Below are 71,335 nucleotides of genomic sequence, written 5' to 3' on the forward strand. Positions count from 1 at the left end.
GAGCCTCCTTCAGGAGTCCAAATCCCTCCGCTCGAGGAGTCCTGGCCAGACTCCTCGGGATTCATCCGCCCCAAAATTTTCCCAAGTTATTCGTTCCCCCGGTTTAAAGAAAGTTAGTTTTCACCTCCCTCCGTCTCCTTCCCCTCCACTTTCCCTACCGCATGTTCCTAACCCCACATCCCAAAATGGCGCCTTAACATCAGAAAATGGCGGTCGCCACGTGGCGATTCCCGCCACAGCGCCTTCCACTTCCCATGTTCCCCTTCTTCCCTCGAAGAACAACCCCTTCCGGTCCCTCCTTTCCCCAGACTCCGCCTCCTTCTCCTCTACTCCGCCTTCCGCTCCTCCCCTCGTGTCTTCCACGGTTCCGGAAATTGCCCCTCCTTCCTACCACGCCTCACAGGCGGAGTCTTTGTCATCTCATGACTCCACCCCCATCCCTGGCTCCTCCCACTCCACTCAGGTTTCCGGTTCCCACGGTCTCCCTTCCGGTTCCCACGGTCCATCTGGGACTGGGGGGGGTCTGAGGCCCGGAGCCCGGAGTTGCCGTCTACTATCACGGCGGCTCCGGTCACTTACCTGCCGGGGGGGGGTGGGAGGACCCAAGCCCAATGGAACCCTCTTCCCCATAGTACCATCCGAGAATTGGTTAAGGCCCAAAAGGACTACACCCGGGAGAGTGAGTTCTTCCGGGGGTTATTGAGGGCCACCATCTCGGATGTTGTGGTCGTGCCCGCGGATCTGCGGCAGTTGTTTTCGTGTTTGCTAAATCCGACTGAGTTCGTTTGGGAATCTCGATGGAAAAATGAAATTGTAAAAATTCTACCCCGCATTTGGGACGACACGACAACTGCTGTAGATTCACAGGGCGCCATGATTTCCACCGATCACCTATGTGGAACAGGACCTTGGGCAGATGGGGCTGTGCAGGTGTGGCACATCCCATCAGCAGTTTTGAAGGAGGGAGCAAAAGCAGCAGAAAGAGCTTTTCTATCTTTGCGATCTCCCACAACTCCTATAACACCTTGCACAAAAATTTTTCAACTTAATAATGAGTCTTTTTTGAGTTTTGTGGAGAGGTTGCGGCGAGCGGTAGAGTCTCAAGTTAAGGAAGAGTCCACGAGGTTGGGAATGCTGACTGGACTTGCCAGGACAAACGCCAACTCAGCATGTCAAGCAGCCATACTCAGCCTTCCGATGGACCCTCCGCCTACACTCCAAAACATGTTGGACGTCTGCGAGCCGAAGGTAACCATCAATCCTGAAGACGCAGACGTCCACCCGCTGCATCGCAGCGTTGGAGACTGAAAACACCACCGCTATCGCTGCTGCAGTCGAACCTTCCCAGGAACATCGCCCCTCAACACCGGGACTCCCACGCAAGCTTGCCACCCCATGCCACTTGTGTGGAAAGATGGGACGTTGGATGCCAGAGTGTCCTCTGAGACAAGAGTTTCATGAATTTAAGAGAAGGTCTCAGGGGACACCCGGGCCAGTCTGAAAAAACTAGGGACGGAGCGCGCCACCTCCCCGCGTGCAGAAAGAAATCGGGAAGGTACACCTGTACCATCCAGCAGAGAGGGAGAAAAGGCGGAAAACCTTCAGCAGGGTGCACCTGCAGCTGGACTTGACAATTCACCGGATGTGACTCCATTTTCATCTAACAAGACCTTTTCTTCTGATCTTTTTCAGGCGGTGCCGCGGCCGATTTTAACATCGACTTCAATTCACCCACCGTTTCGGCTGCACCTGACGGAGCCCATCCATTTAACATCGCGGGAGGTGACTTTAATCTCCGTCAGGACCCAGGAGCCAGGTACCTGGCGACGAACCCGCGGCAGGTTCGTCGTCATTGGGGACACCAAGTTTACACCGCCAAATGTCACCATCATCCCGGGTCTCCTGTCATCAGACCCGGAACAATTCGCAATAGCCGTTTTCACATCAAGCCCACCTACCTTTCTGCCTCGGGGGCAGATTGTAGCGCAAGCCATACCTGTCCCCGAGTGGCCCTGGGTCTCAGGCGCACCCAAACCAACCGTTTCCAACCGAATTCCATCAGTGGCCTGGACCCAAACATTGGGCCAAGACAAGCCAAGGATAACGTGCAGTCTGCAGAAAAGGGGGGACCAGAAGCTCCTCCAGGGGCTTCTGGACACGGGGGCAGATGTGACGGTCATTCCTTCCAGGGAGTGGCCGTCACATTGGGAATTGCAAACCGTGGGTGACCGCATACAGGGTGTAGGTGGCATCCAATTAGCGAGGCAATCCAGATGGGCAATTGGCTTCAGTACGCCCATTTGTACTAGATTTTACGGAACCCTTGTGGGGACGGGACTTGCTAGCCCAATGGGGGGCCAAAATCGACTTGCCTCCGGCTCCCCAGGTTTTTCGGGCGGCGGCCATTGAGGAGCGTCCTACCAAAAAAATAAATTGGAAAACTGATTCACCGGTTTGGGTAGAGCAATGGCCGCTCTCCAAGCAGAAATTAAAAGCGCTCCAGCAACTCGTGCAGGAGCAACTACAAAAGGGCAACCTGGTGGAGTCCACATCTCCGTGGAACTCCCCAGTGTTCGTCATTCGAAAGCCAAACAAAGATAAATGGCGGCTCCTTCACGACTTGCGCCAAATTAACAATGTCATAGAAGATATGGGTCCCGTCCAGCCAGGGATGCCGTCCCCTACAATGCTCCCCAAAAATTGGAATTTGGCTGTTATCGACATCAAGGACTGTTTTTTCCAAATTCCACTGCACCCTGATGACGCCCCACGCTTTGCCTTCTCGGTTCCTACCATCAACCGAGAAGCCCCAAGGAAGCGCTACCACTGGCGGGTATTGCCCCAGGGCATGAAGAACAGCCCAGTTATTTGCCAGTGGTACGTGTCCTCCTTGTTGTCCCCCGTACGGGCTGCGGCGCCAAATTCAATCATTTTTCACTATATGGATGACATTTTGGTGTGTGCTCCAACCGACGATGAGCTTGCCCACAGCTTAGACCTAACAACCAATGTGTTGATTGCTGCAGGGTTCGAACTCCAGCAAGAAAAGATTCAAAGGATGCCACCTTGGACCTATCTGGGTCTTCAAATTGACAAAACATCCATCATTCCACAAAAGCTTAAGATTCGGAATTCAATTCGGACTTTATGCGATGTCCAACAATTGTGCAGGTCTTTAAACTGGGTGAGGCCTTGGCTAGGGATTCCAACAGAAGACCTAGCCCCTCTCTTCAATTTACTGAAGGGGGGAGAGGAGCTTTGTTCTCCAAGGTCCCTCACCCCAGAGGCAGAGGCCGCCCTTGAGAAAATTCAAAAAGCCATCTCTGAGAAGCAAGCCCATCGTTACAACCCAGGTTTGCCTTTCAATTTCATAGTACTTGGGAAAGTGCCACACCTCCACAGACTGATCTTTCAGTGGGAGGCAATCTCTAAAAAGGACCAGAAGGCTAAGGACCCCCTCTTAATTATAGAGTGGGTGTTCCTTAGTCACCATCGGTCCAAAAGGATCACCAGGCCACAGGAGCTGTTGGCGGAACTGATCTGTAAGGCTCGCCTTCGGATCAGGGAGCTGGCAGGTCTCGATTTTGCATGCATCCATTTACTGATCAAACTATCAATTGGCCATTTCACCAAGGCCATGCTAGAACACCTATTGCAAGAGAATGAAAAACTGCAGTTCTCTCTCGACAGCTACCCGGGGCAGATTTCAATCCATGCCCCTGGACATAAATTTTTCAATTCAAATTTCGTGATTGATTTAAATTCCATTCAAAGCCGTGTTCCTCTAAAGGCACTGACAGTCTTTACTGACACGTCTGGGGCTTCTCACAAGTCAGTTATGACTTGGAAGAACCCCCAAACTCAGCGGTGGGAAGCAGATGTTAAAGAGGTGGAAGGTTCCCCTCAAGTGGCTGAGTTAGACGCAGTCGTCAGAGCCTTCAAGAGGTTCCCGGAACCTTTCAATGTGGTAACAGATTCAGCATATGTAGCTGGAGTTGTAATGAGAGCAGAACATGCCATCTTGCAAGAGGTATCTAATGCAGTCCTTGGGCGCTTGCTCACCGAGCTAATTCAACTAGTTTCCCACCGCGAGCAACCGTTCTATGTGATGCATGTAAGATCACACACAGACCTGCCAGGGTTTATTGCGGAGGGTAACGGGAGGGCGGATACCCTTGCTGCACCTGCCCGCATGGCCCCGCTCTCCGACGTGTTCCGTCAGGCTAAGATCAGCCACCAGCTATTCCACCAAAATGCGCCAGGCTTGGTCCGACACTTCCACCTAAGTCGGGACCAAGCCAAGGCCATTGTGGCCACATGCCCCCACTGCCAGTCCTTTCAGCTCCCCACCGTTCCATCAGGGGCAAACCCTCGTGGTTTGATGAGCTGTGAGGTGTGGCAATCAGACGTCACCCATATACCCGAGTTTGGCAAAACAAAGTATGTCCGTGTCTCAGTGGACACTTTCTCAGGAGCAGTCTTTGCCTCTGCCCACACAGGGGAGAAAGCCAAGGATATTTCTAAGCATCTATTGCTCGCTTTCTCCTCGTTGGGCATCCCCAAAATTCTTAAAACAGACAATGGCCCAGCTTATAGGTCCAAGGAGCTGCGAGTTTTCCTGCAGCAATGGGGAATAGAACATAAAACCGGCATCCCCTATTCCCCAACTGGTCAGGCTGTGGTGGAAAGGACTCACCAGAGTCTCAAAAGGGTCCTTAATCAACAGCGTGAGACGATGAAAGGAGAGTCCCCACAGGTTCGTCTCGCCAGGGCACTTTTTACCATCAATTTTCTCAACTGCTCCTTTGAAAACTTAAACCCTCCAATTATTCGGCATTTCAATCAAAATCAGCTAATGCAGCCGAAACAGAGGCCGCCAGTTCTCATCAAGGACCCTGAGACCTGGCGGACGGAGGGACCTTATGATTTGGTTACCTGGGGGAGGGGATATGCTTGCGTATCCACTCCTTCAGGTCCCAAATGGGTTCCCTCCAGGTGGGTGCGGCCCTACACTGCCGCCAAGTCACAAGTGAAGGCCATGCCAGCGCAGGTGACAGAAGCCTGCTGGAGGAGGAGGAGGAGACCTTTTGAGGGGGACCTCGACCTCCTCCCCTGAGCAGAACAAGTTCCTGAGTTAAATTAATTATGAATTGTTCTCTTTTCTGTTTCCAGCCCAAAGACCCCAAAGAAAATGAGCCGCGTCACCTTCGGCATTCTGATCCTGTGGGCTCTCGTTCCGTCTCTGAGCCCATGGATCGTCCCCCAGCCCAAGATGAATATCTGGAGGACCTTAGCTGGCGCCCTCGGACAGGACCACCTTTGTCTTACGACGACGACGGCAGCTGACCCTCTGTCTACCTGCCTTGTGGGGATCCCAGTTTCTCTAGCTGTGTGAACTGCAGAGAGCATGGTTCCCAGAGCTGGGGGAACAGCACCTCTTGGTCCTCCCCATGTTGCAGAAGCCCAGAGTGGCTCTGGGGACATTTCCAGGTGCCCCAGGGTCCTGCTCCCTCCCAGATACATGTGCTCAGCACTCTTTCTCCCACCAGGCCATGTCTCCAACACTGGCAGTCAGCCTGGCTAGTGATGTTAGCCACTCACGGCCCTGTTAGCCACTCACACTGGGCTGAAGGTGCATCATAGTTTTACTTCAACTTGACAAGGATGCAGTTGAGCAGATGCAGAAGGGCCAGGAACATCTCCACATAGTAGTTTTGGTTAGGATTTCCTGGCCAATGCACGGATGGTCAGCGCAGGCATCACGCGCTGTGTGAGCAGTGCAGTGTCCACTCGGTGTGAAGAGCTTAGAGCATGTCTCACTTGGGCTGGCGCAGTGCAGAAAAGTGCTCGGCTTGAAATGAAGGCACTTGGAAGAATCCCGGCAACGCAAGACTGCAAAGGATCTGAGTATTCTGTTTGAGCAGGAGCGAAGACAAGCTGTATTAAGCCACATACCACGAGTGTGGCTGCAACCCTGCCAGCTTGCCCTGCCTATGTCAACTGCACAGAACATGGTTCCCAGGGCTGGGGGAACAGGGGCTCAGTGCTCCCAGTGTGGCAGAAGCCCAGAGAGGCTCTGGGGACATTTCCGGAGCTCCAGGTTCCCTGCTCCCTCCCACACAGATGTGCTGCTCACCCCCTTTCTCCCACCAGGCCATGTCTCCAGCACTGGCCTTTAGCCTGACTACATTAGCCACTCATACTGGGCTGAAGGTGTGTCAGTTTTACTTCAACTTGACAAGGATGCAGTTAAGCAGATGCACAAGTGCCAGGAATTGTGCCACGGGCCAATGCCCCAATGGGTCAAGAGCAGGCATCACGTGGTGTGCAACCTGAGCAGTGTCCACTTGGTGCGAAGAGTTCAGAGGGTGCCTCACTTGGGCTGGCACAGTGCAGAAAAGCACTCAGCTTGAAATGAAGGCACTAGGAAGAATCCCAGCAACGCAAGACTGCAAAGGATCTGAGTATTCTATCTGAGGAAGAGCGAAGGCAAGCGGTGTTAAACCATACACCAAGAGTGTGGCTGCAACCCTGCCAGCTTGCCCTGCCTGCGTGAACTGCACAGAACATGGTTCCCAGGGGTAGGGGAATGGGGGAGGTCTCGGTCCTTCCAGTGTGGCAGAAACCCAGAGCAGCCCTGGGGACAATTCCAGGTGCCCCAGGTTCCTGCTCCCTCCCAGACAGATGTGCTCAGCACTCTTTCTCCCACCAGGCCATGTCTCCAACACTGGCCTTCACCCTGGCCCTGTTAGCCACTCATACTGGGCTGAAGGTGCGTCATAGTTTTACTTCAACTTGACAAGGACGCAGTTAAGCAAATGCAGGAGCGCCAAGAATATCTCCATGTAGTAGTTTTGGTTAGGATTTCCCGGCCTATGCAGTGATGGTCAGCAGAGGCATCACGCGCTGTGTGAGCAGTGCAGTGTCCACTTGGTTTGAAGAGCTCAGAGCGTGCCTCACTTGGGCTGGCGCAGTGCAGCGGCGGCTGGCCTCTAAGAGAAACCCCAGCTAGCTGTGGCCAGCACCGCCAGCAGCACGGGGGCACTCTCCCGATCGAAGGCTTCACTAGGAGAGTGCCTAAGGCTTACGCCTTCTGGGGACGAGGATCCGCGATAGAAAAGGAGAGAGCCTGCTACCCACAGGGTGGAAGAAGGAGACGGACCACAACGACAGTTCGATCTGGTTTTAATGAACTCCAGGGAGACGGCCAGCCGAGGACCCAAACCGGGTCCCGACCGGGTTTTATAAAGGGAAGGCCCTCAGCAAATCAGAAGAAAGGTGGGAGTGGAGAAAAGGTTATAGACAGGAGGGGTATCCAACAGGGTTGCAGTAGGGGTGGAGCCCTGGCTCCTGATCCAATCACTCAATGCCCAAGGTGGAAAGTTCTGGATAGAAAGGTGGGGGTACCGAGTGACGGGCAGGAGACCAGGGAGGGATCAAGGGTTGCAACAATGTTTGGGAGGGAGGAGAGAGGTTTGACTGATGGGGCAATCAAAGGAGAGAGAGAGAACCTGGGGAGAACCATTGCAAGAAGGGGTATAAGGAACAAACCAACTCAGCTTAATACAATACAAAAATAACACAATACAACAGCGCAGTGCAGAAAAGGGCTCGGCTTGAAATGAAGGCACTTGGAAGAATCCCAGCAATGCAAGACTGCAAAGGATCTGAGTATTCTGTCTGAGAAGGACCAAAGGCAAGCTGTATTAAGCCACACCAGGAGTGTGGCTGCAACCCTGCCAGCTTGCCCTGCCTGCGTGAACTGCACAGAACATAGCTCCCAGGGCTAGGGGAATGGGAGGGCTCAGTCCTCCCAGTGTGGCAGAAGCCCAGAGCAGCCCTGGGGACATTTCCAGGTGCCCCAAGTTCCTGCTCCCTCCCAGACCGATGCGCTCAGCGCTCTTTCTCCAACCAGGCCAGGTCTCCAGCACTGGCCTTCATCCTGGCCCTGTTAGCCACTCATACTGGGCTGAAGGTGTGTCAGTTTTACTTCAACTTGACAAGAATAAATTCGACCAAATGCACGAGCGCCAGGAATATCTCCATGTAGTAGTTTTGGTTAGGATTTCCTGGCCAATGTGCTGATGGTCAGTGCAGGCATTGGCTGGTGTGTGAGCAGCGCAGTGTCCACTTGGTGTGAAGAGCTCAGAGCGTACTTCATTGGGCTAGCACACTGCAGAAACTGGCTTGGCTTGAAATGAAAAATGACGATGCAGGAGTGCCAGGAATATCTCCATGTCTTAGTTTTGGTTAGGATTTCCCGGCCAAAGCATGGGCAGTGTCCACTTGGTGTGAAGAGCTCACTTGGGCTGGCGCAGTGCGGAAAAGCATTCAGCTTGAAATGAAAGCACTTGGAAGAATCCCAGAAACGCAAGACTGCAAAGGATCTGAGTATTCTGTCTGAGCAGGACCGAAGGCAAGCTGTCTGAAACCGCACCAGAAGCGTGGCTGCAACCCTGCCGGCTTGCCCTGCCTGTGTGAACTGCACAGAACATGGTTCCCAGGGCTGGGGGAACAGGGGCTCAGTGCTCCCAGTGTGGCAGAAGCCCAGAGTGGCTCTGGGAACATTTCCAGGTGCCCCAGGTTCCCTGCTCCCTCCCACACAGATGTGCTGCTCACCCCCTTTCTCCCACCAGGCCATGTCTCCAGCACTGGCCTTTAGCCTGACTACATTAGCCACTCATACTGGGCTGAAGGTGTGTCATAATTTTACTTCAACTTGACAGGGATGTTTAAGCAGCTGTACGAGTGCCAGGAATTGTGCCACGGGCCAATGCCCCAATGGGTCAAGTGCAGGCATCACATGGTGTGCAACCTGAGCAGTGTCCACTTGGTGCGAAGAGCTCAGAGGGTGCCTCACTTGGGCTGGTACAGTGCAGAAAAGCACTCAGCTTGAAATGAAAGCACTAGGAAGAATCTCAGCAACGCAAGACTGCAAAGGATCTGAGTATTCTGTCTGAGCAGGACCAAAGGCAAGCTGTCTGCAACCACACACCAGGAGTGTGACTGCAACCCTGCCAGCCTGCCCTGCCTGTGTGAACTGCACAGAACATGGTTCCCAGGGCTAGGGGAATGGGGGCTCAGTGCTTCCAGTGTGGCAGAAGCCCAGAGCAGCCCTGGGGACATTTCCAGGTGCCCCAAGTTCCTGCTCCCTCCCAGACCGATGTGCTGCTCAGCACTCTTTCTCCAACCAGGCCAGGTCTCCAGCACCGGCCTTCATCCTGGCCCTGTTAGCCACTCATACTAGGCTGAAGGTGTGTCATAGTTTTACTCCAACTTGACAAGAATAAATTCGACCAAATGCACGAGTGCCAGGAATATCTCCATGTGATAATTTCAGTTATGATTTCCTGGCCAATGCGCTGATGGTCAGTGCAGGCATTGGCTGGTGTGTGAGCAGCGCAGTGTCCATCTGGTGTGAAGAACTTAAGAGCGTATCTCATTGGGCTGGCACAGTGCGGAAAATGGCTTGGCTTGAAATGAAAAATGAACATGCAGGAGTGCCAGGAATATATCTCCATGTATTAGTTTCGGTTAGGATTTCTTGGTCAAAGCATGGGCAGTGTCCACTTGGCGTGAAGACCTCACTTGGGCTGGCACAGTGCAGAAAAGGGCTCGGCTTGAAATGAAGGCACTTGGAAGAATCCCAGCAACGCAAGACTGCAAAGGATCTGAGAATTCTGTCTGAGCAGGAGCAAAAACAAGCGGTGTTAAACCACACACCAGGAGTGTGACTGCAACCCTGCCGGCTTGCCCTGCCTGCGTGAACTGCAGAGAGCATGGTTCCCAGGGCTGGGGGAACAGGGGCTCAGTGCTCCCAGTGTGGCAGAAGTCCAGAGCAGCCCTGGGGACCTTTCCAGGTGCCCCAAGTCTGTGCTCCCTCCCGGCCACATGTACCGAGCCCACCATTCTATGCGTTGTCACGTACTTTGCTGTTTTCTCAGCAACATAGTGCCCTCAAGGCTGAAGATGTATTTTGTCACTGGAGCAACACAGCTTTGGGAAAGTCAGAGGTCACAGAAAAGCTTCAGCTTTTGTTCCTCACTTACATTCCCTCTTAATACTCATTTCTCTAACCTCACATTTTTAAAATTATTGCTATATGTTTTCTTCTTACATATGCCTTAACAAAGCTTGTGACTAAATCATTGGTCACAATAAAACAGCTCGTCATTCTCAATGGTACAAAGCAATGTGCATCAACATATTTGGCAAGCATTTACAAAAAATCTGAAGGCATGTATTCCTTCTGTTTCTTAAACTGCAAATATCCTCTGCTTATCTCAGTTCTCTTGATTAATGACCGTGTTTTCTTCTTATCTCAGGGGTAAACACTCATCTCACCTACTTCTTCTGCTAACTCAGTCTTATAGGTCACAGACCAGCCATCATTCCCCTCCACATCACCTCCTGTGCAAGACTGAAAGGAGCAGTGGCACCAGGGAATCACTGCTCTCTTCCGCACTGCATCAGCCATGCCCTCCTTTGGATCACAGCCCTGGTTCTGGTTCTGCTCGCTACGGGGTGGTCAGGGGATGGAAGCATGGCTCTGCCAGCTGCAGGGAGCAGTAAACATTGTGAGTAACAACTACTGCAGCAATACAATGGGTGCTTCCAACCAGCTTGTTTTATCACAGTCTACAGGAACAAAAGACAGCTATTTGTCCCAGCTGACATTTCCAGGCACATGCAGCATGAGAGTTCATTGACTCTAGAGGCACTTCACTCACAGCATCCCTCTAACGAGGAATTCTAAATTAGTAACTGCATCTGGGAACACACTGAAGAGCTGCACACTTAAACGTGTAAACCAAATGGATTTGAGTATAGCAAAGAATTCTGACAGTATTTTGATGTGTGCTTCTCTCAGAGAGTAGTGACTGTACAAATTTTTTCTCCATCAGGACACACCTTCAAGGGTGTATTACAGGCTCTGCATTCTCACACACTCTGCTGTTTTCCAAGCAAGATATAAAATGCCCTCAAAGCTGTGGATGTTTTTTTGTCACTGAAGTAACACAATTTGGGGAAACTCAGAGATCATAGAAAAGCTCCAGCTTCTGTTCCTCACTTATATTCTCCTCTTAATTCTTTTTTTCCTAACATTAAGTTTTACTAAGAAATGCACATACCACAAAAAAAGAAAAAATATTTTCTGTAAAAAAAGAAACCTTGAAGTTTGTCTAATTCAAATGTACTTGGTTTTGCTAAGTTTTCCTTAACATCACACACAGACTCAAGTGGGAGTGCATCGGGTCTTATTTTTCAGGCCTTAACTGAGATACACTCCAAAGTCCTGCATTAGCTGGAACGGGTGGCTAATGGAGTGTAAAGCCTACATGGCCGAATTAACCAGATGATTTTTTCTTCTCTTGTAGGCAGAGGAAGACATTAGACAGCCTACTCATGCCCACGGTGGTGCTGGTGCCCAGGTGGCCAAGAGCCGATGGCCCCTGGGCTGTGCCAGCCGTGGGTGGCAGCGGGAGCGGGGCAGTGCCCGTCCCTGTGCTGGCCCTGCTGAGGCCACAGCTCCAGTGCTGGGTCACCTCTGGGCCCTCACACGGGGAATGGAGGGGCTGGAGCGGGGCCAGGGAAGGGAACGGAGCTGGGAAGGGGCTGGAGCCCCAGGAGAGGCTGAGGGAGCTGGGAAGGGGCTGGAGCCCCAGGAGAGGCTGAGGGAGCTGGAAAAGGGCTGGAGCCCTCAGGAGAGGCTGAGGGAGCTGGGAAGGGGCTGGAGCCCCAGGAGAGGCTGAGGGAGCTGGTCACAGGCTGGACTCCACAACCTCAGAGGCCTTTCCCAACCTAATTCACTTTGTGAACAAAAATCACTTCAACTGAGACGTACTTCAAATCTCCACAAACAGAAGATCTACACACACTGCCCGATAGCGTCTTAAGGCTGTCGTTTTAAGGCTGAGGTTTAAAAGCACTACGTAATTCAGACCAACAATGTCCCGACTGCCCTCTCACACCGCCAGCGTGGCGCTGCCGAAATCCCGCCCGCGCCGCCGGCTTTATATGCGTGCGGAGCGAACCAAGTTGAGGGCGCAATACGGGGGTGCGAGCCCCCCCGCGAGGGGCCGTTGGACCCGGCCGTGAGAGACGTGGCATGGCGCGGCGGCGGGGCGCGGAGGATGCTGGGAGTTGAAGTCCGGAGGCGGCACCGGCCGTGGCCTTCTTTCGTGTATCCCTGGGACGGGAAAGGCCGGGAAGAGACAGCACGGGACGGGGGGATCGGCCACGGTGAGGGCGCTTTTGTCGGCGGGAGGCAGCGCCGCGTTGCGGCCCGTCGTTCCCGGCGGCGGGGAGGAGCGGGCGGAGGGCTGGGCCGGGCGGTGCCGGGGCCCCGAGCGGCTGCGGGCGGTGCGGGGCTCGCTCCTCGTGTTCCCACCCGGCTCGTCCTTGGCAGGGCTGCCGCGGCTCCTTCGCCCCCAGGGCTGCCAGCGCCGGGCTCCGAGGCTCGCTGTGAGGTGAGGGTCGGTGCGCGGGATTCCCGGTGGGATTTATCCCGGTGGGATTTATCCCGCCGCTGCCTCAGGCCGGGTTTCCTCCTGCGTGGAGAGTCTGGGTGCCGGGTTGTTGGGAGCCTCGGGGCAGCGAATTCCAGCCCTGCAGCGAGAAATGGGAGTGCTGGTCCTGGTAAAAAAATGCCTGCGGGTTCGTCCTTCACCCTCGGGAATCTGTTAATGCCGCGTGGAAATGTTGCTTATGGCTTTGTTGTGGTGTTTCCACAGGCATAATTTGCTCTCTGTGTGACTGACTTGTTTTTATTATCCTACGAAAAAAAGCGAAATCACTTCTTTTGGGAGAATAGCTCTGAAAGTGCTGGAGCTGTTGGCACCACATCCCATACCCTGGAAATATCCATACCCTGGAAAATCGACGGGTGCGGGTTGTTGGAATGGGCTGGGCCTGGCTGCTTCTTTGGGGCTGTTATTTCATGGTGTTCTATGGTTTTCCAGCTCAGTTCGAGAGGGTTTTGTGACACGGAAATATTTGGTAGCAAAGGGAGGAGGCACGGGGTGGGGGGGGTCTCTGCTGCAAATCCTGAGGGCTTGCCGTGGTGTGAAAGTGTGTGAAATTAAATAAGTGGAATTCTGATGATTCTGGAAAGGGCAGGCAGCCTTTGGAAAAATGGAGCCAGCTGGGTTTAGGTGTCTGGACTCTCTGCACAAGTGACAAGGGAAGGCCAGCAGCCCTTGGTGTCATTCCTGGTGTTTCCAGCCGTCCTGGACCGTGTTAGTTATCATGCACGCTGGTGAAAAGGCTTCTTTGGTGTTGCTTTTTGGGTTTCTTTTAAGGTGAAAAAGTCACGCAGGTGTTGTGGTTAACGTGAGTTACGTGATGAATGCAGAGTCACGGAATGGTTTGGGTTGGAAAGGGCCTTAAAGATCATTTTATTCCACCCCGTGCCATGGGCAGGGACACTTTCCACTATCCCAGGTTACCCCAAGCCCTGTCCAACCTGGCCTTGGACACTTCCAGGGATCCACAGCTTCTCTGGGTACCCTGTGCCAGGGCTTCCCCACCCTCACAGTGGATTTCTATTAGGATTTTTATTAGGATTTCTTCCTAATATCTGACCTAAACCTACTCTCTTTCAGTTTGAATGTTTTTCACTGTCTGCTGATAGTTCAGCACATCAGATTCTGCATTAATCTACACCCCAAAACATGTAAACTTGCACATTGCACAGTTATTTCATTTGTGGGTTTTCCAGCTTGCGTCACACCTTTGGAGTGCCCCATGTTAACTTGGAGGAAGCACAACTTAAACAGAGCCCCAAAATAATAAGTGCACAGGAGTGTTTACCTGCTGCAATCAGCTTCATTGTGAATTGGGAGGAAAGTTGACTTAGCTTCAGTTTCCTCCTGTAGGGCCTTAATCATGAAGAGTTATCTGCCACCTCAGTCTCGAGTCAAGGGATCACAACACACACGGGCATTGCTTGAGGTGTGACATCAGTAAAGAGCCCAAAGTCTCAAAAATCGGGTGCAGGAGAGTTCTGGAGGGGTTGGTTTGTTGGTTTTGTGTGGTTTTTTTGGGGGGGGTTTTTTGTGGATTTTTTTGGGGGGTTTTTGGTTTGGTTTTTTTTTTTTTGTTTGTTTGGTTGGTTGGTTTTTTGGTTTGTTTTGGTTTTTGGGGTTTTTTGTTTGGTTTTGGTTGGGTTTTTTTTTGTTTGTTTGTTTTTTTTTTGGTTTTTTTTTTGTTTTTGTTTGTTTGGTTTGTTTGTTTTTTGTTTGTTTGTGTTGTTTATCCTGTCTCCTAATTACCTCTCTTTAAGACTTTGGACTTTGGAGCAAGTCGTTCACACGAGGTGATTAAACTGATGGCCTCTCTGTGCACTTTATTTGGACACAGAAAAATTATCTCCTTAGTGCTCTCCCTTTCTTTTCCCCCCTTTCTAAAGTGATGGGGGGAAAAAAGAAAAAAAAACAACAAAACCACGAGGAGCTTTTCAGAGGAAAGTTTTAAATGTACTCAGGGTCCAGTTCTGGTTTTTGAAGAGTGTTGCCATTTTCTTGGTGTTATTATTCTTATATTCTTATTCTGGAGAGTTGTCAGCGTGTGCTTAGCCACGAGCAGTGTCTGCAGCATGTGAAAACTTAATTAAAAGTTATGCCTACTGTGATTAAAGTCAAAATGTTTAGTGGCATTTCAATTTGGTGTTCCTGCTTCATGGTTATGTTTCATCTTAGGCTCTATCTAGAGAGCAGTTTTCTCTCTTAGAGTGCTTAAATAGATTGTGGTTTCTTTTTGTGGGTTTTGGGGGGGGGGGGGGGTGTTTGTTTTTTGTTTTGGTTTTTTGTTTGTTTGGGGTTTCTGCTTTTTATTAGCAGGAGCACCTATTGAAATGGAAGAAGGGATCAATTAAAGATGACTGAAAATACACCTGATTACAGCCTCTGAAGTATAGCTGATTCTGGATAATGTGTTTTTATCCACATGAAATTTGCTAGTCTCCATTTGTAGGCAATCGTAGCATTAGTTGTGAATGTCTGTATTTTAAATACAGAGTAATAACCTGAAGAATGCTTTTGAAATGTGGTTAAGTGGTTTAGATTATTGCAAAATATTAGCACAGACGTAATTGTTTTCTATTAAACTAAAGTGAAGAGATTAATAATTTGCCATTCTACTCTCTAAATCAAATTATTTACTTCCTGCTTTTAGCGCAAGCCCTGTTAAAAATTTCAGAGTTTTAGCATTCAGTACGCACAGCCTAATTCTCTACTTTGGGAGTTAGGTTAATGGCTGAGATTTGGTTTTTGGTTAATGGCTTAGTTTCATCTGGTGAGAATCAGTTCTAGAGACAGACTTTGTGGGTGTACTGTATTTCCTTTGTGTAATATGAGGGTTTAGCATCATCCCTGTAGTGTCTTCATTGTACTGAAAAGGGGTTTTTTAAAAAAAAAAAATAATAGATCAAACAAAATTCACGCTTCTACTTCCTAAAGGGTTTGTTTTAGGAATGACTGATCACTGGAAATACATTTTTCCTCCATTTCTCATCACCATATCTACTTTTTAATTTCCATATAAAAGCGAACCAGGATTTCCTTCTAGGAAGACGTGGCATTATGGAATTTGCAGTTTCTGGTCACGAATCACTAGATGGCAGTACAGATGCTGTGTTCACCTAAATTCCATGTGCTTCACTTTCCTGTCTCTGGGTTTCTCCTTTGCCCCCTCAGTTTAGTAAACCTAAACGTTCTAGTTTGCAAGAAGGCACAAAAGTCACTTCCTTAAGAAGTTAGGCTGAGTTTCCAGGTGCTCCCTGTTGCAAATTTTGTGTTTGTGGCTTGGATTATGAAGAGTTATTATTATAATGTACAGGTTTTTTCTCAAGTCACCAGTTCTGCACCCAGCAGTCATTAAGGAATTGTGGGCTGATCCTACTGGGAGACTTTTACCATGTATTTCCCTTGAGGGAAGTTGGGAACCCCTTCTGGGATTTTTGTTGAGGGCTGAACACTGCTAATGGGTTTCTTGGGTCCTTTTTGCCATGGTTTTCTCCTTCCATCTATTCCTCACACGCCACTGGGTTTGGGTATGCCAGTTATGTTCATAAATATTCTGTAGGATCATTTCAATAATCTGTGGTGCTGAGTTATTTCAACACTGTGAGCTATTGGCTTTAAGTTACCCTTTGTGCTTTTTGCTTTTCTTTTGTCTATTCCCGTGCCTGGTCTTTGCCCTTATTTTTTTAATTTAAATTATTTACTTTTTTCATAATGCAGCACCTGCAAACCACAACTGGGTCATGTTGAAAAATCAGTGTACAGAAAGCTGTTGTTTATGCAGGTAGTCAAGACATCACTGAAGTCAGTTCCATGTGAGATTTTTATCGTATTTCAGCAATTGACATGATTTTTTTCACATTTGGGATTACTGTTTCTCTTCTGAATCTTTTTTATTGCGAAGTTAATAGCAAAAACCAGCTACAGAGTTATTTATGTTTCTACTAATTCCTGACTTTCCAGATGTCAGGTGACTTTTTGGGGGGTTGCCCTTTCTCCCACCCCCCCAGCACTACCACTGTAATAGGTTTCTGAAAATTTGAAAAATCCTTGCACATACTTTTTGGAAATCTGCTCTGTGGAACTTTACCAGTCATTCTGCATGGCCACAGAATTTATTTTAAGTAGCAAGCACCTCTCAGCAGCTTTTAATCATGGCATTGGGTGAAATCAAGGAGCAGATTGGAAGAGCCTCAAAAATGTTTCTAGGTTTTGGTCAGCAATTACTTTAATTGCACCATGGAAAATTCTTTCATGCCTTGCAGAGTATAACTGGAAGAATAACTTAAGAAATATCTCTGTGTAGAGGAATGTAAACTCCTGTAGACTGATTAAAAGACAAAAATCTTAAATTGCCAATTCCTGCCCTTAGTGAAGTTTAATGGAAGAGTTTGCATTTCTTTGTTATGGGATGATGAGATGTACTTTGCCAGGACAGTCTGTTCCCCACCAGGCAGTTACTGATCCTTTCATCCCATCTGAAGAGAAGCCTTTAAATAAATTAGAGATGCTCAGAACCCAAAATCCATCTGTCATAAGAATTTCTTGAGGAGTGCTGCACATAAGCCACGTTGACTTGCTTTCCATGGCTGGGCTGAAGCATTTAATCCTGCATCACTTAATGCAGATCACACTAATTTGTCAGAGGGTCTGTGGCTTCTAGTGTGTGATTTTGATGCTCTTATTTGTTTTGGAAACTCTTAGTGCTTGTCAAGACTGACATTGATGTCCTGCTGTCTGGATTTTTCAGTTTGGTAATAAAAGTAATTTTTCCTTCACAGTAAACTGAGAGTTGTATATACCTTTGAAACAGTGATGAGAGAATGGAAAGTTTTTACTTTTGTTTTTTATTTTTTAAACAGAGGAAAGCTCTGTTTAAAAGTGATTTTGTAAGTGTAGCTCTTTTATTTATATATATATATATATATGAGTATTTTTATTCAGCATATTATCTAAACCTTTTCCTCTGTGAATTCTGAAATAAAATAAGCTGGCAGTCACTTATGTAATGGATACGGTGGAAAATGTTTTGAGCCTATTTTTTATATATATAATTACTTTATACAAGACTTAATTTAGTAGAAGTTCCTTAAGGACTGCAGCCTCAGGGAGTGGTACAGGTAGTTTACCAGACTTTTGAAGAAGCAGGACTTCTAGTAAGCTGCTGCTGCACTGAAGCATGGAAAATCTCCTGGTGTTCATGAAAATCTTAATTTTTCCACTTTTCTAAGACCTTTTACATTAATACTGTTAAATAGCATATAGAAGCAAATACTTCTAATTTTTTTAGAAGTAGTACATCTTAAATGTTTATTCAAATATGTCAAAAGATTCTTCTGGCCTTCAGAATAAAAACGAAAGCCTTCAATTACTGCCACTTCTGTTAACATCACCAGAGAAGTGTGGTGTAAGGATTTTACAGGAACTGGCTATACTGGAAAACTTGGTGTCAGTATAATTTTAACCATGCTGGAAGTAACAGGTCCTGAATTGCATTATTACAGCTCAACAATGCAGCAGAACTGTACAGTGTAGTTAAGTTTTTCTTGCAGTGGGGTGTGGATTTTGTGATGTGCAATTACTTTTCTGTTATTACTCTTCCAAGTACCACCAGTATATTTTGGAAGCAGTAGCTTCCAGAAGGTTTTCCAAGGTTTTTAGAAGGAGTTTGGGAGTTTGAGGTATTATCACAATGCTAAAACTAAAGGGAATATACAGGAGGACAAACTGGGTAATTTTGTACTTGAGATAAGTCAGTGGTTTTCTTTTTTTTTTTCCTAGAGCTGGTATTTGAATTACCTGCTCTGTTCAGGAACGTAAATAACTGTGTTGTCTCCTTTGCATTCAAATTTAAAATCTTTTACCTTGTTTCTCAAGATGCACTTACTTTTTTTTTTCCCCATCACAGCTTTTTGTAGCTGAAGGAAGATGATGGAAGAGCACTTTATATATATATATATCTTTTTTTTTTAATTTTTTTTTTCCCCTCACAGCTTTTTGTAGCTGAAGGAAGATGATGGAAGAGAGTGGGATAGAGACGACTCCGCCTGGCACACCCCCTCCAAGCACAGCAGGGGAGGCTGCTGCTGCTGCTACACCTGTCACTTTAGGTACAGAAACCTCTATTCTATCTTTTGAAGCACCACACAACCAGTTGCAATCAGCATAATTGCAGTTCTCTTCTCCAGGCTAATTAGAAAGATTTAAATTGTTTCTTAATCATGGAAGTGGGCGCCTTATCTGTAATGCATCTGATATCACACAGAATATTTTTAGCAGTTTTTTTTTTATTCTTGAAACTGTTGTAGGAAGTGATGTGGATGCACTTGTATTTTTTAGGGATGCAGGGCCAGGGAAATAATACCTTCCACTGCAGTCCACAGTTAGATGAGGAGCACAGAAGGGAGTTCAAACAAATTTACAGTCCTTTTAGGGGGTAGTGGTAAACCTGAATAATCACTTGTGGTTTAATACTGATAGAATCCCAGAATGGTTTGGGTGGAAAAGGACTTGAAAACCATTTTGTTCCCCCCCTTCCACTGTGCCAAGCTGCTCCAAGGCCTGCCCAGCCTGGCCTTGGACACTTCCAGGGATCCAGGAGAAGCCCCAGCTGCTCTGGGCACCCTGTACCAGGGCCTGCCCACCCTGCCAGGGAACAATTCTTCCTAATAATTTAAATCTGCCCTCATCCAGTTTAAAACCATCCCCCTGCCCTGTCACTCCACCTCTTTTTACAAAGTCCTTCCAGCTCTCTTGTAGCCCCTTTGGGTACTGGAAGGTGCTGTAAGGTCTCACTTGTGGAGGGTAATCAGAGCAATTTTTCAGACTTTTTCAAGATTCTGAACACCATATTTGAATACCAGATACTGAATTTTTTGGCAGTGTGGTATTGTTGAGTCAGACTTGTGCAGTCTCTCTTGTCATATGCTAAAGGAGGAATATACTGAGAAGATCTCAACCCACAACATTATATCAGTTATATAATAAAAGCAATTTTTTAAAACTAAAACTGTGGAAATGTAACCTATGATGGAGCAGTTGTTTTAGCTAGGATGAAAATGGATTCTGGAGTAGGCTTGCAGAGATGTTACCACATATGAAATGTACTCACTGCCTCATTCATAGACAAGCAAAGAAACCAGAGCCAGAAGTGCATGAAGTGCTACAGGATGTCATCAATAAAGTTAATTCTATAAAAATGGTCTTTAAATACCATGTTTTTGGCAGTATTTTCTACTACATAGAGAGTGGCCATTAAAGATTTAATGTTTTTTTATGTGGCATAGAGGTTTGCTGGCAACCAGTGGCAAGGTCTGTTAAAAGAGTTTTTGAAATTAACATGAACATGAACTTTTTTTAACAAAAAGTCTCAGATTTGCTGATGTTTTCTGTGGTGACAAGAGGCTGTCAGCAGCGAGCTACCTAGTTGATGTTTTCAAAAAAAATATGCACTCATAATTTGTCCCATCCAGGTAAAGGTGACATTTCAACAAGGAGTGATACAGGAAGTGCTTTTGTAAGAAAGTCACATTTTTGAAAAACCATTTCCAGAACTGATATTTGGAAATAACTTCCATCATTATTCATTCCTGCAGCCAAAACCAGTGCAAGTGTTGCATAAAAACTGTCGGATCTGTAGGCGTCAACCTGCAAAGAGAATTTCCTGACCTGTGTGAACATCTTCCAAACTGTTTCTGTGGAATTTGAACACACTTATTAAAAATACAAAAATGCAGCACATTCATCTTGCAAGGGCAATTGATGGACATCAGGGAAGATGAAAATTTGCCAGCTAAATTCCGAGGAAATGCATGGTTTATGGGTGGAAGTGGGAAACTAATCGTATGGTACAGCAAGCACAGCCAACGAGGCAATTCCTCCATGTGGATCTCTGTGAGGTGTTTTCTTCAGCCCTTAAACCCAGGCATCAGAATTGTCTGAATGTAGAACCAGATCTTTTAATTCCTGCACCATGAGCTGCTAAAGCAAGATGTAAAAATTACTGAGGATTCTTCAGTTACACTGCTTACCCTAAAAAGTTGCTATCAATGATTGTATTATATGTATGTTAGCCATTATGAATTGACTAGATTATTATATTGATAGTATATTATCAAAACCATTCCCAGTGTAAACAGAAGATGTTCTGTACTCTTAGGAATTTTTTTTTTCATTTGTCTTTTATCTCATAATTTTAATATTTTTGTTGTGAATGTTTTGTAATATACATGACATACTGGTACAGTGGTGCATGTAAACAATATAGAAGTAGATTTTACATGGGGGAATGGATGCTAAATTTTGTTTTTACTTCTGGGTGTGTGTGACTAAGTTTCAAGACCATGGCTTTAGTGTTATTTGCATATCATTTTGACTGTGGTGTTTAGGTTGAGGCCAGTGGGATGCTTAAGCTGGTTTAGCATGTTACTGCCATCAAAAAAGGCAATTTCTGTTTTTCTGACTTAATTTCCTGGCTTAATTTTGTTTTAGACAGGAAAATTGGCTTATCCAAGGATCAGCTGAAACTGGGAAAGCAGAGGGATCAGGGAGATGAGTGCCAGAGAGCAGAGAGCTGCCTTAGGTTCAGTCCATTTTCCAGTGCCACACCTCTAAAACAACTCCCAGATATTAGGAGTGTGTGTTTCATTCCTGAAGATGAGCACTTCCTGCATCCTCAGTTGATGCAGCAGTCACCCAGGAAGAACAGAGCTGGCTGGAAATTTCTGAGGCAGGTTTCAGCTGCTGTAAACTCAGTAGTCAAATGCTGACTTGTCTTTTTAAGCTAATGACAGTAGGGTCATGCAGGAAGAGATGTTCCTGTAAGATAGGAACACCAAGGATTAAGTGCCATTGGTGCTGTGTGAAAACTCAAGCAGAAGTTTCAAATTCACTTTGAATTAAAAAAAAAAAAAAAGCCTGACTGGTTAAAAAATTATTTGTGAAATGTGTGAACAATTATATAACTGAATCTCTGAGATTAAGGCTTCTAAAATTCTTTTTTATCTCTTTTTTTTTTCCCCTTATTTTTGCAGCTTTTTCCAGCCCCCTTGCCACACCAAGCATGCCATCTTCTCCTGCCTACTCACCACCCTTGCCAGCTGGAGTGTCCACAGTTCCTCCTCCCATGATGACCTCGGCCTCTCTTCCACTCGTGCCTTCTGCCACCATTTCCACAATTGCACCACCCCAAAGCCCTGTCCCACCTCCTGCTGCCCCTGCAGCTTTCAGCACCCCCGTCTCCCAGTTCTCTGCTCCTCCTCCTCCTCTGAGCTCTGCTGCTGGCCCTGGCCTTCCTGCCCCTCCCACTGGTCCCCCCATTTCAGGGTTTTCCATGTCTTCCACCTATGACATCACCAGAGGTCACGCTGGCCGAGCACCTCAGAGCCCACTGATGCCTTCATTTTCTGCACCTCCAGTCACAGGTAACTCTCTGTTTATTAGCTGTGCTGAGGATCTCCTTGGTGGCTTATCATTCTTTTGGGTATACTTAATTAATTAGCTGTACTTAGAAGAAGGGATAATACTCTTCACTAATGTAGCTCTACCAGAAGAAATAACCTTTAAAATACACTCATGGTCCAGAACAGAATCCACTTTAGGTTCTGGTGGCATTCAGGTTCTTTTCTTTGAGAACTTTTATTTTTGTTCTTTATTTTACCTTGCACACCAAAGCCCAGCTTTTTTTCAGCTCAGAGAGCCACCTTCAGCCATTGTGTTTCCCCAGAATGACAATCACAGGCTGTAAACTCATAATTTTCAGGGTTTTGTTCTGAAAATCTGTCTCTTAACAAGCTGTCTGTCACATGACACCAGCTTCTATTTTCTTGTTTCCAGCCACGAAATTGCATTGGGATAGCTAAAAATACATAATAATACATACCCTCCATGCAGGCAGTTGCTGTGGTGCTGAACTGATGTCATTTTCAGCTTGTGGAATGGAAACTTCTCTCCTCAGCTGAAGTTGGGCCAAGCTTTTATTATTACTGGTGATACCTCTTTTAAGTAGTCTGTATTAGGAAGATGTCTAAAAAGAGCTATCAGTTGTGCAGCATAAAATAAAAATAACTTTCAGTTAAGGCTAGTGTTGGAAAATATGTTAAAATAAGCTTGAGTAATGGGGGAAAGGACTTCATTTTTCTACTGTTTTAGTTTCTTCTGTTTTCCTTCAAAATATGTAAAGCTTTCTCCTTTTTCTACTACTATTGATTTCCAGCACTTGGTGTTAGAAAATTTACTTTTCCTATTGTATAACAACATTCTTATGCCTTTGTTCAGAGACTAACTCTTGTCCCTCTCTTTACTGAGAGTTTATTATGAAAATTTGAATACAATAAATAGAACAGCTTTTAAATTAGTGTGATAAGAAAAAGAATAATTGTTTAACTTTGTACATAATGTGCAAGCAGTCTCAATTTTCTCAGCAGATATGACTGCATTCATTAGATCTGCTAGCCTTTAACAAACAGAATTGTTCTTGTGCCTCCAAGAAACGAGGTGAATTTGCCTTGAATTTTTATTCTTCCTGCTATTTTCCTGTTAAACAATTACATGTTGCTTCAATATAACAAATTAAACCTTTGTGGTTTATATTTCTCTCTTACAGGTGTTTTGGCAGATCCCATTACTCAACAGGCAACTTTCTCTTCATCTCTGTCTCCTGGGACTGGTTCTGCAATCACTTTTCCTGAGGAGCATGAGGATCCCAGAGTATCTGCTGCCCAGAGTGGAGCCCCTGCTGGGGGACTCTGGGGGTTTATAAAGGTAGGGGGTTTCTCTGTCACCTTCATGAGGAATTACCAGTTTGTACTGGTAATTCCTCATGAATTTCCTGTTGTACTCTTTTAAGTGCATGCTGCTACTGTAAGTAATTTTTTTTCCAGCCTCATGTGCAAGGTGGCTGTTTTTAATAGTGGTGTTTGCTGAAACCATGCTTTTATTTTTTTTTCTGTGTAGAAGAGAGGGGACTGTACAAATGCAGGTGTTCTAGGTTAGTTTTGATTGCTGTGACAAGAACTTGTGATAGAGCCTGTTCCATATGGATGTGTTCTTGAACCAGATGAAATTCTAGAACCTTAAAGACCTGAAAGATATTTTTTTTACTTCACAAAGTCTGTATGCAGAAAAAGATAAGTCTGCTTTACCTTACCTGAATGCTTTGCATATCCAGTTTATAATTTTCTAATTAACAGAGTTTGGTTCCTGTGGGATGCAAGTCATGCTTGTTCTGTAACAATCAAGTTGTATTTTGTCTGTTTTCATGGACAGACAAACTACCTATTTTTTCAATCGCAAAGGAGCATCTAAGGTATTTTGGAAGATTAGTCTGCTAGAAGGCATGGAATATACAGTGCAGAACAGATACTCCTTGTGATGCCATCTATTCAGATAGAGGAAATAAGCAGCAACATCAAATAGTAGAATTTCATTAGCCTGTAACCTCTCTGGAGCTGTAAGAGATGCTACATTTAAGTAGCATCATGAAGATTGTGGCTAAAAAGATCTGAGGGCTGTACATGGACACTGAGCTGTCTTCAAGAGCAGCACCACATTCTGTCCCATCTCACACTCAGTGTGAAGAATGAAGAAGATTATTGTCCCAGTGCACTTGAGGAATTTTGGGTTTTGATCCCTTTTAAGCATGAAAACCTGGCAGAAAAAGCTGTGTGTGACATGGCAGACTGAACCCTCTGTTTCTCCAGTGATACAGTCTTAAAGAGGAGGATTAAATCTCCATCAGTAGACTGCTGAGAGCAGAGTGGCCATGCTGCCATTTTCAGGGAGAAATATCTTTTCATTATCATAACACATTTTCCTTCTTCCTTTATGTAACAATGTTTTCCTTTCAGTCCTTACATTCCTCCTAATGTTTGCAGTAGGTGGCAGTGTTCTAGAAGAGAACATTTTACTTGTAACATGATTCTTTAGCCCTTCTTAGAGTACCAGAGCTTTCATTTGCAAATTAATTGAAAAGCCAATCTCATCCACATTTTAGTGCTGTCACTAGAATCCAGAAGGGTCCTGTTTCTATTTTTGGATCATTAATAATCTGTGTTACTGACTCCAGTAATAAAGACTTCGGTTGAAGTATCAAGCATTCCATGTGCTCTGTGCATTCAGTAACTACTTCTTGAGAATTTCTTAAGTGAAATAGTGAGGAATCATTAATTATACTGACACCATCAAGTTTGTGATGTATGTAAGCCCACATCAGAGTCTGTGCTTTCTAAAGGTGAGCTAGTGTCTGGGACATGTGGTGGGAATTTTTACAGAAATGCATCCTGAATTTCCTGTTCAGGAGCTCACACAGTAGTTGCTACACTTACCTTTATTTCTGTTGTTGAAGTAATTTGATATACTCTTTTTCCTCTGGTGTTGTTAAGAAATCATACACCTTCCTTTCAGATTTCCTTCAAGCTCAGTAATACTGAAAACTATGACAATCTAAAATTGACAAATTAATAGCCTGTAATCAAATGGGACTGTTTCAGTTTCTTCAGGCATTCAAAGATGCCTGAGCAGTCCCATTGCAGTTCCAAGACTGATTTCCACATAATTGTTGCAATAACTTGATTGGGATAAAAACTTGGATTATTTCACCCTCTTTGTGCTAGGCAGATGAACACATAAGGGCATCTTCCACAGGTAGAAGCAGTCTGAGTGTTCAGTGTTCATTATATTGACTTAATGTTAGTTAGGCAGCCAGGATGCTGGAGAAGCATTGCCTGGCAGTTTCTGCATTAGAGGAAGGTAATATTTAAACCTGAGGTAGTAACAGAAAAGCCATGCACTGATAGTCGTGTCCTGCAGTGTTTGTGCTGAGTAATGCACAGCAGATGTTACAGAGCAGCTTAATTTTTGTTGGTTTTTTTTTTAACTGTAACATTTTGAATTTCTTGAGAAGAAAAAGAAAAAAAAACCAGAAAATAATATGGAAATGTATTTGCTTAAATTTAGGGTGTAGCTGAGAATCCCATGGTGAAGTCTGTTCTTGATAAAACCAAGCATTCAGTGGAGACCATGATCACAACGCTGGATCCTGGCATGGTTCCATATATCAGTGAGTGTTTATGATAAACCATCAAGTATTGCTTGCAAATCCTGGCAGTAGCCACTACTTCTGCACTTGAAGTGTAAAAGCATTTCAGTTACAGCTTGAAAATTCACAAGAAAGAAAAGCTTTGTGTTACTCACCATTTTTTATTTTACTGGAGGACACTGTGTCACTGACCTGAGAGTAAAATAAGCAAGCAAAAGGCACCAGTTGTCCAGGGTGGTGGTTTGGTTTTGGTTTTTTTGGCATGGGTTTTTTGTAACCAGCAGCCTGATAAGCAGCTCTCCCTCCTACATGTGCCAGTACTGACCTTGTTCTTCCTATGAAAAAAGCTGGTCAGGAAACAGCCAAGACTGAGAAGAAACCATTAAAATTATTTTTTTTATTATTTTGATTCCCTGAGATTTTTTTTTTTCAGCTGAACCTATTAGATGACCCAGGTAACTACTGCTGCATTTCTGAACTACTGCAGAGGACAGGGGAAGATGACCTAATTATTGAGTAGTAGTTAATTGTCTTGCATTTGAGGGAAAATTTCCCAGCAACTGTCTAGTGAGGAGGGAGTGGAAATAAAACCAGTGAGGCCAGCCAGCAGTGCCTTCTAAAGGTATTTGAGAAGAGTAGCAGGGTGCAGGGCAAAGCTACAGTAAATGTTGACTTATGCACAATTTAACAAAGTGTGTTTAAGGTTTCCATTGCAGTCATCACTGTCCCTTTTTAGAAACAGGATCTGTTGATATCCTGGATAGTTTGACCCAGTGTTTATTGACAGAACATCTTTATCTGGAGGAGGAAGTAACACTAATACAATGCTTGGTTTGTAGGATTTAGGTTGAGTAAACTAAGTCAATGGTTACCTCTAAACTGTGTAAGTCCTATTAAAAGGGGGAGCATCTGTATACATCTTGGTCATTTATGTACTGCATTGGTTTTGTAGTTTCAGGTTGTGAAGATGGGGCAGAGGTTTGTAAACTTAGCCTGTACTTCCTTGTAGAAATATATTCTACAAAACCTGTGTCCTCAACAATAGCCCCACTTCTGTCTGCTCTCCCTCCATTACTACAATGCCAAAGGAATTTCATGTTCCTCTTGCCAAAACTTGTAATGACAAAGCTTCTGGATGAGGTGGTTAAAATAGATTTTTTTTTCCTCTTCTGAGCAAATAGTATTTCTGTAATCTGTTTCTTGAAAGGAGCTGAACTGTTTTCATTGGCACATGGTGAAAATGTTATCTGAGCTGCAGTCCTGGAACAGACAATTTCTATCTAGACAGGAAGTGGTCATCTCATAAGAATAGAACAGTACTTTTACAACAAAAGACAGCAGGGAATCTTAAATTAAATACGGAACTGTCATTTCAGTTTATAATGCACAAGGTACAATGAAATTTCACATTCAGGTGTCAGAGCTTAACTTGATGTAAGAGTTCTGCCCTGAATTTACCATTTTATCTAGTTCTTACATTTTAGGTTTCCATTTTACTAGATTTTGTCACAAATTGGTTTTTTTTAACCCCATCTTTGTTTAAGTTCCGTAGTATCTCTGATGAAAAAATAGATGCTTCTGATATTTGATGATCCATAATACAAAAGAACATAGTCTGTATTTTGCAACCAGACATGTGGCACAGTTGTCATTCTTAAAACTGTTAGGCAGTAATTTACTAGATACGTTATAGATTAGTTTTTAACTTCATTAAAAGCTGTTGAACAGTATTTATCTGTTCCTGAGCAGTCAGGCAAGGCTAACTTCAGTAAAAGCCTGCAGTCAATTTTAAGCACTTGTTTAATTATGTTAAATTGATTTATATCAAGAAGGAATCAATGAAAAAGATACTCTCAATTATTTTTAGTCCAGTAGTTGCACAGCATTTAAAACAATTGCTCCAAGTTCAGTGATCTGTACACCTAATTCCATTCAGCAAAGCAATTGGTAAATAAAATTATAAAAAATTACCCTAAACCCCCAAAATAGGTTTTACTACTGTTGTAGCCTATCTGGTGATTATTCATAAAAATAAGGTTATTCCTGTAACTGAGGTCTGCTGATTAATATAAGCCAAAAAGTTAATTTTTTTTTTTCATGAAAGTTTAAGCTTTGAGTTTACCCTTATTCGTGGGGGAACTTTTCTTGAATCAGGATAAATACTGCAAACTCTGTAAGCTCCTGTTGTTGATGCAGTTTACTTAGGCAGCTTTCTCTGGTGTCATACTCCACTTTTGAGGAAAGATTCAGCTGCTCTTGAGAAGGCTTTTCACAGCAGGGATGGGTTTTACTATGTGATTCTTCACAGCAAAAGTGATCAGCTGTGACAGATGTGAGGTGTGATTGAGTCTGATATAGTAGTTTTAGATTTAATTAATGAATTGTTTTGTTTCATTCTGAAAAAGTTCAGTGAAAGCTCATGCTTCTTTATGGAGATACAACCCTATGGAAAATGTTTAGAAGTGTGAACAAGCTTTTTGGTTCCATAGGTTTAATATCTAAACAAAGCAATAAAATGACAGTGAAGTTCACATTCCAAGGACAGCTAAAAAGTAATGGGAGCCTTTCTTTTAAATCTTGTGTAATTTGGCAGCTGTTCACTGGATTTTATGACCCGCATCAGTGTTCTTGATCCCATTCATAAGAGTTTGCAATATTCCTTGATGCTTCACAGAACACCAAAACATTGTTTGAAATGGATGTTTCTGAGTTATTTTCCTAAAGCTCTGTGAATTGTCATCTTGAATGGCTGGTATGATTTTTTTTTGGGTGCTGAACCTGAAAATAGGTCAGTTCCTGCTGCCTGTCTTTCACCCTTGTATCCCTTAGTTATTCATCTGAATTTCAATTCCTAACTTAAATGACTTCTGCTTCATGGAAGAATTACTGTCCAGTGCATGAGAAAGAAAACAAAGCAGCTGAAGAAGGTGTAGAAGTGTTTGTGAACTATCCAGCAGTGGGAAGGAGGAATATTCCATGTGTGGATGTTTTCTTTACAGATTAGTTTACAAAACTATTTTGCAGGAACTGGGGGAGAGCTAGACATAGTGGTCACTTCCAATAAAGAGGTGAAAGTTGCAGCAATTCGGGATGCTTTTCAAGAAGTCTTTGGGATGGCTGTTGTGACTGGAGAGGCTGCACAGTCCAACATTGCACCACAGCCTGTGGGCTATGCTGCAGGCTTGAAGGTAAGAGGATATATAGTAGTAGCAAAGAGAAATTCACCTAGAGGATCTCATTTTCTGTAAAATGAAGTTCAGTTTCTGGGATAAGTAAACATTTTCTTGGGGGATTTTTTTGGTGTTGTGGGTTTTTTTGTTATTGCTGTTTGTTTGTGGGGTGGTTTTTGTTTGGGTTTTTTGTTGTTTTGTTTATTTATTTTTTGTTTTATATTGTTCAGGGTTGGGGTTTTTTGGTGGTTGGTTGGTTAGTTTTGTTATTTTGGGGGTTAAGGAGTTTAGGGGTTTTTTCTCTTTTTTCCCTCAGTTTGGATCATTAGATCCAAAGCTCTCCCTTTGAAATATTTTCAAGTTTTCTTGCAAACACATTTGCAGCAAGTGCAGAGTACCCATGTCAGTGTATGATACCATTTATGTCAATTTTCTTGTACTGTCATTGATTGCCATCACATCTTGCATACATTGTGCTATTACTGTGGTTTCAAAGCATATTAGGCATTTTTTGAATAGTCTGTTACTAGCACATCATGTTGGAAATGTTAGAAATTAAAAGTCTCCAAGAGTGATTTTCCTCCCCACTGATTCTGTAGATCAAAGACAGTTTGATCAACACTTGATCTTCCTGAACAGATCTGTGTTCTCTTTGAAAAATCAGAATTCCCTGTGCAGCCTTGCAAACTGCTGTGCCACCCCAGAGGAAGGGTTAGCAAAGGTTGTTTCACCATTTCTGGCCAATAAGTGAAAATCCTGAAAACAGCTGTTTCATACTCTATTTACTAAATGTAAGCAAAAATTAATGAAAAGGGAAGCCTTTCCCCCTAACTATTGAGGCAGTGTTAGCAGAGTAAAGCCTGTCCTCAAAGCTGTGTATTATCTCTTGCAATTTTATATTGAGATAAAGCAGAATAATGTGTTCTTTTATTTGTTTATCTCCTGCAGTGTATTGTATATTTCTGTTACAACTTCAGAGTGATAACAGTTTTCAGGGGAATAATTCCTTTGTGTTAGTTTGAAATGTAACACAACAAATGGATTCTTTCCCTTGCTCTTACAAAGTTGGTCCAAAGCTCTTAAAGACTCTAAACCCAGTAAGTTTTATTTTGTAGAAATGTAATGATGCTTTAACTGAGAGTTAAACCCATCACAGGTTAGGAATTCTTTGCATGCTACCGTGGTATTTTTCTTGGAATGTAAAAAAACCTTAAAAAAAATGAATTAGCTTTATCATAGGTTTTGTTACTGTTTGGGATTCCTGGCCTTTCACTACTTTGGGCTGTTGGGTTTTTTCCTATTGAGTCATTTTGAAAAGTGTGGTTTTGGGATTGATCTGCACGCAGGGCACTAAGCTGTGCCTCAGAGTTTTGTCTAAGAGCTTGTGTTCCACCCAGGGAGCCCAGGAGAGGATAGACAGCCTGCGCCGGACCGGAGTCATCCACGAGAAGCAGCCTGCTGTGTCAGTGGAAAACTTCATTGAGGAGCTGCTTCCTGACAAGTGAGAGCCTTGAATTTATTCCAGGAGGGTGGGGAATATTCCTTGTTGACTGAAAGCCTGTAAGGAGCTGGTGGCAGTTTGAGAGGGAGAGGGAGAACGAGAATGAGAAGGGAGAAGGAGAAGGAAGGAGAAAGAAGAAGGAGAAGACTTGTCTGAAGTATTTTGGCAGGCTTGATTTTGGTGATGATGTTCAGCTTTTTGTCCAGGCATCTTGAAACCTTAATATAAAGAAATCCTTGTCAGCTTTTGTAGATTGACAATGTAAAAACACAGTGAAGCGAGCTGAAAAAAATTAAGGAGCTGTAAAATTTGGCATCTGGCTAATGGTTTGTGCATTCTTGTGTGCATCCTGCCTTCTCCCTCTGAAATTGTATCAGAAGAGATATTGGGAGATATTCCAGCATTTAGAACAATATGATTTCATCAAATAATATATTTTCTGTTTTCCTTTCACTGAGAATATATTATTGCATCTAACTTGCACTGCACAGACACAAAAATGCTGTTTCAAAATGCATTGCAACTTGATTTTCTAACATGTTGTTTTACAGACAGATCTTGAAGCACCTTCATAATTAAATTCCAAAACATTAGGGGCAATGCTGTGTTTTTCTTGATACAAACTTAAATAGTTTTCTTCCACTGTTTACCATGCTTGTACACGTTCAAAGGAGAGGAATTTCAAGTAATCACCCACAATACTAATAATGTATGTCATAGTTAATCCTCCTTGAAAAGACAATAAAATGTCTAAATCAGCCTAGATGGAAATAAATGCTAAACAAAAATTGAAACTTCTTCCTAGTCTTATCTACTTTAGAAAATTCCTCATTCATATTGCATGACAAATACTAAATGAAAAAACAGAGCAAAAGAAGAGTATCTGTCAAAAAAGTAAAGCCCATCACATGGATAAAAATGCAAATATTAGAAGACAAAAAAATATTAATAATTTTGTTACTAATTGGAAGCAAGTTATAGTTAACCATGAGGCTTTCTCAGCAGTCTTTAATAGTTAACAGTCAAAGCATTCCAGTGTTCTATTCCCTGCTTCAAAGATGATGGAACTGCTTCTTCCTGTCTGGCTCCACTAAACTCTTACCATGAGGCTTATGTGGTCCAGACAGGCAGGAATGTTTCCCTGAATAAATCATTTAAATCATTGCTATAGCATTAGACTTACCAAAAAATCTTCCGTATGCAGAACATGAATGATAAATAGACAATTTTCTTTAAAATTGTTACGGAAGGTTATTTTAATGAGAAATGTTCCTTGAAAAATTGAATGAAAACTGTAGCAGAATACCTGTGGCCAAGGGATTATGTCTGCCCACACACCCACCCCTCCAGCTCTTTTTTTTCCTTTGATTTGTGAGTTTCATGTAATTTGTATTTCTGTGTATATTATGCATTTTACATGCATAGACATGCACTATTATGATAGATTAGATGAAAAGTGACACATGCAAATTTCACTTGCAAAATACCACAACAGTTTGATGAGTTTCATTATTAAATTATTACTACAGCTGTAATAGAGATTGTAAAATGTTCATAATTCAACTTTTAGCATGTTGGTTTTCACCAGAGTCTTACTCAGAAATAAAACAATTTGCACATCACTGCAGGTGGTTTGACATTGGATGTCTGATTATTGAGGATCCAATTCATGGAATTCACCTGGAAGCATTCACCCAAGCGACACCAGTGCCTTTGCAATATGTTCAGCAGGTGAGAACGTATTCCTTTTTCAGTTTTCTTACCAATTAACAGCTGAGACATAAGACTGAAGTTTTAATTTTAGTTATGCTTTTAGTTCTTACTGGAAGTTATTACACAAATATTTTCGTTTATGAAATGAGGACACAAAATATTTTTGCAGCGTGTTTTATGAATTAATCTTTAGACAAAGAAAAGCTTTATAGTAAAGCTTTTCTTAGTCAAGAGTCTCATTCTGCAATATTTGTCACTGTGGAGCACAAGTTTTACTCTCCTGTTTAAGAAGAAGAAATACTAACCAAGCAGGCAGCATGCTGTACTCTCTGAAAACTCTTTCCTAAAAACAAAACATTCCCATTTTCCAGATCAATACTTGGACTTAAGTCCCCGATGAACACAGAGTTCCACCTAAAAGACTGATTTCAAATGTGCTATTTTGACACATGACAAGGATGTACAATTCTGAAATCAGAATATTTAAATATTGGAAATACCTTGGTTTGTTTGAGTGGAAATAATGGGATGAACTGCAGTAGTGTGCAGTTCTGAAATACCACCAAAAGAAGTTTTTCTGGAGGTGGTTTATTTTCCTTTGGGCACAGACTGGGAATTACTCCAGTCACTGCATGTTGCCTGACAGCAGATATGAGTCATTCTTTAGTTAACTCTGGACTGAAAATTCTTTTAAAATAAATGTTTCCATGAAGAATTTATAACCAGAACTGTTCAGGGTTTGATCCTCAGATGCTTTGGGAGAGCATATAGTAATTTTGGGGCTTTTTTCAGTAGCATCAGTTTCTGAATAGCTGAAATTTGATTCTCACACCCTTTAATTTGCCAGGTCTGTTGATACAAGAATGATTCCTTGCAAAAGTTGGTTACATCTGACGACAGACGTAAATCTGTTAATTCCAGTTTCAGTAATCCCTTCCCAAACTTTTACACGCAGGCCAAGAGTCTCACCCCTCAGGACTACAGCCTGAGGTGGTCAGGGCTGCTGGTGACGGTGGGCGAGGTGCTGGAGAAGAGCGTGCTGAACGCGAGCAGGACGGACTGGCACGCGGTGTTCACGGGCATGTCCCGCCGGCAGATGATCTACAGCGCGGCCAAGGCCCTGGCAGGGATGTACAAACAGCAGCTGCCCCCCAGGACCGTGTGACAGCGGGGCCACCCTCACGCCAGGAATGCTGGGCTTGATTCCAGGATCGAAGTGAGAGCCCTGTGTTCCCCATCCTCAGCACAGATTTGTGATTTTAACTCTAAGCCGTCTCTGCTTCTTGAGAAGTGAAGGTGATTTCCAGGAAGTGGAAGTGAGCAATTGCAGTTTTTAGCTAATGTGTGATTTCCAGTATGATTCATAAAGCAAACGTGTATTTATGACTGCTACAGGCAGCATTGCAGTTTTTTTAACTGGAATGTGCTGTGGTGTGACACCTTACCAGCCATTTGCTGAGACAGTTAGTTAGTATTCTTTCTAAAGGGGATATTTGTTTAGCTATTTCTATTATATTAGTAATATAAACATGTTGACAGCATAACATGTATGTTATATATGGATTTCAGTCCAGAGAGACTACCTTCTCTATTACATGTGGTTTTTGGGGCATGTTTTTAGGGGATACTTATCACCTCCTTGGGTTGGTGTCTGTATGTAGTTCTCAGGAGTGATGCAAAGTAGTCTCTACAGCACCTAAGAGTGAGCTGCTGAAGAAGAGCACAAATCCATGCCCTGTTAGTTGAAGTTGTTGCTAAATAATTCTGATTTATTATTTTCTATGCTGCGTCTTTCTGCTTTTTATGTAACAGTAATTGAATTCGTGGCCAGCTGAAGAACCACAGACAAAATTTCAAGTTGCTTCAGTGGGTTTTAGATCAGGTACTGCACTCCCCACATGAAATCATCTCAGCAGTTTCAATAACATGATTTACTCCAGTGCTTCCAGACGTCATCTGTTATATGTAATTATGTAATTTTTTCTATGTATTTAGAGTTGTCAGTAATTTGATTATGGAAAACGGTCATGTGTGTATCACTTGCTTTGCTATTCTGGGTTTTCTAAACACTTTTAAGTCTGAAAGCTTTCATGATGTCATGAGTTCACTGTTTCTCATATAAGTTTTCAGTGGTGTCTGATTTTTTTGTGGCTATAAATACCTTCCATCTATGCTCACACAATCTTAAATCTTTACTTAGAAATATGGAAGTAATTGTGAAGAAAATATTTTGGTAATAATACTTTTTTAAGAAACAAAGAAACAAATACTTTTTGTTTGCCTTAAAGAAGCAGTTTTTCAGCTTGTATTGCTCAGCCTTTACCTTTCTTAGATGCTTTCAAAGAACATTTTGTATACAATATACTGTTAAGCCAGCTCATATTTGTACCCAGTGAAAGCCTGTCTATTTCCAAGTAATATATTTGGCCTTAATTGGCTTACTCTGTAAAGCAGTTGAATAAATGTTTTCCCTAGAGAACTGCATCTATTGTAAAGGCTTGGTTTTTTTTACAGATGATGAATATCTTTATTGAAGTTGTATTTGCATGGTCACTTTGCAGAATTGTCACATACTAAACAAGCAAACAAGTGATCCAGCTCTCAGTCTTGACGTCCCTCACTGAGACTGCTTCTTTCCATGTTAAACCTAAAAGGTGATACAGAGTTTTCTCTCTCATTGTACAGCAAAGGCATCTTTGCATTTCCTGTCATTTCAATTTGCAGTATATAATAAATAGATTGCTGCTGTTTTACCCCCTGCTTGCAGCATCTGTGATGCAAAGGAGGAGGACATGAAGTCATCAGTAGGTTTAGGTGCCCTGGCATGGCTTAAAATTAAAAGTGAAGAGGAACAACCCTTTTCTTTCTCCCTTTCCTGTCCCTGGCCTTCACTTTTTTAAGAGGTGGGAGGAGTAGAGGAAGATGGTGTGGTGAAGTGAAATGGTTTTTATCTGCCTCATTGAAGAAGGTCTTGTGATTTATTTTTGACAACTCCCAAAAGAATTAAAATGGTGTAGCTTTGCAACTACCTATTAGTTCTTTCCCTTTGGGGAGCATTATTTGCTTGTGTATTGAAAAGCAACATCCTCACATGAATACCACAACCTCAGCTTCTTCCCTGAGAGGCCAAGGGAAGGAAAAATGTCTGGACTGTGATCTGGGAGGCTAAAAAGTTGGAAATTGCTTCCTGCATTTTTCTGGAGGCCTTGCTCAGGGTCTGAGTTACATGGATAAATTCTGAACCGTGTTATGGAGACAGTTCAGCTTTTCACCACCTTCAGGGTTGTGTTGTGGGCAATAATAAGTGAGAAAGCTCGACAGGGGTGTTAAATTTATACACTGATCAGTGTAGAAAAGCAGAGACACTTTGGACTTGTAACTTTTGTTGCGACTCTCAACTGCCACATCATGGCAGGGGATGACTTGTAAGTGCAGCTGCAGAAGCCATTCCTCCTGAGTCTGCTCCAATGTGAGTGTCAGAAAAAATCATAAAAACTACTAAATGTATTACTATTTTACTGCCATTTTTAAACTGTGTTTCACATAAAAAACCAGCCATGCTCTTTGAGTTTGCATTACATTAAGATCTGTGAGGTCCTTAAACTGATTTTCTCTAAAGTACTGGAAAAAGTTCTGCACTTGTTGCTGCTTTTGTTGAGAAGTTACTGCTCTGTTCCTGGCCTCAGTTTTTCATCACAGCACTGCTCAGAACAGCATGGCTCTGTCAGAAAAACCATGGATATAAAATTCCCCACACATTTCTGTTGGAATTAGCCTGATATCTTTCCACCCAGCTGCCTCTCAAGATTGGCCCTAAATGTCTGTGAAGGGATGGGGCGTGTGGGGTCTGATGGAGCAGCAATTACAGCTTGGTGGAACGTCTTGGTCCAAAATTAGGAACAAAACAGCCTCAATAACTGCTCATACACTTTTCAGAGTGTTCTCCTTCAACAAAAGGCTTTTAGAAATAATAATACCAGTTACCTTTTTTAGACTCCTGCTCAATTTAGGCAAGATAGTGAGGAGTGGCAGGAAAGAACAAACGAAAGAAGAGTGTGGAAGGATGTGAAAGCAATCAGGAGAGTGCCAGAGAAATAGGAATGTCTGGTGAGTCCTGAATGCTGGAGGTAATAGAGGGTAGTTGAGAAATCAGGAATATGGAATAACTTGTGCTGCCAATTTTGGCCAGCTTTAGAAGAGCACAAACAGAAACATGCAAATCTTGCAGCAGAGACATTTGTGATTCTCTATCAATTAAAGTTTACAAGTTGCTTTTGATGTTTTACCCCTCCATGCAGCATAGGGGAGGTTTTTCAGAGGGTGTTTTTCAAGTGGGAGATTTCTGAAGGATTTCTGTAAGTATAATAAAAAATATAAATATTTTTTATTATAAATAAAAAATATTTATATTTATGAGAATATAAATTCTCATGTGAAAATGAGAATTTTTGTAACAGTTCTTGAGGATATTTGTAAAAGTACCCCGTTTTTTCATAATAGTAAACTTTGCAGGTGAAAGTAAGGTATTACTGAATAGTATTCACTCTTCACCACAGAACTTTGTGTGTTTAGTTAACAATTATCTTTAATAATTTTGACTGAGCAAATTTTTAAATAGCTTCTGTTAATTTCCTACTGTTAGCAGACACAGGAACAAGTAGTAAATGAGAACATTTTGTATCCCTTGAAAAGTTAGCAGACTTAAAAGCAAGAGTAAAATAACTTCAAACTTGATTAATTTTCTGATGTGGATTTTAACTTCAACATTTCGGTTTGTAACCTATCAAGAATCATAATTTGAAATCCTGAATCTTGGAGTCATTTGCCTTTGACTTTATGGCTTTGATCCATCTATATTTACATAATTCAGGAAAAAAGTTATACAACTAATGGTGAATGGATTTCAAGTTCCTAAAAGAAAAAAGGGCCAATTGGTTTGATTTATCATCTCATTGTGCAGAATTCTGTCAAAGCTTTGGATACTCCAGCCAGCTGATTCTGCAAAGTAGCCAGACTATGGCCTGTCAGCTAAATTGGGAATACACAGAGGAATAACAGGTCCAAAAACACTCAACAGCTGCTTCTGAGCTAACACAGTTGTTTTGTTTTTTTTCATGTACAGGATAAAAAGAAGATGTAGCTTTAAGATTACAGGAAAAAATAAAATATGTAATGTTGAGAAAATTATTTCCAACTGTCTTGGTATTCTACATGTGTGAGCAAATGTAGCTGTGACCTCCTCTGTAAAACAGGGAAGTACCTCATAGAGGTAAAGGAGAAAGCAGGTAAGTTGGTTTTCCAAGATTATGTTGGCTGTTTTAAGAGAAAGTCATATGGAATTCTGTGTTATGCCTGGGGTTTTTTGGTGTTGAGCACAAAAACATGTTTCCCGTTAAAGGATTCTCCGTGGCACGAGTGAATGTGATTTTTTACATAAAAAATCTGGTATTGGAAATTGCACGTCAAAACTTTCCAACTTGTTTTAATCTTTGTTGTCAGGTCAGTGCCTGCCTTTGATAAAGATCAAACTAAAAATTAGGTCCTGCTGTAGTTTTGTTGTGAATGATGCATTGATTCACTCGGTCAAGTATCTCTCTCAGCTTAGTGTTGTATTCCATCAAGAGTTCTCTGAGTTTTGAAAGTTTTCACTTGCCTTAGCTTGAATATTTGTGTTTTCATGCCTTGCAGTTGAGTTCACCGCTGTGAGAAGGACTCTAATTTATTTTTTCCTCAAGTATCATCCGCTTTCTCTACTTTTACAATAACACATTGAATGCACAGCACCCAGGGACAATTTTCATTATATAATCCTTACATTTGCAGGAGCTGCCGTTGCAAAGTGCTAATTGTTCTGCAGGTTCTTGGAAAAGTGCAGTTTTGTGTGGCTGTTTTGGCCAGTAGTGGGATTCTGAATAGCTGTGCCATTCACCTCCAGCAAGAGGTGAAAAACAGTATTTGGCACAGCAGCAGGATTAGAAATGATTCCCAGGCAGACCACTTATATAATAACACTAATAATATAATATATAATATGCAATATGTAGTATATTAGATATTACACATATTTTTACTAATATTCTTGCTATAATTAATTATATTATTAATTGTAGTGGATCTGAGATGTTGCTCTTGGATAATAATGCTCTATTAATCTGGAGTGAATAAAACAATCAGTGCATATATGTTTTCAAGTTTGTACAATAGGAGGGTAATGTTTCTTGCTAAACAGAATTACACATGCAAGGCAGATACTGAAATTAGTTATTTTGATAAAATACATTAAAACTAAAAATCAAAAAACCTGTATCTGGAAAGGAAAGGGCAGGAGAATATTTTTAATATAATGAGAGTTGCTGTAATCAGTAATTGCACTGTAACCTGGTTCTTTTGGTCTGTGGTTCTCAGCGTATTTGCAGAAGTGAACATCCCAATATTTAGAAAGTTGTAATTGTAATAAAATAAGCGTTGTAAGATTTATCCCATTATCTAATGCACATGGAGCAGTATTGGAAAAGTCCACACATTAATTGCATAAAGTCAGGGGTTTGAATGCACATTTTTAGAAAAAGGAAGTAGAAGGAGTGCTGCCTCTTCTTGGAGTGATTTCTTGTAGTGAAGTTTCTCCTGCTATGAAAGAGAAAGATTTATAATTTTGCCCACAGAAGACCTCTGGTGCATTTTTTAATTACCTGTTTAATTTACTCAGCTAATCTTAGTTTCCTCTCACTGCAGGCTGTTTATATTCCCTGTATACAATTTGCTCTCTGTTTTCTTCCTAAGGAAGCCCACATTTCACTCTTTTGTTGAATGAAACATGACTGGTTTTAGTCAAACTCAGAGTCCTTTGCTAGTTTAAATCAGTGTTTAAATCAGTGTTTAAACAGCAGTTCATGTGGGATGATAAGGTAGCTCCACGTTTTCATTATTTTATTTCATTTAAAGACAGCAGAGGTCATGAGAGATTTTTTTTTCCCCAAGATCTGCAGAACTGTCTAACACCAAAGTATTGCTCCCATTCCCTTAATTGAATAGGGAAAATATTTTCTTCACAGTTTGACTTCTGAGTCGTGGCAAAACAGACAAATTGGGTTTGAATCCACATCTAAAAAAAAAAAGCTTAATAAAGCCCACAGAAATGTAAGATTGCAGATTCCTCTTAGTTTTGAGAACTGAGAGTTCAGATTTCCCCAGAAATTAATCTTTCTGCTCATTGGCTGTGACCAAACCCACCCTTCTTCTTGGTGCTGGATGAACTCATCTGGAAGTGAAAGAAGAGCTGAATAAACACTATTCTGTGAGACAGATCCTTCCAGTCAGTGTTGACACACATTTTCAGGATGGACTTCAGCAGAATGTCCTGCCTCTTCTGTGGAGTTGCCTAATAACCTTTAAATTTAATTTTTTAATGAAAGACATGTTGTTGCTGAGAGTTTTTTGAAACCATTCAAAGTACCTCCTCAGAAAATTCCTGCTTGTACGGGGAAATTCTAGCAAATTTTAATAATTTGGTATGAATAAAACCAATAAAATAATGACATTTCAGTGCCTATCTTTTTCTGAAGTTTGTATAGTAGGAGGGAAATGTTTCTTGGCAAAGGATGTAACTGTGTCTTCTACACGTCTTCCTTCTGTGCTTGCAGTTAGCACTACTCATAATCAGCTTTAGTGCTGTAATTCTGTGTTAATTTTATGGGTTGCATATGCCATGTATTGGGCCGAAATTTGGCATTTTACATTCTGGATGTGTAATCCTCGAGTCTGTATTTTCTTCTGTGTGCTTCTCTGAAAGGGAGATGAGCTACCCTGAAAACCATCCTGTAATTACCCACTTGAGGGACACGGAGGCCAAAAAACAAGAAAGGGAAATCACAAGAGGTGCCAGACTCCGGTGTGAGGGATTGCAGATAGAACAGCTGCGTGTGTCTGGTGTGTCTCTCTCTCTGCTGAGCACAAACACCTGCATAAATCTGCTGTGTCCTGGCCAAGGGCATTTCTTTTGCCATTGCACAAGCACAACTGTTAAAAATTTAAAAATAAACAACCACAAGGCATGTGATACGTGTAGATAATAGGTGAACGTGGTGACTTAAAGCTTCCTTGCACTGGGGGTGGTGGACCCAAGACTTCCTCAGGAAGCCTGTTCCAAGGCCTGACAACCCTTTGGGTGAAGAAATTTCCCCTAAATTCCAGCCTAAACCTGCTCTGTCCCAGCCTGAGGCCATTCCCTCTGCTCCTGTCCCTGTTCCCGGGAGCACAGCCCGACCCCCCGGCTGTCCCCTCCTGGCAGGAGCTGTGCAGAGCCACAAGGGCCCCCTGAGCCTCCTTTGCTCCAGGCTCAGCCCCTTCCCAGCTCCCTCAGCCTCTCCTAGTGCAGTATTGCATTTTATTTAAATGGTGTGCTCTGTCTCATCCCTCCAAAATGTATGGTATATCCCAAGCCTGTAATCCATTGGCCCGAGTCTGATTCCGCGCCCATTTTCATTCTCCCTTTTAAACCGTGCGAGCGAGACCAGTGTCTTTCTTAACCTTTTTTCCTCTCTTACCCTTTCTCCTCTCTTGGCCTTTCCCTCCCCTAGGCCCTTTCCCTCTCCCCCTCCCTCCCCTTTCCTCTTTTCCCTCAGTAACCATGCTGTTCCCGGGGATGGGACCCCAAACCAACCCTCATCTAATCAGCACCCTCAGAAGCTGAGGGTGTGGAGTCTCCTTGCCTGCCTGCTGCTGCCAGCCAACTCACAGCCTAGGGGACCCTCCGGGGACACCCCCCTCATCCTGGGGCTGCAGCCCCTTCCCAGCTCCCTCAGCCTCTCCTGGGGCTCCATTCCCTTCCCAGCTCCCTCAGCCTCTCCTGGGGCTCCATTCCCTTCCCAGCTCCCTCAGCCTCTCCTGGGGCTCCATTCCCTTCCCAGCTCCCTCAGCCTCTCCCGGGGCTCCATTCCCTTCCCAGCTCCCTCAGCCTCTCCTGGGGCTCCATTCCCTTCCCAGCTCCCTCAGCCTCTCCCGGGGCTCCATTCCCTTCCCAGCTCCGTTCCCTTCCCTGGCCCCGCTCCAGCCCCTCCATTCCCCGTGTGAGGGCCCAGAGGTGATCCAGCACTGGAGCTGTGGCCTCAGCAGGGCCAGCACAGGGCCGGGCACTGCCCCGCTCCCGCTGCCACCCACGGCTGGCACAGCCCAGGGGCCATCGGCTCTTGGCCGCCTGGGCACCCCTGGGCTCTGTCCGGCTGCTGCCACAGCACCCCAGGGCCTTTTCCAGCCCCTTTCCCCCATCCTGGAGCTGCAGGGGTTGTTGTGACCCGAGGGCAGGATCCAACACCTTACGGTATGATCCCTCACCCCAGTGGCTTTTACCTACTTCCCCAGATCCTTCTTTTGGGCCTCTTGTTGGTGGGTAATTTGTTTGCCAAATTCCAGTCACCTGGGGCCTTCCTGGGTTGCCAGGACAGCTGGTAAAGGGATGAAGGGCTCAGTGAGGCCTTCCTCCAGCTCCTTCGGGATCCTCGGGTGGATCCCACCCAGCCCCACAGATCTGCGGTTGCCACAAGCGAGACACAAGTCACAGAGCACATTACTGACCCCTTCTCCTTGGATCATTTCATCCTTCATTCCATTTCATGAAGGGGGTTTCCCCACCTCAGCCTTTTCCTGCTCCTGTGTCACTGCTTTCCCCTGCATCTAATCAAGATTCTCCTTGGCCCTCCTTTGGATGCTGAGCTGTTTGTAAAAATATTTTTGTTGTCCGTTGCAGCAGTAGGCAGATTAATTTCTGGTTTCTACCCCTCTGAATCATGAGACAGAGCACAGGGTGGCATAAACCAGTGACGCCTCAGAATATGCTGTGCTTGAGCCTTTTCCTCAGTTCTGCTTGTTTACTGATTTGAGTGCTGCCCAGAGACTAGTTTACTGATGCTTCTTTAACAAAGAATCTTCCTGGTTTATTCACCATGGACACAATCCCGAGGACCTGGTAATTACTGGCCTGGTTTAAACTGGCCCTGTTTAAATTGGCCCACCAAATGAGGAGGCTGTAGTTTCCCTACCTATAAAAGCAGGGCAGAAATTTCACTCTCATTAAGAAGTCTGGCTGATTTTTTACTTTGGTCACATGCATATATGTATATGGACTTATATATGCATGATTATTAAAATATATAATGTATTTTCTATAGTATATTAAAAAGTGTATGTATAAAGAAAGCAAATCAGCTTCCTCATTTGAATATTTTGCCTTTTTTTTTCCTTCTAAAGTATAACAGCCGTGTAGAAGGGACTGTATTGCAAGAACAGTTCTAAGCTGCAACATACGACCATTCATGGTGCCATGGGCTTCAAGAAAAAAGTTTCTGCAAAAGGGAAAGAAAGCTGGCTTTGTTGTGATTTCTTTTGCTAGTCCAGATTAGTAAAAGGATTTTTGGTGCAGCAAGTCTTTAAAAGTGTCACAGTGGTTTGATTAGGACTGCTGTATGGGATGATAACCTGTTTGCTTCAGACCTGATAGATGCTGTCAGTGTTTCCATGTCTGAGGCAAAGACAAATATAGAATTCCTGCTTCTCTGCTTGTTTTTGTGCATGTTTATCATCGTGGTTTGTAGGCATTTGGATGAAAATTTCAGAATTTAATTTCAGGTTTCATTTCTCCCAACATACAGACCTGATCCAAATTCATTGCCTGTTTAATTAAAAGTGCTCCTGCCAAAGTCACACAGCTAATTGTGGTTTCTTCCTGGACTCTTAAGGCTTGGTGAAACATGACCACTTGTTTCCTTTGGTTTATATCTCCAGACTGGATGTTTGGGCTGGGGCAGTGAGACAGACCACAGGGTATCATTTTGGATAAAGTTAATGTGCTGTGGCTATCCTCTGTAATGGATTCTGATAAGCATTGTGGACCTGCTTTAAAGAAGCATTGATACCCTGCTTGTTTGAAGGCCATTTTGACCTCCCTAGAAAACTTTCTGTGCCAAAGCTAAATGTGTTTGCTCTCTGGCAGGAAACACATGGGGCAAAAGGAGTCAGTGCATTGCAGCACCTGACATTTGCTAATAGAACAGTCACCTGTCACATGTATTTTCTGTCCAAATGTACAGCTTCTGACAATTTGGGTGTGAGCAAAAATTGTTTTAGTCTTTTATTTCTGCTTCTTCACATGGATTTGCCACCATTCAGTCTGAAACCTGCCAGGGTGGAGCTCCTGTCTCAGGGCAGTCAAAATGTCCAGTGACCACAAGAAGACCATCATCTTCCCCATATTCTATCTCAAAGTTAAATATTTTTTTTTTTGTGTGTGTGTGTATGTGTGCATATGAAAGTGTGTGTGCATATATTTGTATAAGAATGGAAGATAAAACTGATTCCTTTTTTCTTCTCAAGGAAGGAATCTGTCACTTTGTCCTTGAGGAAAGACAGTGAAAATTTTAGTACCAAAAAATAAACTCCAGTGAATGATGCTTTCACACCATTTTAGAAGATGAGAGCAAAAGAGATTCTGTCTGTGTTTTAGAAAACGTTTTTTATTTTAATACAGGGAGAAGTCATGGCAGCTAGCAGTACAGATCTGAGACATTAAGGAGGTTCTTAATAGCCAAGGAAGTTTTAACTGCCAAACACCTTATTAATGTGATATTTTTCCCAAAAAATTGTTTCACTATTGCAAATACAAGATTTTAAGTGAATGCAATGGTTTGCCCCTATAAGAAGCCCTCACAGGCATCCAGAGAGTAACAATTTGTCTCCACATGATGGCACTGGATGTCAGGGAGAGTGGGCTGGACTGGAGTCCAACCCTGTGAGGAAAAAAATTACTTTAATTAGCCAGTAGTAGGGAGATAATCTGCCTGCCATGTGACACATAAATGTTAGGCGTGGTTTGAAAACCTGAGCTCTCCTGGTCAGTCATGAATCTGAATGGAAGAGCTCAGTAATTGTCATTTTTAAAAAGCACATTTAGCTGCTTTCAATGTTAGCAGTGCAGTAACTTCTGCCTAAAAGATTTTGGTGTGTTCCAAAAATTGTTTCCCACTGGAAGTGTTGCCCTTACAGAAATAACTCAGGTGTCTGCTTCCAATAGTTTGGTCAACTCTTTGTAAAAAGTACTCTTGTGTAGTTTGATGGGACTGTTGTAAAATCTTGTTGAATGTTTCTCTTAAATTTACAGGAAATATTATAAAAGTAAGTTTTGGACAAAAGAGATATGAAAATATTAAAAGTGTTTGAACAGATAATTTGTAATCTGACTGTGGAGGTATCATAATTAAAATTGGCTTAGTCGGTTTTGCTTTATAAATAACCAAACCAAAAAAGTCTAATAAAAAAATCAAAATAATCATTACCCTGAGTTGATGTACCTTCCCATCTGCAGGAAATGTCTCAACTTCTTATCCTTCCTGTTGTTTCTGAAGGTATTTCTTTAATTGAAACATTCATTTCTTTTCAAGGACTCAGAAATAGCTTGCTCTTTTTTTTCCCTTTTTTTTTTCTTTTTTTTTTTTTCTTTTTTTCCCTTCTTGGATTTTTTTAGCATGTAGTGCCAAAGAAAGGAAAACTCACTGGATCAACCATGGTAGACAGGTATTTTTAAACAGAAGAAAGTAATTAAAACCAACTATTTTTAACAGTCCTCTGTGTTTCATATATAACCCACTCCTTGAAGATCCTTGGATAGTTTAAACGCACATGAAAATTGGGAAGCATAATTAATTCCAGCAGTATTTAGCCAATTGTTTCAGGCTTCTGGAGAAAACGCTGGAAATAATGCTTGCTTAATAAAAGGTCTTCAATACAAGCTGTGGCAGATAAAATTCATGACCATAACTTCCACTACCCATATTTATAAGTATCATCTCTCTCTGCTCCAACTGTGACTCCAAACTGCATCAGTGTCAGCCTTGCTGCATTGATAGTGCTTCTTCTCCTCTAAGTTAAATAATTTGCAGAAATCTTCTTCTTATTATACAGCAGAGACCTCCTATTCTTGGATTTTCAGCTAAATGGAAATGAGAATACCGTTTTTCAGCTTTTTAAAAAAAATAAATATACATGAGAAAATACAAGCCTGTTAAGTATCTCAGTGTTGTGGATCTTTGCAAAGACATTTATATAATAGTGTGCATTTGGCCTGAATGTTTCACTTGGTTAGATGTAGGTGGTGATGTTTTTCAGAGCTCAGCCATCAGCCCTGGCTAGTTGTTTCTCTGCTAATAAAAAAGCAAATGTCAGGTTTCTTTCTGTCCCTATTAACCCCATGCATGTTCCTGTTCAGGGATGCATGCCTGGGTACAAAACCTCCATTTCCTCCAGAGGGTGCAGGCACTCTTGGGAAACAAAATAAAAACAAAAACAAAAACAAAAACAAAAACAAAAACAAAAACAAAAACAAAAACTAAAACAAAAACAAACAAAACAAAACAAAAAATAATAACAACAACAACAAAACCACACACACACAGAAAAAAGGAGAAAAAAAAAGAGCATTTCAGACACTCCTCTCTGTGCCATTTACTCCCATCCTGTTCCTCCTGTGGAAATACAAGTTGTGGTTCACAAACCACAGTGCAGCCACTGAAGCAAGAGGAAGCACCTGGGTCCCAGCACAGCCAGCAAGGAAACGTGTGCTTCATGTCCACTCCAGTGAATGCTGAGAGGCTGCCTGACCTCAGGGTGAGGAAACCCTGCTCCTACCACCATCCTTACAGGAAAAATGACAGTGATCCCCTACTTGGGAACAAATTTCCCCAGAGAGAGCACCCGTGCCCACCAATCCAGCAGGTTCACAGTGCCAGATTTTCCTCTCTCCTTCACTGACTGCTTTCAGGAGTTAGAATAATGCACTGTCCTGCACCTTGAATTTTATGTTGTCTTACTTTTTTCATATTACTATAAAACAATATGAATTTCAACCAGTTTTGTAGGTAAAAGCTGGGAAAATCAGGCTAAGTAGTTTATTAAGTAGAGGCAGCTAGGATAGACTGTGTGAGCCAGAGAGGATGGTTCTCTTCTAATGTTAAAGTTGTGCTTGCACTTCTTTATTAAATTAGAGCCGTGGAGAGCCATGTTTACACTCAGTTATCCTGTGTTTTTCCAGGGCTTCCTGGACATTTTGTCTAAGTAGAAAATAATGAAAACTCAACGTAGGATCTGACAAGACTTAGTAGCGCACAGCTTTTTCTGGTCGCTTGTTTAAAGTCTTTTTTCTCCACAGAAATTAATAAGGATTTAATTGGTTAATGTTGTTGTTCACATAAATAATCTGAACTATCTTTTGTTGCTGGGCCCACCCATGACCAACAAGGGCTTACGAGACTCAGAGTTTCCTCTGTGGTCTCTGGAGATGGATAGCCATATGAAGGCACATCAAATTAATCTAAGTGCTCCAAGTCATTATCTGAAGTGCTTGTACTCATCTCATGGTCAGAAGCATGCTTTCAGTCTTTCTCTTCACTTTTTAGTCAATTCTCAGCTTGAATGGAAACAGAAGTTTCCCATCTGACCCTGTGTGCATAGCAGGGGTCTCTATTCTAAAATTAAATCAGGTTTCAGTTATTTGTGTCCTCCAGTTTACTCACTTCTTATTTGAAAAGGTGTTCTCTTTTCACAAATATCTTTGGGCTTTACCTCTCCAATTTAATTTTGTATGTGTATTCAAACTTTTGTGTCTTCACTGTTTCTCTTCTATAAACAGACTGGAGAAAAAAGTATCAGCATGCTCAAGTTATTCCTAGGGCTAATGTCCAGATTTATTCTTTACCAAACACTGTGACAGCAAAAGGCCACTGTACTTGCTCTTGTCTTTACTAAGGGCATAAACTGAAACCAGAAAATCACTTTAGATTTTTTCTCTGGGTTCTTCTTCCAGATCTTTCAGCTAAGTTTAAGAGACTTTAGGTGTCACATAGTTCACCCATTGAGAAGGTAAAACTTACCACCAGCCACATCTCATTCTGGTGTGCTTCTTTCAGCTCTTTTTCCTCCAGGGAGAAAATTCTGTGCCTTGGAGATAATCTTTGCCAGTCCTCCACAACACACTTAGGCTTGGCACATTCTGCTGTAGCAGTAGGGTTTTAAAGTCCTCTTTTAAAAGACCATTTTGTGTTGTGGTCCCTCTTAAACCTTTTCCTGCTCAGTTTCTCTTTTCTTGAGTCCTAATCTCCGTTTTGTCAAAATCAGAGGATCATGGAGTTGAAGGATCATGGAATGGTCTGGTTTGGGAGGGGCCTCAAAGCCCATCCAGTGCCACCCTACCATGGCAGGGACAACTTCCCCTGTCCCAGGCTGCTCCCAGCCCCAGTGTCCAACTTGGGCACTTCCAGGGATCCAGGGGCAGCCCCAGCTGTGCCAGGGCCTGCCCACCCTGCCAGGGAACAATTCCCAATTCCCAAGATCCTATCTAACCCAGCCCTCTGGCAGTGGGAAACACTTCCCCCTTGTGCTGTTACTACATCTTATAAAAGAAGTCCCTCTCCAGCTCTCCTGGAGCCTCTTTAGGCCCTGGAAGGGGCTCTGAGCTCTCTCTGGAGCCTTCTCCTCTCCAGGCAAACACCCCCAGCTCTCCCAGCCTGGCTCCAGCCCTCAGAGCATCTTTGTGGCCTCCTCTGGGCCCACTCTAGGAACTCCACATCTTTCTTGCACTGAGGACCCCAAACATGGATGCAGTTGAGTTTTTTATGATTTTCTCCATCAGACCTTCAAGCCCATATCTTTTTTTTTGCTGCTGACTCCAGTTTTATTTGTATTTAATACTATCTGAGCCTCTGATGTATTTTAGCTTATTCAATATGCTTATGTGGACAATCAGTTTTATCAGGTACCTTTTTGTCTTGTGCTGCCCCCTTCCTTACTAGGGCTTTTTTGCCCTAATTCCCAAGAAATTATGGTATTTTCTTTAAGGATGATGAACTTCAAAAATCATAGTTATTGTCTTTTATAATTGTTACTTTTGTTCATAAGGACACTGGGAGAACAGAGAACCTATCCACAATGTCTGACAGATATTTTAGCAGGGAAAACACAGCCTTTTTCATCACAGCCTTTTTAATCACAGCATTACAACTGCACCTTAAAGTCAGTCAGCCAGTCACAGATTCAGTGATTTGTGGTCAGTTGTGCACACTTCTTGTTCAAACATTTTTGTGAATTTTTAATTTGTATTATGAGGGGTATTTGATGTGGAGTTCAAAGCATTTCCAAATAAACCTGTGTCAGAAGAAGAGGTGTAAGAAAGTCCCACAACATGGTGCCTGTTTTTCTTGGTAGCTAAGGACAGAAATGGCAGTGATTTATGACACTTCTGAAAACCAGTTGAGACCCAGGACTGCCAAATTAGAATAATGTGCACAGAGAAACTCTCAAAACAATGTCGTGTGTTTTCCCTCTGTGTGAGTCAGAGCTCCACTTGAGAGCCTACAGCTACTCAAAAACTTGCCTGCTTTTCTCTCTCAGCAAGTTCAGGGGGTGCTGCCAGCTCCAGAAATTCAATTATGGCCATTTGATGTTTTACTTAAAACCCAGTTCCTACTGGCTTGTGACCACGTGAGAACTTCAGCTTCCATTTAGAGACAAAAAGAAGATTCTGGCCATCAAAATGCAGGACTTAAGAGCAAGTGGGACCTAAACACACACAACCATCTCACAAAATGAAGGAGGAGGAGAAACATTATTTGTTGGATGTCAGACAAACATCTACCAGGGTAATTCTGCTGTAATTGGTTTTGCCCTGGGAAAAAATCATGTTAGCTCCAAATAGTGCACTGAAAAAACATTGATTTCAAGTTTTTGTTTGTAATGACAAGAATAGGCTGTGAATGGGACAATGAGATTTTCATCACTATTTTTGTCTTTTAAAGAAGACGTCACTTTGGTATTTTTAGTCGTTTAATATGTAACTTTTTGGAGAATTTTCAGAGAAATGCCTTTCATTGGAAAATGCTGTATGTGCAGGATCAAAATCCTCTGTGGGGGACAACATTTTTCTGAAATGAAAGCAAACTCAGAGAATTTTTTACGCAATTAAGAGTTTATTATAAGTATATATCAAAAGAGAGTGTCTTTTCTTTCTCAGTGAAGAAGTCCTCTATGCTTAACATTTTGCTAATGTTGTGCAGAAAAATGAAATCATTCAAGTCTACCAGCACTGCAGGTTCTTCTGAACTGGAACTAGAAAAAATCAAGAGTGTGATATTGTGCCCCCTCAATTGTAATGAAGAACCAGGTGGATGCTGAAGACACAAAATTTAAGCCGAAATATTCATGTGACCATTTAGAATTCTCTGCAATGAAATAGACAAGCAGCATATGAAGGGAAGAAAAAGCTGATTTTGCTTTGTAGATGCCCAGACAAGAGAATGCTGAGGTGTCTCTGCTGACAGCAGGTGCAGCTGGAAGTGGTGAAACCTGCAGAGGGTGACAGCCTCTGATGGGACTTGTGCCAGGCTTCTGAGGTGGCAGGAGAGGTGGGACAGCAGGGAGAGACAGGGAGGGCTGTGCATCCAGATTGTCAGAATGGCTGGGCATGGAGAGAAAGTAGAGAGCAAGGTTAATATCTGTGTTTTGAATGAGCAATTGCCAAATCCTTGGCGGGCTGATGACAGGGCAGGTTGACTGAGAAGGGGGAAGCTCTGCCTCATCATGTGCTGGGAGCACAGGAAAAGAGGCTGTGGCACATCACCAGGCATTGCTGGGAGTTTTTATTGCTCACCCCTTCAAAAGGAAGTATTTCAAATAATGTCTGCCAGTAGGAAAAAGGTAAACTGGATTTGTTAAATAAACTCTCTGGCCAGCGCTAACAGCAGTATTGGCTTGCTGTGTATTTCCCTGCAGTATATACCCCAATTAATTTTTTTTAAATTAAAAAGCCTGAGGCCTCTATTTGAAGTCAAGAGAGGGTTTTGAACAATATCTCTTTTGTCTTACAGTTGACTGGCAATAAAGGAGTGAATTAGAGCTAATGAATCAATATTAGCTCCCACCAAACCAGAGCAAAGCTACGTAGGCAGGCAACAGGGAAAAGATCTGTCATACCACTGAAAAGCCTGAGAAACAAAAATGAAGAGTCTCCAGTTCTGACAAGCCATCCTCTCTCTTAAATTTCACAAATGTTTCAGTATTCTTTTATATATTAGCTCTACATGTGTTTCATGTGAAATGTGGTTTTATAATGTGGAAAGCCTTAAGGGCTACTAAGATGTAACACCATCAGGAAAGTTCATTGATAAATAACCTTGTGCTGGCAAAAATGATGACACCCCATTTGGTAACATTTCCAGTGTTCAGTGCTGCAACCTTTAGTCAGAAATCATCCCTGTTCCTTTCCTGAACCTGCCTTCAACAAGGCTGAATGTCGAGATACTGGAAGGAGATTTGAAAATCATTGGTTGAGATTAATCAGAACAATTTAAGAGTAATTAAAACATTTTTTCATCTTTATGATGTTTAACAAGATCTCCCACAGCAATGCTTATTGCTCCTCTCTTTTTAAATTTTGACAGATCAGATATATCAAACGAGTCATAGAATCACAGGATAGGCCAGGTTGGAAATCCCTTTTGTGGGAAAGCAGCATCAAGGAGATTATCCAGCACTTTGTCCAATCCCATTTTGGAAACCTCCAGAGATGGAGACCCCCACCATGTCTGTAGGGAATTTGTTCCAGTGTTTTATTGCTCTCTCTGTGAAAAAAGTATGTCTTATTTCAAGATGAAATGGTTTCTTATTAAAATAATTTAAGAAGGATAGATAACACAAGGAAGATGTTTAAATAGTCCTTTAATTTTCTTAAAGTGCTTAAGCCATTAAAGTGGTTGACCATTTAAAGTTTTTTGCTTTATCACATTAAATTTAAAAGCACTGTAATCACACTTTTCAGTCTGCAACTCCCCAGAATTTGGGCCCTGGAGTTTTCCCTTGTTTTGTCTCAAGGTCTCATAACAAGAACATAAGAAAGGTGACTGCTGGTGATGCCAGAGAATGTACAATGAGTGTAAAAAAGTGTGAGTATGGATGGCTGAGACTCTTGCAGTTTACCATTAATAATCTGCTCCTTTACCAGATAGGCCTTTGGTTTATGGCATGATTACAATCTTAACATTTTAGTATGTGTCTCCAAGTATGCACACATCCTCTGAGCTGGTGTTTCCTTGTGCTTTTTTTCCAGGTATTTTAATATGCAGGAAACTTCTGCCCCTTCCTTTCAGTCATTACTTTTCTCCTACTCTCACGTGCACTTAAATGAAACCATGGTTTTGCAATTCTCTGTCCCTCGAGTCTTCTCTCTTCTCTCGAGCCTTCAGCCTTTTTTCCTACAGCTTCTCCATGTCCCCTTCCACAGCTGCTTTCCCCCTCTCTCCATGCACAGAGACTGCTGAAATCAGTGTCTGTCTGCTCCCTTTTACCCTGGCTCTGCTCCCGTCCTGCTGCAGGAGTGGTTCCCACACCTGGGTCCTCCCCTCTGTCACACCCATGGGTCCTCCCCTTTGTTCTAACATTTTGTTTCTAAGAAGAGGTGACTGCACAGTCATTTTCATCCCCAGCTCTGCATCAAGGCTTAGGATGCACTTTCATTTTAAAGCCAATTTAATAATATCGTCTGCTCTGCTGGAAGAGGCAGCCCTGGTCCTCTGTCTTCAGTTTCCCCCCTCTGTGCCCATCTCTCCAGATGCTAACTGGTCTGATGACAATGTTTTTGTTTTGCTTCCTTTCTAATTCCTCAGATGAATTTTCCACACCTGATTGATGCTGCAGTGGCACAACAGCTGTGTCTGATGCAAAGGGAGTGGTGGCAGCCTTTGGGGCTGGAAGGTGGCCTGGGGGTGAGTTCTCCTGTTTCTGTCTCACACACTGACTTTGTTGGACTGTGAAAAGCCTCTCTCGAAGCAAGAAGCAGGGAGGTGAATGGCTGGCTGCAGATTTTTCCAGCAGAAAATGTCCTCATTTCCTTGGTGGAAGCATCAATACATGGATAACCTGGAGGAGATTGGAGGAGGGAGCGGAAACAGAGTTGAACTTCTCACTGCTGCCTGTCCAAAAGCACTCCACAGTAGCTTAGGTTCTACTTATTGGTTTGGTGGTTTTCATTCATGCTTCAAAGCAAAGGAAAAAGGCAGAAAAAATAGTGTTATTTGAGACCATTGCTGATTTTTGAAATATCAGCTAAAGAAAGTGAGTGCTGTATTAACCAATTGCTTTTGGTTAATTCCCATCTACATGGGAATGTAGATGAACTTTATTGACCTACAATGTGATTCAAGTTAATACTTATAAGTTTTTTCGTGTATTTCTATTAGTAAACAAGAGATTTTTTGATGTGGAAAAATGTAGTAATACACAGTGAAGCTTTGCTGTTTTTGAAATATCTTTTTCAATGTACCATACTTTTCCCTTGTTTGCCACAGTTCAAGAGTATGCTCCATTTAGTACAGAATCCTTCAGATTCATTTTAATTAATGTGTTGTGGGCCTTTCAAATAAAACCCATTACATTTGTTATTACCTTTTAAAACAGAATTAAGTCATTTGCCTCAGTCATGGAAAATGTGAGCTTATCTTGAATGTAAATTAACTGCAGTAGTAAATAGCTCTGTCTGTGTGTGTTTCCTTATGTGGGCTCACATGCTTTTAGCTTTAATTGAGGACACTAATTTTACTTTTGGAGAATTATAAATTCCATGCGTCAGAACTTTAAGTGGTGGGCATTAAGATATGCTGGTTACTTCTATTTGGAAAAGAGAATTGCATAGCTGATCTTTTGTCACGTGAAATCCTTATCCTCACAGCTGAAATGTTTGCAGCCTTTGTTCAGGTAGTATTCTTTACACTGAATAGCTGCTTTTATGACCATTTTCCTGAATTACTCTACATTATATTCGGTTATTTCCTGCTCCAAATGCAGTGTGTGACTTTAGATCAGTGACAACAGCGAACTGCAGGGAGGGAAGTCCCAATTTGGCTGTGTCAGTGTGAGCTGCTGCATTGCTGGGAGTGTAAAATATTCAACATGGATTTTCCGTGGGTTTCACTGAGAAAGCACTGCCACCTTTGGCGTCTCTGGGTTAGCCAGAAGGATGACTTTAATTTCTTTAAAGCCCCAATTTAACCAAAACAGTAAGAAACAATCACTTGGGCATGACCAACTTCCTCATTTGGGATTCTGCAGCACATTGTGTAGACATTTTAGCTGTATGGGTTTACTTAGGGGAACTACCTCTTCCTTTCATGACACACTCTCAAAGGATGACATCATTGTGAGAAGGGGCACTTTTTTTGTACAGGAAGCAGGATTCTTGAAAGGGAAAAAACTACTCATCATTCCAAATTGCTCTGAAGGTCAGCAATTGTTTCCCTGCAACAGCCAACCTTTCTGCTGAGACAATCCTGCCTCACTTCTCAGCAGCAGCTCTCAGCTCTGCAAAGTTATTGAAAATCAGGGCAAAATCAAACTGCAGGAAAGCCAGCAGCCTGCTCATTAAGCTTTCACATGTCTCTTCATCCTCATTATTCCAAAGGCCTTTATGTTATTTCGAGATGACTTTTAAGGCAAGCTAGCTAATGTGGGTTAGGTAGTGGTTGTAATTTCTCTACTAAAATCTGTTCAGTGATGTTATTCTGGGGTTATTTTAATGAGAGTTGGACATAAAATGTGTCTTGGCTGACATTACTGAACTGCATCACACCAAATCACAATTCCTGCATAATGCGTTTTGGAAGGCATCCTTCTTCAATCTTTAGAATTGTAGCAATAAAATTGCACGTTACTTGTTTAATTACCAGTAAGCCTATGGATTAAAGATAGATCTATCTGCCCACTCTTATTCTGCTGTGTCCATGCAAAGTATAAGTTCAAATCAGTACTTTTCTGGAGCTGGCAGCCACCAGATATCTAGTAATCTCTTACTTGCACACACCACCCAAATTTTACCCAGCTGCCTGCATAAACCAGCTGAAGGAAGAGAAGCAGAATCTTTTAAAAACCTTTATATTTTTGGCAGCAGAATTGCTGTCATGTTATGCTAGGTTGAGGCAAAATCGGGAAGCAGAGGAAAATATGGAGAAAGTAAATGAACTCTGAAATCTTGGCTTTTATGATGAGTTATGTAAATGATGTTAGGGATGTTTTTGGTGTCGTCACAGTGCACACTGAAGAATACAAATGAAGAAAAAATAAATCAATATGAGTGCAGGATAATTTGCAAACTCTACTTCTGCATCCAGTGCCACCTCTGGGTTAAGATGATTTAAAGCTGCCTGTATCATACTGATGGTTTGAGGTGATGCTGTCACTCTAAAACTTATCTCTTTTTCTCCCTTCCTTCTGCAGACAGACAAAATAGCCTTCTCTGCCCCAACATTTGCTGTTTTCACCTTGTTCTTAGGCAGATTTTAGGAATCTCCTTAGGCTGAGATCATATAAACCCATGTCAGTGTTGACCATCAGATAATTAATTATATTTACACTGAGTGCAAAACCAAATCTCTCACGTCTTCCTCTGGCCAAGCCAGGATTCCAGGCTCTCTGCTTTGTGCACAGGCTGAGGCAAAGTTACATCAGTGGATGCAAAAGTGAGATAATCACTTATGTTAGGACAGGAGAGAAGGGAAGCTACAGTTTCCAAAGTAAACCATATTTATGGTGTGACTATTCCTTCAGATTTCTGAACATTTTAAACCTCCCCAATACTTTATCTTTCTCACTTTGCCCTGGCAGAAGTACATATTTCCTGTCCAGGCTGAGCCATCCTTTAAAAATGCTCCATTTTTTAAAAGTGTTCACAGTTTTACACAGTCCCCGCCCCCCCCCCCCCCAAAAAAAAATTAATAAGTGTGAGAGCACAAGCAATTGTTGTGGAAAATGCTCGCAGATATCTGGATCAGAGGGATGAAATTCCAATGTAGAAGTGTGCTGAATAGACAAGGCAGAGAAAGAGGTTGTGCCATTTCAAGGTTTTCTTCTGAGGTTGCCACAGGGGAGCCAGGTGTGCTCCAGACAGTGCTACAAATGAGAAGTTAGGAGTCCTACTGCTTGCTTACTACCCTCAGATAATGTCTAATTTACATTTTGAATGGTTTGTATTAAGGGAGATATTTCATGCACCTTCACTCACCTGCAAAAGAAACATTCCCAAAACAGGAAGAGCATCAGTGAGAGGAACCTCTGCAGGAAAAAATCATATTTCCATGGTCATTTCCCCTTTGAGTGGGGTGGCAGAGAACCTGAAAGAGGGACACCTGATACAGAGTGTGTGGCACACTGCTGCTTCTTCTTCTTGTGAGAGCAGCAATTCAGGGCCCCCAGCACCCAAATGTAAGTAACAGATTCTGTGGGCAGATGAAAATAGAAGCACACTAACAAGCTGGCAGGAGCATCTCTTGAGTTGCAGTGAATGTTTCAGTATTGCAGTTATGGCTTTTAATCAAAATTAGTTGTTGGTTTTGGTTGGGGTTTTTTTGGTGTTTTTTGGTTGGTTTTCTTTTCTTTTTTTTCCCCTGAAAGGCTGCCTTTATTTACACTATTTGAAATGGATGTAGAGTTTGGAACTGAAGCACATATAAATATTAAATATAATTATCATCAAGTCTCCATTTTCAAAAAGGATAAGATTCAGCTTCACAGCAAAGCAAGTCAAGGCTATGGAAAATATTTTGATGACATTGGCTCAGAAAAAAGCTTTCTTTGAAGGGCACTAAAGGAACTTTTCCATTAAATACCTGGAGATGCAAATTCACCCCATTTAGCAGTGTTGTAGGAAATTACTTGAAATACCAATGTTTTATGGTATTTGTTGAAGAATTTTACATCCTTTTCTTTCAAAGGCCTCTGTGAAGCATAATATTTTCAAATCAAATCAGAGTCTTGGAGTTTGCCATGTCTGGGGGTGGAAGCCAGGATACCATGCACTCATTGCAAGCCCTACTAGAACTGACCCTATAGCATCTGTGAAACCCAAAAGTCACAACCAAAAACTTCAGATGCCCAAAGCAACGTTAAGGGGGCTGTATGGATGTAACCCTGAAATCCCAAACCCTCCCTGGCTAATGACTGCTGGAACTCACAGGGCTGTTTTCCTGATTCCCAGCTTGGTCAGAGGCACATCAGGGTTTTTCCTTCTTATTTCCTGGCTCCTGCTTTGACCTTCCTGGAACCAGCTCCTAGCAGAAACACTGCTGCCTCTGAGGTCCAGCTCACTGTGTGGCAGCAGCATCCAGCTTTTACATGTTCATAAAATGTCTCCTGGGATTACTTCTGGTTCATTTTTTTAAAATCCAATATTTACTTAACATAAAATGCATATAAAGTGATAGGAGCCAAGCTCTCCTTCCTTAGGAGTTCCTTAATTTATAGGATTTATGGATTTAGAGATTCTCACTCTTATAGGATAGTTTTTCCTCTAAGAGATGAATTATTCATTTTGTTTTTGCAGACTTGCTGTGTTTCTTAGAGCTGAGTCGATAACAATTTTTCTTTTCACAATGAGGATTGTTTAAAGGGAAGTGTGTGATGACGAGTTTCTTCCTGACAGAAAGGTACTCCCAGGAAGAACACCAGCTTGCCTGGATCACAGAGCAGCAGTGCTGCAGAAATTAGTTACTGAGTCTGTAACACCTTGTGTGATCTGAGAGTACTGAAAGGCAAAATATAAAGTTTCTGTCCAATATTATAAAACATATGTCAGAGATCTTCTGGGAATGCAGTTCAGCATCTTTTGTCAAGTCTCATCTTGAATCTTCCAGACAAGGAGGGGTTTCTAAACCTTGTGAATGATCCTTCCAGAGATTGCTTCCTGCAGCAAAGGAGCCCTGGGACACCCTTTCTGAACCTCATCTAGAAAAACAGATCCCAAGGGAGAACAAGGAGCTGGAAAATCCTTCCTGAAACATTTTCCTGCGGAGGCATACCATGATGGGAGATTAATGGATTCATAGAGCAGACAGCCTTGTGATTTTACTGAGGTGTGTTCTCTTGTAAATACTCTGCCAGGAGATGTGCAGGCAGCTGAAATAATGGTCACGTTCCCTCAGAGAGTGTGCCAGACCTGTGTCCCTGGATTGCTCTGGCTACCTGCAAAGGACAAGGTTTGAGAGAGGCATGGATGGAGGTTTTCATGTGGCAGCAGGAGGAGGTGCTTCCCTCCTTGTTTATATTTGTGCATGACGCCTTGGAGTGGTTGCCTAGAACAGAGGCTAGACAGAGCTAAGAGAATAAAGTGGGTATTTATTAAAGGCCTTCAACAGATGCACCTTAGGCAGTGCAAAAGCCTTGCAGAGGCTACACCCAAGATGGATGGTGGTAATGAGTTTTTTACACAATTATAAGTTTGGTCCATTTGCATATCTGGGTTGATTCTCCAGTTACAGCTTCAGGTAATGAAGTCACATTCCCCCAGTTTGCTCCTCTCCAATTCACTTTTGTTTGTACTTTTTGGGGCCTGAGGCAGAGGGTGGCCTTGGTTCTCAGGCCTGGAAGGATTGATGTGTCTGAACAAAATGTGAAGAGAGCCTACTAACACTCTACATGGAGTTCAGAGCTATACACTGATGCAGCACAGCACCTGAAAAATATAAAAGCTGAAATCTTAGGGCATCCCATAAAGCATGAGGAGCCGGGTGGTGAATGGTCCCAAGCCAGACCACCCAGAGGAAGCACAGGGGTGTCCACAGAATGACAATCTCTGCCCTGTGGTGACCTGGGTGGCAGCTCTGCATCATCTCTGCAAGCACAGTTTGTCCTGTTACGTGCACAAAACCACAGTCCCACGCTCCGAGAGGCTGACCCTGACAACCACAACGCAGCTGACACAGTTGATGTTTAAAAATAAAAGATGCCTCCACGGGAAAAATCCTCATGGGTCAGAAAAAGGGAGATAGTTCTGGTGAGCTTCAAATCTATTGTCCATAGGAGAAGTCTGAAAGAAATATGGGAGAAGAATAATATTCCATATTCTTTCTCTGGTCTGTGAAAATATAAAATATATTTAAGTTCAGAAAACTGAACTTCCCTGTAAGAGGAAAAGACAAATGACCAACCCAAAATGGTTTGGGGTCTCTATGTGAGAATATACCTATTCATCTGCTTTTAAGTAAAAACTCTCAGTTAAAAAAAGCCAAAACAAAAACAAAAACAAAACAAAACAAAAAAACCCTCACATTTTTTAATCACTCTGACTGACATTCTAAAACTGACTTCATTTTTCTCATGGGAAAGGGAAAGAGGGACCTTTTTACTTTAGTCATGTATTTTCCCCTCAAAATAAAAAGCAGCTAGATCAAGGGCAGCTTTAGGACATGGAAACAAGTAAAGCTCCCAGGGCAAAAACACCTGGAGAGAAGTTCAGGAGTTAAACAGCAAATGCTACTGACCATACCTCTCCCATTGCATGGTCAGATAATTTTCTAAATAAAGTACACCACTGGCATCCTATCATCCACTCTATTGTAAGGTAAGGGATTGGGGAATTTGTCTGAAGACCATAAATTGTTGTCAGTATTCAGAATGACTGATACAAGCTGTGTTAATTGCAGTTAAACAGACAGATTACTGGCAACAATCAATAGAGTAGAATAGAGAAGGAGATTTTTTGGTCTGATTTTTCAGAGATATGAGAATACCCTGTGAGTTTTTACTCTTTATTTTTGTTGGTGGGTTTTGGGGTTTTTTTTGTACACCTTTTGAATGTTAATATTCTGCTGATGAATGTTTCAGACAGGATGGCTGCTGTACTCAGCCAAACAGGATCCTCTGCAAAGCTTCAGGGCTGAAATTGTACCCTTGCTTTAAGAAAACGACAGCACTGTGAGCTAAGTGCTTCTTACACAGAAAGAGGATTTTCAGTTGAGTTTGTGGGGCTTTTTTTGTGCAAAATTCTAAGCCTTAAAAATGCAGATTTTTAACTTATGCATTCACCATTCCTTTGACAGTCCCTGATTATTTATGTTTAGAAATACAAGTGCAGAACAATGGAAACTGAAGATTATTGTAACTACCTCTAAATGCTGTGGGAGATAGTTCAAGTTCCTTCAAAACTAGATGAAGGAATCCCCTTTCAGGGAAGTTGTCTATTTTTCTTCATTTATTTAATAAATCTATAACTGTCTATTATGTCCTATATAGCAGGGCAAAATACTGACATCAGGCTTAAAAATAGCAATAATTAAATTAATGTGTACTGACCCTTCTGTCTTGTTTTGTATTCCTTGTTTCTCTTCGGGAAAGCATATTACAGTTAATCTTTCACTGACACCAAAAAGCATAGTGTAAAACCCATTTATTGAAATTTTCAGCTGCAAATATTGCTTTGGTGTGAATTTATGCCTGGTAAGATAACAAGTTTTCAGCTTGCTGATTCATCTGGATGTCAGCCATATTGGTACCTCTAAAAGATTTTTATTTTGGTTTCAATAAACCAAATTTAGCAATTTTGGTTTTGTTATTACAAGTACACATTTAAGGTATTTGCTGTGGAGAAGGGTTGCAGGCTTCTGTTGTACCTGCAAATGCAGGGAGTAATTCAAGCTTTTAGGATAACTTGGACTCTTTTTATGTATAAAACATCCTCACACACCTTACGTAGATGAATTAAAAACATTTTGTGTGCACATTTACACATTAAAGGGGAGTTTTCATTTTAAACATTCCATGGTGCATTAAGTTATAATGGCATTGGGGAGGGTCTACAGAAAAAAAGAACAGATCCATTTCTAGCACTGTTTAGTATTGAAATTAAACCCATCAACTTCCTTTAACAATGCCAACAGCTGAATAGTGCACCAAGAGGTTTTTTTTGTGCACAGAGATCTGTCCTTAAAAGCTGTTCAAAAAGGGGAATATGTGCCTGCAGGAGGAGAACAATTTCAGCCTGATATCAAATTTTCAAGAGGAAAAGGATGAAGCACAGGTGAAAAGGGCAGTGCTGGTGTATCCATTTAGGCTGTGCAGCAAACTACAGTACAGGACACCTTATGGAGGGATGTAATTTAATTTGTTAGCCTGGTGTTTTCTGTAATCAAGTTTTGTTTGGTGAAGGTAGGTTTAAAACGTTAGTCACAGCAACGGAGGTGTGAGTGAATGGAAACATCTTTGCCCAAATAGTTTGTGTACAGATGTTTGAGCCTGAAGAAACTTGCCATGTGTTTTTGTAGCTAAGGAAGTGAGTAATCAGTGAAACTAGTATGGGTGGTATAGGAAAATCATGCACATGGTCTTGGCACAGCTGTGTGCTTGCTACATTCCATGAGATATTTCATAATGGAAAACCAATTGCTCCACTAATAGAGGATACCTGCAGATCATGGATTGTGTTGTGGAGCACCCAGGGATGTCACGGGACTGGTCAGATCCCTCCAGTCCTCAGGTGGAAGAGAAGGGTAAAAGAAGTCCCTGGGCCTTAAATTAAAGGAGAGAGAAGAAGATCTTGGGTGTGTTTATTGATTAATTTCAATTTTTATCCACCAAATTTTGAAAGGCCAAAAAGTGTAAGTGGTTGTTAAGTCAGCAGAGCTACACAAATACCTGCACTGGTAGAATATTTGAGTCTGCTTAGCAAGACTGCAGGCCCCAGTGCCTCACATAGTTTTCTGCTGATCACATTCTCCTTTGAACTTGCTTTTTTCAGAGGCTTATCTATTTCTTAATTTAATATAATTGACATATAATTTACACAGGCCATTGTGCAGTGAATAGCCTATCAAGAAACAGCAATAAATAGGTGCTGCCAGTCCACTGTTAATATTTCTAGTTAAAATATTTACTTTGAATTCATGCACACATACATCGTGTGTCACATTTCAACCTGCAACAGTTTCTGGAGTTAGCAGTATCTCACTATTGTTAATCTATGTGTCCCTCTGATTATATTGGGGCAATTTATGGCAGCTTAAGGTCAGCTCCAGAGCTTCTGTGTCTCAGAGAAATGTGTGGTGTATTGCAGCACCATGATTGGAGTGATACACAAATATGAATAGCTATTATCCCTCTCAGGTGTTTAGCTTAATCCCAAAAGGAAAATAACAGACTGCATGTGATTATCACTGAGTCATTAACTACTTTTATCTTTTCAAAATCAGGTTTCTTCAAAACTGGAAAGATACTGTGTGCAAAACTTTGTCTATTCTAAGTTTTGCCATTTAAAACCAGTGTATCAAAAGCTGATCTTTCCTGGCACTCACAGATTTTCCATGTGCTGCACTTTTCTCCCATGGTTGTCACTGCAGTCAGATAATGCGTAGGAAAAAATGCCAGGAAAACCTTTTCTGAAACAGCTTGGTCTGTGAAAAAAAGCACAGTTGCTGTCTTGTGTGATTGCAGCTTCAAGAAAGACTTCTAACTGTGTATGATGTGTGCATAATGCTTAAATAACATTAAAGGCTGTGGCATAATGTGTGTGCTGAAAAGCTTCCTGTAGCCAGAATACCAAAGGTCTTTTAGAATTGGGCACCACCACCTTTGGCCACAGTGGTACACTGTCTCAGTTTATATCTTCTCTCTTTTTTAAGAACGATGTTCTTTATCACCAGAATTCTGTATTTCCTTCACCAGGTGACCTAGTCCTCAGGAAAAACAACAACAACAAAAACCCAAAAAACCCCAAAAACAACAACAACAAAAAAAACCAACCCAAACTTAATTAAACTGATTATTCCTAAAGTTTTATCTCCTTCTATTAGTCAGTGCTCTGCAATTTTATTAATTGGTGGCTGAGCCATTGTTGTCACTGAGGTTTATAAATCTCTACTGCCCCCAGTCCCATGAAAGAGTGGCTGTAATCCTGTGACCATTTCACCTATCCATGCTTCATGCTGCTTTGTGTTCTATTTCTTTTCCTTCCTCCCACCCCTAATACAATGTTCAGCTGACATAGCCCTGTTCTTTGCTAATTTTTGAGGCATTTCTTTTCCTGGGAATGCTTTGCAGGTCATTTCAGAGGTGCCAATGACCAGGCCCAGACTGCCTGTAGCATCCGGTTTTCTCCTTCCTGCTGGAGGAAAGATCCAATGTGCAAGGGAGGAGAAAGTAAAGGTGGGCAGACACCCAGATAGACATTTTAGGGAGCAGACATGCCAGGCAGGGAGTAGCACAGCATATGCTCTGCTCTCTAGAAACAGCCAAGTTGAATCCCAAATCCTGGCAATTCTCTTGACGTGGCAGGTCTGGTGGTATAAAAAATATTTTCTTGCTAACTGTGTCTGTAAGCCTGACTCTGGTTTTAAGTAAGAAGAGGAAACGTTTGACCTTGAGTTAAACTACTACTTGACTTCAAGCTTCCTTCCAAAATTTTTTCTCATTTCAATCACAAGTTATTTATGCCTCTGGATAAATGCTGCAGTGCTACAGGCACTGAGTGGCTGGTGCCTTCCATCGTGGGGGGCACATGAATTTTGTCACCCTGCAGCAGATCCTGGTCCATCCCACATCCAAAGATTTTTGGTCATTCTGTATGAAACCACACCTAAATTTGCTTTTTTATCCTCTCCCTCCCAGCTTAGAGGAGGATCAGCTTAGAGGAGGTTCATCCATCCTGCAGCAATGCTCTTGCTTAAAGACTAGAATTATGGAGGTTTATTTAGCACCCTGATAAGAAATATCCCAGGATGTTTCATAATTTGTTTCTGTTTCACATTTTTCCAAATATTGCAGGAGTTACAAAATTATTTTAACTAAATACAAAAGCAAATTAAGTTATTGAAAGTACATTAATGACTATTCTCACTGTGAAAAACATAAAAGTTTGGGTTAGCAGAACACTTCAGAATCCATTGGAATATGTACTGTATGTGATCTCTTGCAAAAACCTAAGAGACCATAGAGTACATAATCTTTTGCACAGCCTTTTTGCACTAACAACGGTCTGTAAAGTAAGATATAATTTAGCTTTTCAAGCCCCACAAGGCTCTTCTTACTCTATATCCAAATACAACTGAGGAACTGTCCCATTCCATAAGATTGAAAGGTCTAGAAGACTTCCAGAAAAAAGTTCTGTTTTCCCATGTATTCAATAAGATGCTCTTTCTTAGCATTAAGCAGTGATTAATATTAGCAAATCACTGCAATAGTTGTTGCAAGTAAGATATGCAATTATTTTGGCCTATCTTTGTCTTTTTCTGCCCAAACTGATTTCTACTAAGATAGATTTCTTTTTTGCTTTGTTCTTGGAATAGCATACACAAATGAATTTCAGTCTTGCACGTGTTTCAAACCCTGTGTTTCCACCAGTCTGTTCATTTGGTGAACTCAGTCTGAAACACTGGTGGTAAGAATCCACAAATAACCACCACACACCTTTATCTATAAATGTCTTTGAAAGCATTTGTACAAGGAAAATCAGTTCCTGGAAATCAATGTAAACAAAAACCTGTCTGCAGGACAGGTCAGGGAAAGAAATGTTTTTAAGAGTGCTTAAAATGTAGTAAATGTACTTGTAGTCCAAGTGGATATTTGCAAGCATTGTTGAGCAGCATTGGAACGCTATAGCTGTAACAGCATCTCTTGTCCTGCCAGGACGGGAAAAAACCACACTCTGCATGCAGATAAGTCTTGAAAAAGTTCCCAGTGATGCCAGGCTTCTTAAACATCATGAAGTGGGGAGGGAAGGCACAAGCTGCCTGTTTTCAGGCAAAGTTTTGGATGCAGCTGCTTTGCTCATCCTCTAATAACACCGAGCCGTTGGGAGGCTTTCCTTTGTGATTTGGCTGGCAGGCTGCAAGGGGAGAATCAAAGCCAGCCCTGTAGCTGGTACAGCTGGGGCTGTGCTGACTCATCCCAGCCGGGGCTCTGGCTCTAGCTGTGGCACTTGGAGTTATTTATTTCCCCTTGCTGCGTGTCCCGTGTCCATCGGGTAAAGGTTGCCGCTATTTGTAGCAGAGGCAGTGAAAGGAGGGGTGGCTCTCGGCTATCACAGCTCACAGCAGGGCAACCAGACCCCAAACACAGCTCACATAAAGGAGCTGGGCTGTGACTTGTCACGGCTGAAACTCGAGCACAGCTCGCTGCAGGGGTGATAACCTTTGGCAGAAGGTAACCTGGGCAGGAGGGGACAGGAACACAGCCACCTTCTCCAGAAGCCAGGAGGTACTGGCACTGACTGCATCTCTGTTGGTGCCAGGGTGCCCAGATCATAACAAAGCAAAGCTTTCAGATAATTTCCCAAAGGCAGTGACAGTGTGGTGTGCAAGAAATGTTCCTGCTGGCTCACTAAACACCGCCCAAAGCCATGTGTTGACAATGTTTACGCAGGAGCAGTAACAGCGTTTCTCCCACTCGCCTGGGATTTCTCTCCTATGTCAGGTTCTGTTTATTTGAGGGCTCCATAAATGTTGTTTTCTTTTAAAAGAGAAAGACGTTTCCTTATAATCACACCCCAAAGGGGGAGGTGACAACACTGATCAAGGAGATGTGGAACAAGTGGAACAAACGCTCCAGTGAAGCAATTTGATTCTTGTGTGGAGTATGGAAGTTGCTAACTGAGGACTATTTTGGAGAACTTGGCTGGCCAGCATCTCTGGTATGTTTGGAAGCATCCTAAGGAGATATTTTTGTAAACCACTGGGATAAGGCAGTCTATTAAGGGTAATTTAATACTGCTGGGCAGTCACTTCAAGCCAGCATATCTGTGGATATTGCTAAATTGACTGTAGCAAAGATAGGAAATTCACACCGGTTCCCCCACTGCAGCAGAGAATTTTTCCATCACACTCCCAAAGTCTAGCAGAAGCTTCTGAAAACATGATGGTGATTCAGTCTTGTGACACTTCACTTTCTCTTTTCTCCTCTTGAGAAACCAGACCAGACTTTGAATGGAAAGATTATTATTCCAGCCCTCAGAGGAGTTTCTGGCACATCAGTACATCTCACAATGATATGTATTTGCTCTGGAAAGACTGAAATATTAATAAGATTGGAAAGGAAGGGCTTATGTGCTAATGCAGCTGTGCTCAGGGAGCTCTGCATCACTCTGCTATGGGCTTTTGTTTATTCTATCAGTTTCTGTAGAAAATCCTGTGCAACTTTAAAAATTCTTTTTGGAACTAAAATTTCTTGATGTAATTAAAGCAAATATGCTATACATGCTGCAGAGTTGGAGGGAATGTGTGCTATTTTTTTACTGTTTTTTTTTTTTTTTAAACACATTTATGTTAAGTTTCTTCTGTGTCAGCACAGTTCAAGTGAAAAGTTTACTCTCACCCTGGAGAGATAAGGCCAAATAAGGACAGGCTAAAACTCTTTATTGGAAGACACCAGGGAGCAAAGCTCTTTTACTCCAGTGAGGATTTCAAGAGTTGCATATCTCAGCCGTGACCTTTAAATGAAAGTGCTGGACCAACATCAGGGAGCTGAGAGGGGATTCTGTTCTCAGTGACGTCTGGGGTTGTGTTGAGAACAGCCCTGATGCTGCTTCTGTACTGCAGTCAGTGCTATCCCAAAAATGGGTCGTACCCAGAGTGCAAGATAGAGAGATGACAGATAGATGGATAGATAGATAGATAGATAGATAGATAGATAGATAGATAGATAATACATAGATGAAGAAGAAATATTTGTTTACTCCCTGCACAGAGATGGGTGCTGGGGTAAATCCACAGAGCAGCACCCTCCCCGCATGCCTGCTCCCCACTTTTACACCCTTCCAACAGTGACTGATCAACATCTCCCCTGCAGAAAACAATATTGAACTACATTCATTGGTTAAATATTTTCTCACCTTCATTTAAATACCATTGATTTATCCCTCATGCTCTGTGTGGAAGGGGATTATGTGACTCAGGAGCATCTACAGCCAATGGATGTGAACTTTGTGCCAATGGTTACAGGTTAGCAGGGAAGTTCAACCCAAAATCTTGCTTGGCCTTATCAGCTGCTTGTTCCTGCTTTATCTCCTTTCTTGGTGGATTTATGGTGCCGTCCTCCCGTGCTTCTCACTTTTTTTGGTAGATTTATGGCATTGTCTTGTTCTCAGGTCTCCTCAGTAGGACCTTGACCCGTGGTTCCATATTTCTCTCCTGCAGAGAGACGAATTTGATCCTTCTCTGTCTCACACACACAACAAGATGTCTGGGTGTAACGTGTGTGGGCATGAGCTGACTCCAGAGCAGCTCACGTGTCAGGAATGACACACAGAAATCCACAGCTCCCTGCCAGAGCCACGCAGGGATTACTGATGGGTATGTGCTGGACCTTCAGGGAAAGGCACCCACCCTTGCCACACAACTGGCAGGACCTGAGCTCTCTTTTAAAGGAAGCATCCATCATTAACAGCTGACTGGGAGAGAAAAATAACCCATCAGTCAACTGATGCAGCTGTCAGCAGGGCAAACTTCTTTTCTAGTAAACCAGAGATGGGGTTTGTGAGGATGAATGGACTTAAATAATGTTCCCCAAAAGAGGATTTTGTGCGAATTAAAGAAATTATGAATAAAAAACTTCTCTTATTTGTATTTTTTTGGTGAACTTATTTGTCTTATTTGGGTTTTTTTGGTGAATTTTCCTGCTGTGAACTTTGAGACAATGTGTAATGCTTAATTTTGACAAAGTGGTTCACGAAGCATAAATTAATGACCTTTTACCACATGCAGCCCCCAAAGGAGGCCTGGAGGTACCTGAAGTGTGGCTGCCTGGCCTGTCAGCCCATTGGGATGGGTACAGAAGGATTTTGGAGATTTAGAGCCCTACACAGAGGTATTAGACCTACCCACATCAGTTGTGATCTTATGGGATAACTTCAAGGACTCTAGCTAAGGAATTATAACTTCTTCTTTGATCTGGAGACTGTCTGGTAGGACTTTATATTAAATTTGACTGAAAAATCAACAAACTTTCCCATGTCAATGACCACATAGAAGCAGCCCCCAGACCCCCACAAACTGCAGGGGAGAAGACAAAAACCTTTGATCTACAGCAAGACTGGGATTGTGGCAGTGACCTGAATTTTCTTCAACACAGAAACTGATTTTTTTTCCAGCCTTGTTTATTCAAATATGCTTAATCATATGTCTGTGCTTATGGCAAATGTTCTATTCACACTGCTGTCGTCTGCATTAAAATAAAACTTTTGGTTTCCCACCTTGCACATCCTGTTCTCAGTTCTTCTGAGGTTCTGCTGCAGAGTTTTGGATTCTTTTAATAGACAGATTTGGTGAAATTTCTGCAGCATTAACATGTGAAGCTGCCACAGCTCCTCTTCTTTTGCTGACATTGCTCTAAAAGCAGCTGACACCAAAGCAAATTCTCTATTTTCCCCTCTTGGCACACCCATGAACAATCCCCATCATACCCTTAAACATCTGCATCATCATCTTCATGGTCTAGAAGGAGCATCAAGGAGTGAAAGGTCTTTCTCAAGGCAGCAGAGACAAAGAAGGCTTTTAATCAGTTCTAAAGCAGAATGTGTGAAGTGTTTTCCATGTTGAAGTGCTTAATACATGTACGGTCAGTTTCAAATTTTTTTTTCCTTTTTTTTTTAGGAGCAACGTCACTGGTTGTTAAGCTCTAACAGCTCCTATAAATGCCACAGTGTTGCCATGGTGACAGTATGCTTTCACAATCTTTCAGATATAGCAGAACATATATTTATTCATGATATTTGGCTGCTACTTTAGTCTCATAAAGCAGGCATTATATATATATTATACCATTGACATCACCACTTCTGTATTCTATCACTATTTTTGGTTAGGCTTTGCAACAGAATGAGATCTTTGGTTTTTTGCTTTGCTTTTTTATTTATTCTTGCTTTGGTCAGGCTTTTTTGCAACTTGAAAATTGTCCTTTTTTCTACAGAATCTCAACTTGAGGTTTTCAGCATATTGTCATTAAAGCCTTCTAATCAATTTGGATAGATTAAAAAAAAAACCTCACTTGTGCAAAGTGTAACCCTGTGCTAAAAAAAAAAAAAATCTTGCTGGTATTTTCTGTGTTTTGTCTCTTACAAGCAAAGTTGCATAACCAGAAAGGAGTGACCACAAAGCATTACTGTGCATGGGGCAGTTGTGTAAAAATGAGATTCCTCCTCTGTTTACCATCTGGATTTCCTGGTGCCAGAAATCCAATGTGCCTGTGCACTGCACATTGCTGCTTTTCTTTATTAAACATGATTGGCACAAGGCAATTATTTTTTTCTACTCCTACCTTGTCATTTCAGAGTGGTATGCCCTAGGTAGAGTTTTATGCCTTAGCACTTTTTTTTTCCCTGAACTTTTTCCTTCTGTTTAGGGTTCAAGTTCTATCTTCCTGTTGCCAAAGCTTTTCTTCTCCTGTGAAGGGTCATTGCCAGATCTAATCAAGCAAAAAGGCACTGCAGTGGCCCAGGTAACAAAATATAAAATCAGAGCTTTAAATCTGTTGAGGAATTGTGATTTTCATTTCATCTTTCCTTTCCCCTGTAGTTTACAGGCTACCTGGTCAATATTATTATTTTGGGTCATTACAGTTTCTTACTGTAAACATGGAAAAATCACTTCCTTTAATATGAAACCTCATCCATCATACCCATCCTAAGTGGGTTTTGCACAAAAAATGCAGCTTATTTCCCTGAGGTACTCTGGTATGCTGGCCCTACATATCTCACTAGCAATTATTTTAACTCAGTGTAAATTTACCATATGATGCAATGCTCTCAGCTCTTCTGAGCTTCTCTCTGGACCATATAGAAAATGGGTGTTATTAAAGGAGCATAATGCTTGTGTACAGATTAATGAAAATGAAAGGTTTGAGTTGAGCACAATATAAAGTTCTGTGGAATTTCAGTGGTCGGTGTGTGTTGCTGGTTACACAGCAGCAGGAACACAAAAAATAAACAGAACCACAATTTGCTAAATATATCCTCAAGATATATTGACACAGATGGAGAAACTTCTTGCCTGAAATAAAAGGATAAAGCAGAAATGCCATACACAGCAGTACATCAAGACCAGGAAGTCTCCAATGTGTTTAGGAAATAATTATTTACAACTAGAATGTGGAGTAACAAGATTTCTAGTAGCCCAGGCACAGCCTGTTTTGTCTCAGCACTGACTACTGATTTAGCAGTCCTTGCTAGGCTCCTTGTCAGGCTCTTGGTACAGACATCCAAGGTACAGAGTTCACAGTTAAATGGTATAAAATGCACAATAATCCCCGCATAGCACTTGCCAAGGCCCATGTAACTCTCAGAGTAAAAAGTCCTTGTTCTTAATTCTCTTGGGACGTGTCTGGGAAGTGTGGGTTATGCTAACATTAAAAGGATGCATCAACATTAGAGGCGAAGACAGGATTTTCTTTTTTTGTCTGCACATTAGTATCAGCATTAGTAGAGGTTGTTGATAAACACATCAAGTCACAGACTCAGCTCAGCAGACTTGCCCTCCCCAGTGCAGAGCAGAGAATCCTCAGTGCCCTGGGCCTTTAGGATTGCCCAGGATGTGCTTGGCTGCCTTCACCACAAGGGCACACTGCTGGCTTTATGGTTTCTCTTTTTTTTTTCCACAGCAGCACTGTTCTGTCATTCCAAGAGCATTTTCTTGCAATCACACTGGAGGCAGATCAGCTGCCTGCAGTCTGCTCTCATGGAGGTTGATTTCTAGGGTGTTTCTTTCATATGGGCTGATTTAAGTAGTAGGGGGATTTTCTCTATGAAATTTTCATCTACAAGTTTTCAAATTACAAAACCAGAGAGCGGATTGCAGGTAACCTAATTTTCTATTTTTTTTCCTCTACATGGAGAAGTATAAGTAGAATAATTTGATGACTGCGTAATACAAAATTGGAAAATAGCAAAACAATATTTTTCCTTTTATTTAAAGCCTCATTCAAATCCTTCTTGCAATTTTCCAATTTTCACCTGTTCCAAACCCCACCCCGACCAAAAAAAAAAAAAAAAAAAAAAAAAAAAAAAAAAAAAACAAAAAACAAAAAACAAAAAACCAACCAAACAAAAAAAACCCCCAGAAATACAAGAACCAAATAAAAAGCCCTTTTCTGCAATCAATTTCAATGGCTCCTTAGGCATGCAAAATTAGTTCTTTTCTTAATACTGAAAGGATGCTAATCTACAGCTCTTCCCTTTCGTAAAGCCATTTGGTAAGTTCTTTCAAATTACCTGAATACCTAAGTATATTCCTCATACTAGTGCTGTTTCTCCCTATACTCTGCCTGATGTGTTTAGACTATCTTGTCTAAACATTAAAGCTATGAAATGCCAAGGTATTATGTAGCAACTCAGGGCAGAACTGACCTTTTCCACGTCAGAACAGGACAGTCTCCTGTGTTGTGGTTTGATGAGTGTTGCCCACACACCTTTTCATTTCAGGAGCCAGCTTTTGAGAGCAAGGATTAGTGACAAATCATTGTGGCTGCTGGAATACAAACCCACCCAGAAGTAATCATGAGGCTGTTTTCCTCACTCTGTCTAATATCTATTTCAAATACTGAGTATACTAGAGACTTTTGGACAGGTTTCCTGGTTTTATTTATCTAGGTATAGAGTTTCAGCACCTCCACTCTGCTTAGATTGTATGGATCTAGGGAAAGTGCCTTTCTGTTTTATGTGAAGAATTACAGCTACCATCCATAATTTTAATAACAGCTTTTCTAAAAAGAAACATTTGTATTGGTTTACGCTAGTTCCACATATCTCAGTTTTTAGACAACTCTTTTTTTCTTTTTCCTCTACAGATCCCCAGTATTCTTTTCCTTCTTTTGTTTTTTTTTTCTTTTCCCAGAGAAAAGAAGAACATACAGAAATATTTTTTTAAAGCTGTCATTTTCTGCTATTTTTCATTCAGAAGTTTTTAATAGGATGGGAAGAGAAAGAGGTGCCTATTTCTCAAATCCTTCCCAAATTTGAGAACAGGGTCAGTGGAAATTGTCTCGGTTAGGACTCACTTCTGCTTCATTACTTGTGAAAATTAATTATTTGTCTGGAAAAGTTACTTTGAAATCTATAAGCCCTCCAGAGAAAAGAAAATCTCATGTCAGTAAAATGATGATACAGGAAGATGAATAGCCAAACAAATACACTGCAAAGCAGAAGTTGCTAAGAGAGTGTTGTTTGTTCATGACCTGTGAACTGTTGACGTAATTCAATTAAGTTTTTTTTTCTTTTTTTCTTTTTTTTTTTTTTTTCTTATTGATCCAGAATAATTTCATAGCTTTCAAGTTGCAAAATCAAGACAAACATGTAGGGATCTGTATTTTGATTTTGCTTCTTCCAGGCTCACATCTGATTTTCACTGGTACATTACAGGTAAAGTTCACCTAAGATTAGTTCTGTGGGGCTGAGTCTGAGTGTCCTCAGCTTCAGGTTCTGTCACACTGAATGCAAAATATGTTTTTAGAGATTGCAATCCCATCAGGGAGGAGGGGTGTGGAGGTGAGAGCACATAAGGGAATTTTCACAGAGTGGTGAGCAGGCAAAATGCACCTCCTGCCATTCTGAAACCGTGTCTCCTGCAGA

The 71,335-nt window shown here is 42.2% G+C and overlaps 1 protein-coding gene and 2 long non-coding RNA genes across 5 annotated transcripts; 2 read left to right on the forward strand and 1 right to left on the reverse strand.

Moving 5' to 3' along the window:
* The first annotated feature begins 12,104 nt into the window (after nucleotides 1–12,104).
* PRRC1 (proline rich coiled-coil 1) lies at nucleotides 12,105–34,425 on the forward strand. 2 transcript variants are annotated; one of them, XM_064403226.1, is made up of 9 exons: nucleotides 12,105–12,243; nucleotides 18,515–18,631; nucleotides 21,554–21,943; nucleotides 23,125–23,282; nucleotides 25,476–25,578; nucleotides 28,582–28,745; nucleotides 30,125–30,228; nucleotides 31,857–31,959; nucleotides 32,897–34,425. In XM_064403226.1, the coding sequence occupies exons 2-9, from the start codon at nucleotides 18,535–18,537 to the stop codon at nucleotides 33,104–33,106; spliced, it is 1,329 nt and encodes a 442-aa protein (XP_064259296.1). In that variant the 5' UTR covers nucleotides 12,105–12,243; nucleotides 18,515–18,534; the 3' UTR covers nucleotides 33,107–34,425. The 2 variants fall into 2 exon arrangements, with proteins under 2 accessions (XP_064259296.1, XP_064259297.1); XM_064403227.1 differs by lacking the exon at nucleotides 12,105–12,243 and adding an exon at nucleotides 12,331–12,470.
* Nucleotides 34,426–36,548: 2,123 nt separating this feature from the next.
* On the reverse strand, nucleotides 36,549–41,462 carry LOC135289546 (uncharacterized). 2 transcript variants are annotated; one of them, XR_010352295.1, is made up of 2 exons: nucleotides 41,291–41,462; nucleotides 36,549–39,957 (listed from the first exon to the last, which is right to left on the reverse strand). It is a non-coding gene; the product is annotated as an uncharacterized LOC135289546 (long non-coding RNA). The 2 variants fall into 2 exon arrangements; XR_010352293.1 differs by having other exon boundaries at nucleotides 41,287–41,462.
* LOC135289545 (uncharacterized) lies at nucleotides 40,860–59,085 on the forward strand. Its single transcript, XR_010352292.1, has 2 exons — nucleotides 40,860–41,257; nucleotides 51,636–59,085. It is a non-coding gene; the product is annotated as an uncharacterized LOC135289545 (long non-coding RNA).
* Nucleotides 59,086–71,335: the final 12,250 nt, after the last annotated feature.

This window comes from Passer domesticus, chromosome Z (genome assembly GCF_036417665.1).
Source record: "Passer domesticus isolate bPasDom1 chromosome Z, bPasDom1.hap1, whole genome shotgun sequence".
NCBI classification, from domain to species: Eukaryota; Metazoa; Chordata; class Aves; order Passeriformes; family Passeridae; genus Passer; species Passer domesticus.

Excerpts from the sequence above, each read along its gene's own strand:
- PRRC1 (XM_064403226.1), top strand. The coding sequence starts at position 18,535 with ATGATGGAAGAGAGTGGGATAGAGACGACTCCGCCTGGCACACCCCCT. Across the intron at positions 21,944-23,124 it reads TTCTGCACCTCCAGTCACAG|GTGTTTTGGCAGATCCCATT; the intron begins GTAACTCTCTGT and ends TCTCTCTTACAG. Across the intron at positions 28,746-30,124 it reads GCTATGCTGCAGGCTTGAAG|GGAGCCCAGGAGAGGATAGA; the intron begins GTAAGAGGATAT and ends TGTTCCACCCAG.